Source organism: Myodes glareolus, chromosome 3 (assembly GCF_982192425.1).
Source record: "Myodes glareolus chromosome 3, mMyoGla1.1, whole genome shotgun sequence".
NCBI classification, from domain to species: Eukaryota; Metazoa; Chordata; class Mammalia; order Rodentia; family Cricetidae; genus Myodes; species Myodes glareolus.
This window is the reverse complement of record NC_142028.1, coordinates 25,206,425-25,277,429: the sequence shown is the minus strand read 5'-3', so window position 1 is coordinate 25,277,429 and position 71,005 is coordinate 25,206,425. Positions and strand designations below refer to the sequence as shown.

At 46.2% G+C, this 71,005-nt stretch overlaps 2 protein-coding genes and 1 pseudogene across 5 annotated transcripts; 2 read left to right on the top strand and 1 right to left on the bottom strand.

Moving 5' to 3' along the window:
* Positions 1-1,174: 1,174 nt before the first annotated feature.
* On the top strand, positions 1,175-5,726 carry LOC125406848 (large ribosomal subunit protein eL36 pseudogene; annotated as a pseudogene). The gene is made up of 3 exons (XR_015737595.1): positions 1,175-1,447; positions 3,098-3,164; positions 5,376-5,726. The product of XR_015737595.1 is annotated as a large ribosomal subunit protein eL36 pseudogene (transcript).
* Positions 5,727-22,618: 16,892 nt separating this feature from the next.
* Fgf23 (fibroblast growth factor 23) lies at positions 22,619-31,968 on the top strand. The gene is made up of 3 exons (XM_087904186.1): positions 22,619-23,045; positions 28,103-28,206; positions 29,698-31,968. The coding sequence occupies exons 1-3, from the start codon at positions 22,835-22,837 to the stop codon at positions 30,136-30,138; spliced, it is 756 nt and encodes a 251-aa protein (XP_087760312.1). The 5' UTR covers positions 22,619-22,834; the 3' UTR covers positions 30,139-31,968.
* Positions 31,969-40,111: 8,143 nt separating this feature from the next.
* Tigar (TP53 induced glycolysis regulatory phosphatase) lies at positions 40,112-55,550 on the bottom strand. Of its 3 annotated transcripts, XM_048444067.3 has the most exons (7): positions 55,409-55,550; positions 49,160-49,197; positions 47,041-47,137; positions 44,804-44,925; positions 43,592-43,669; positions 41,871-41,981; positions 40,112-41,059 (listed from the first exon to the last, which is right to left on the bottom strand). In XM_048444067.3, coding segments are annotated over exons 1-7 (873 nt in total). In that variant the 5' UTR covers positions 55,410-55,550; the 3' UTR covers positions 40,112-40,633. The 3 variants fall into 3 exon arrangements, with proteins under 3 accessions (XP_048300024.3, XP_048300025.3, XP_048300026.3); XM_048444068.3 differs by lacking the exon at positions 47,041-47,137; XM_048444069.3 differs by lacking the exon at positions 55,409-55,550 and having other exon boundaries at positions 47,030-47,137.
* Positions 55,551-71,005: the final 15,455 nt, after the last annotated feature.

The window sequence follows — 71,005 nt, the reverse complement described above, 5'->3', positions numbered from 1 at the left end:
CAGTCCTCTAAGATGTGAATCTTTGGAGATGTTCCAGGTAAAAACTACAGCAGCGACTTCTTCTAAATGCTGGTCTTGAGTTCTGTTAGGCTTTGCGACTGCCCAGGGAACATAATCCAGAGCCTGGGTAGAGAGCTGATAATCTTTGTCAATTGCCTCATCCTGTGTGCAAAAAACAAACAAAAAAAACCCCAAAAAAAAACAAAACAAAACAAACTGAGGTCCTATATGTGGGGGAGGAGGGCACACCACTTGACATGACTTCAAACTGTGTGGGGACAATGATGTTTTCCAGGCTTGCAGGAGGTCCATCTGTTCCCACATGTAAGCGTCAAGGCTACCTTGGAACAGCCCTCGAAATTCCCGTAATTACATCATAATGAGTTTCAGTTTTCCCTTTGAGCTCAAGGGAGGACTGGAATGCGCCTGGCATTCAACTGTCTTCCTTTCTATTTACTCTCGAGTCGCCTTGATTTTGTTCAGCCCTCTGCACATGGAAGGGAGGAAAGAACTGTATCTGTTGTAATTTTATAGATTCCCCCCCCAAAAGTAAAAATGGAAGCGTTCAACATTGCTTAACTTATGTCTCAGAGACAAAGGTTTTGGCTGAGTGTGTCTGCAGTAACTTAATCGAGTGCTTGAATTTTTCTAAAAAATTAGACCAGATCATTACATGATTTTTATGTTTGGCTGTACTCTTTAGTACAATATGACTGTACCCCTCAGAAGTGGTTAAATACACACAAGAGAACTTACAAACCCAAGGCAAGACAGCTTATTGAACAATAAAAATAAAAGCTAGGAGTCATGGTACTGCACCACTAGCCTAGTGACTTTCTTTTGTTAGACCTCACTACATTAACTAAACTGGGTCTCTCCGGTAGGGAGACCTCCGCCAATATACTCCAAAGAGCAGCTTCTAACATTGTTTAAATGCTCCCTGAGTTTTGTCCATGTGGTTTCTGGTTTCTTCCTGTCCATATGAGCCATACTCGCTCTTTTCATTAACAAGGAAACAAGAGTTTATAAACTGTCATGCTTCACTATGCAGCAGTCAAGGACTCTGGCTGTGGCCCCTCTTTCCTCATAATTCAGGCCCTTCCTGAGTCACTGGAGTTCTTAGAATCTGAACCTGGGGTTCACTGCTCTCAAAGAAGTGGGGAGAGACAGAGAGAGCCAGGGCAAGGAGAGGGGAGCCGAACCAGAAAGACCCTGCTCCCCTCCTGCTCCCTTGCATCGTTTTCTTTCCCAGGCCAACTGAATCTGTGCCTGAACAGAAACGTTTTCTGAGAAGTGATCAGCATCCTTGTCCTCCTTCCTGGACCAACTTTGGCAGATGCTGGCCGGAAACAGGCATTCTCTTCTCTTTACGGGAATGGCATCCTTGCTGCTCTTGCCGGAATCAGCATGTCACTCCTGCCTTCCTCCTTTTTACCCATCATCCCCGGTGAGCTGCACTCACTTGCTTAGTCCATTGCCCAGGAGACATTGATTATGATGCCTTTTGTGTGCTCTTGTCAATATTGGTCCTCCCGAGGGGTTTAAGGCTGCCACCTCTTTGGTCAAACACTTGCCCTGTAGTGGGGCAGTCAGTCATGCCAGAAAGACAACACGTGTGGGGAGGACCGATAAGAGGATGCTTCCAGGACTCTACTTAGCGAAAAGGACATTTCAATTATATGTGCATGGATGTTTTACTGCATGTAAGTCTGTGTGCTACATGTGTACAGTTCCCTCAGCGGCCAGAAGAGGGTGTCAGATCATCTGAAACTGGAGTTACAGAAGGTTGGGAGCTTGCTTCCATGTTGGTACTGGGAGGCAATTGCCCTTACCCACTGAACCATCTCTCCAGCACTGAAAAATAACTCTTACATTATCTGCATGAAAACTACACCTCCTTTAAGCAATTTTAGTGCATTTTAAAATTGCATTGTAAACATACTAAGTAAATTATTTTTTAAAGTCTATGAGTAAGTTGCCTTCAATATAGAAATTTGTGTGAAGTCCCATAATCCATTCTGACTTTTACATTTTATGATTCTTTGAGCTCAACGCATCTCTAACATACATCTAAAGACAAAAGATTAAAAAATAAAACTAGTATCAATAAAAAGCCAGGGTCTAAAACTAAGTAAAATTTAAATAAATTTAGGCTTTATATAGCAAATCTCAAAATATTAAAATTTGGGCTGGAGGCATGGCTCAGCAGTTAAGAACCTGAACTGCTCTTGCAGAGGACCTGAGTTTGGCTCCCAGGACCCATTCTGGGTGGCTGACAACTGCCTGTAACACCAGTTCCAAGGGATCCAAAACCGTTATCAGACCTTAAAGGACACCTATACTAACAACCAAGTACCTGTACTTGCACACACACACACACACACACACACACACACACACACACACACACAAATTAAAAATAAGACAAATATTCCTTTTCAAGTGATTCCTTTATCTATTTTAATTTATGTATGTGGGTAGTTTTGTGTGCATGTATGTCTGTATACCATATGTGCAGTGCTCATAGAGGCCAGAACAGGGAATCAGATCCTCTGGAACTGAAGTCAGAAAGCATTGTGAGTTGTCATCAAGTCCTCTGCAAGAACAACAAGCAAGAAATATATATATAATTGTCTCATCCCAGTCCCTGCCCCACCCTGCTCTGTCTCCACTTCTCTGTTTCTGTTCAGGAAAAGGCAGGCCTCCCATGGATAGCAACAAAACATGGCACACCAAGTAGCAATAAGACCGAGCACTTTCCCATGTATTAAGGCTGGAAAAGATACCCCAGTATGAGGATTAGGGTCCCAAAAGCCAGTAAAAGAGTCAGAGACTCTTGTGAAGAGTCCCACAAGAAGACCAAGATACACAAACGTAGCATGTATATAGAGTGTCCAGGTTAGTCCCATGCAAGCTCCCTGATTATTGGTTCAGTCTCTGTGAGCCACTATGAGCTCAGGTGAGTTGATTCTGTGGGATTTCTTGTGGTGTCCTTGACTCCCTCCTAGAATCCTTCCTTCCCAGCCCCACCCCCCACCTCCTGCAGGATTCCCTGAGCTCTGCCTAATGTTTGGTCGTGGGTCTACATGTCTTTTAGTTTCTGGACAAAGCTTCTCTGATGACAACTGGCCTGGGCACCAATCTATGAATATAGCAGAATACCGGTAGGTGTCATTACTTGGACATTTTTTTCCTGTCAGTTGTGTTTGGTTCTACCCTAGGTGTCATCCAGCCTGTGTGTCCAGGTGATCCAGGCGTGCTGGGGTAGGCTTACTCTCTTATATCCCATGAGCCAAACAGATTAGTGCCCCAAACCCTCCACTGAAAGTCTTGCCTGGTCACAGGAAATGGCCAATCCAGGCTACAGTCTGCTGTTGTAGGAGTCTTAGCTGCAGTCATCTTTGTAGACTTCTGTAAGATTCCCCCGTGTCCGATTTCTACCTGACCCTAAAATGCCCCCTCTTTTCCAGTAGTCTCTTTCAGTACTCACCCCTTTGTCCCCCACCCTGAGTCTGATCACTCATGTTCCCATCCCCACACGCTCACAGTCCACTCACAAAATCTCTATTTCTCCTTCTCAGGGAGATCTGGGTGCCCCCCTCCTCGAATCCTTCTAAAATAAAGCAAATCTTAAAAAATTAAACTTTTAAGTCCCAGTATGGACCCTTTGAAAAGTTTTAGAAAAGCTGAAAGTAAATGTGAAGTGCTACCAAATTCAACGTACGTGGTAAAGTCATAGAATTAATAATAGCTAACAATGCTAATGAATCTAAGAAAAACTTCAGTAAGTCGGTGAGTGGGTCGTCGTCATGGAGATCTTTGGGGTTGGTTGGCACAAGAGGCTAGCATGTGTCCTCACCCAACTTTACTCTGTCTTCACTCAGCTTCTTTACTCATCTGGTGAGAACTCTCAGACATATCACTTGCCCTCTCTGAGCCCCAGATACTTCATCCACAGAGTGAAGGGTTGGCCTCAAGTTCCTCCATCCTCGGCCATTCTAAGAAACCATCTTCTGGGGCTGCCGGAAGAAACAGAATACAGGGGCCAGATGTCCCCGGTAGCTCTGGGGCTCTGGAAAGAAACCTCGGGGCCTCACTCCTTCACGAAGGTTTCTTGTCTGAACTGGGGCTTCGACTGCCCCTGCTTCTTCCTTGTACAAGCACCAAGGGATGTGAAATTCACCATGACTCAAAGGGGTCCGTGTTCATCAGGAGGGTGTCTTGGAGGTGAACCTTCTCCGAGCCTCAGGATAGAAGTTGGGAGTAACACTATGTGTCCCACAGTCATTGGGGTGCGGGCTGAAATCAACTGGAATGGCCTTCACCCAGGAACAGCCAGCAGAGCCTGCAACCTATATGGAGTGATGTGTGGTGGTCAGAGTGGAGGAGCTCCCTCCCGTCTGCCCCACCATCCCTCCTGCTAGATTGACAACTGTCCCACCTGTGGGCTTGTTTTGCGATGAGACACTTCACTTGAGTTTTAGCAGAGAAGATGCGTTATTTTGTGCTGCTAGGTGCTGCAATTGATTTGCTTCCTATCTATTTTTTCTGTTATTGTTTAAGCAAGGTCTCTCTATGTATCCTTGGCTGGTCTCACATACAAGGAGGCCTCTCACACACAGCACACAGGCAGGCATCTCACACATAGAACACATGTAGGAGACAACTCCCACACAGGACACACAGGTAGGCAGCTCCCACACAACACATGCAGGCAGGCATCTCATACGCAGCACATACAGGCAGGCATCTAACACAGCACACACAGGCAGGCCTGCATTTCCTCACACTACATTCTTTTACCATGCCGGTCCATCTCACATGAAGCCCGCCCCCAAGTACGGCCCATGAGACACCAATATTGCCTGCTCATAGATCCCTGACTTCAGCCTTGTCTGTATTATTTCCTGCCCTTACGCCCAAATATGATGCCATCTTTCTTACATTTTCCAGTGGGAGCAAGCATTTCCTTGAAATCCCCTCACTCCCTGCAGTCTCTGGGTAAAACTGGGTCATGGACTACTCCTGGGCCAATCACTGGGCAATACTGGGACATGAACTACTCCTGGGCCAATCACTAGGCATTACTGGGGCATGGACTACTCCTGGGCCAATCACTGGTCAGGGCGATGGGATCACCACAGCAGGTTTCCAGCTAGACCTTGCAGTGCCCTGGAGTTGTGGTCACCTTATGTGAGAAACATGATGGAGCCACCCACTCCACTGAGTGTGCAAAGGCAGATGTATGAGGCCAGGTATCGTCTATTAAGTCAGACAATGAAGAGATTGAAAAAAGTATCGTTTTTCTTTATCACACATTTATTTACTTTTTGCTTTTGTTCGTTTTGTGTGTTCGTTGTCGCGGCCGCCATCAGAGAGGATCAGCCATGGCCCTGCGCTACCCCATGGCCGTGGGCCTCAACAAGGGCCACAAGGTGACGAAGAACGTGAGCCAGCCAAGGCACAGCCGGTGGCGCGGGCGCCTCACAAAGCACACCAAGTTCGTGTAGGACATGATCCAGGAGGTGTGCGGCTTCCCGCCCTACAAGCGGCGCGCCACGGAGCTGCTCAAGGTGTCCAAGGACAAGCGCGCGCTCAAGTTCATCAAGAAGCGAGTGGGCACGCACATACGCGCCAAGAAGATGCGGGAGGAGCTGAGCAACGTGCTGGCCGCCATGAGGAAGGCGGCGGCCAAGAAGGACGGATCTCCTCCCCGTTCCCAATAAACGTTGCTGTGGCGAAAAAAAAAAAAAAGTGTGTTCATAGGCTTGGTCATGTTTAAATTAATTAATAGTTTTAAGATTTTTTTTTTCTCAGATTTAGAGGCAAATAGAGAAAATGCAATTGAATCCATATGCCCACAAGTTCTTTGGGTTCCTAGGAATTCCCAGCAGTGTAAAGAGGTCCTGAGATTGCAAGCTGTGAGAACCTCTGCTCACATTAGCAGTGTCCACCCACTGGGCTGAGGGCTACGACTCCTGGGGTGTCAAAGATTGAAGGAGGCATCCATGTCTGATGAGGGTTCTGTTAGGAGATCATAGGGGCAGCTGGGCATAGTGGGGCAAGCCTTTGATTGCAGCAGCTAAGAGACAGAGGCAGGTAGCTCTATATGAATTTAAAGTCAGCTTGGCCTACCCAGCAAGTTCCAAGCCAGTCAGGGCTACACAATGAGACCCCATCTCAGACGAAAGGGGGGAGGAATCATTGTGAGGATGAAGTCAGCAGCAGTGTGTAAGTTCTTTGTAACTGCACTGAGAAATGAGGTGGTTTAGCAATTTCGCACACACGCTTTTGTGGAGTCAGAGCTAGAAATCCGGCCCCCTGGTCCTCGTTCACTGAGTCAGGCTTCCGGAACTTTCTCCAGAGCTGCACCGCTTTCTTGTAAAAGAGTTGAGAGAAGTTGAGAAATTCTGGTGGAGATGGAGAAGTCACATATGCTCATCAATGCTGGCCAGAGGACAACTGGAATAATCCTTCCAGAAAGCTCTTTGGCAGGATGAACTGGGAGCTTTGAGAATGTTACATCCTTCAGTAATTCCGTTCCTAGGAAGTCACACAAAGGATGCAGTTGCATATGTCAGTAGAGTCTGTGGAGGAAAATGGTCATCAAAATGTTATCTCTAATAAAAATTGGAAACATCTTTACTAAACCTAGGCTTCCGATGACATGAGCCTGGTTAAACAGTCTCAGGCACGGTTCTGAGTCTTGACTGTGGCTTTCCTTTGAGAGCGAATGTAGGGAATATTCATCTACCAAGCATGAGTGTCTTACCACAGGAATATATTCTTCTGCTAATCAGAAAAATGATCAAGATAAACAATATTTATTACTTTAAAAAAAATCTACTGGCTTGGTTTGATGATTAGTGTTCACGTCAAGCTGTAAAGTTACTCAGAAGAAGATGGGAGGAAAGACCTACCCTGAATTTGGGTGGCGCCATCCAGCAGGCTGGAGGTCCAAATGGAATGGGTGGAAGAGAAAGGCTGTGAGAAGAAAGCCCATTCTCTTCCTCTGCTTCCTTCCCACCTGCCACGATGGGACTTGCTTCACCATGCCCTCCCCACCATGATGGACCAGGTTTAGCTGCATGGCCTATAACCCCAGCACTGTGGGAGTAGGCAGGGCCTGAGATGGGTGGATGCAGGAAATCACAGGCCAGTCAGTCTAGCCACGGGTTCAGGGAGAGCGGGAGAGACGGCTCTGTAGCTTTGAGCACTTGCAGAGAACCAGACTCCAACTTTCAGCACCCGTCTGATGGCTCACACTCATCCATAATTCCAGTTCCAGGGGATCCAAGGCTTTCTTTTGTCCTTCTCAGGTACCAGGCATGCACATGGTACACAGACATACATGCAGGCAAAACACTCATACGTATGAAATAGTAAAATAAAATATAAATATATAAATAATAAGACAGAGAACAATGGAGGAAGACTCCAAATGTCCACCTCTGGCTCAAGCCTCACATGCACACACCGTGGGTACACATGTGCTCACCCATGAATACATGCGCGCGAACACACACACACACACACACACACACAACCCTAAATGCCAATACAGAATTAATGAGGAGACCCTCAATGAAACAGTCTCAGCAGCTTCCCTAAAATCAAGTTTGTGGGCCCTGCCCCTTAGCCTCAAGGCCAGGTCCTATTCCACATCTCACTTGAGACAGTAACACAGGAGCATCAAAAACTGGGACCATTCTGCTGCCCTCTTTCTGGGTCCCTACCTCCCAGTTGCTAGAAGGCCTCTGAGAAAGTGATGTCATACAATGATCCAGCTACCATCTCCACGGTCATGTCCAGAGACAACAGACAGAAATGTATTCTCTGGGCCTGTCTTCCCATTACCTAAAATATGGCTGAGGTCTTTCCCTTTTCTTTGTTTTTTTTTTTCTTGCCATAGCCTTGTCATTGCCTTGAACCCAAGGCAATACTCTTGCCCCAACCTCTAGAGTCCTGCAATTACAGGAATGAGCCACCAGGTTGGGCTTAGACTTTTCTTAACCAAATATACAAAAGTGCTTGGTAGTGGGAGACCTTAAAATAGTGTATTTGTAGGGTAAGTCTTTCCCTTTTGACTTTGAATTATGACTAGCGTGCCAGGGTACACGCCGAAGCATAGAAAAGAACACTCAGAAGAAAGCCATTGAGGCAGCTCAGCTATTAGGGGCACAAGTTGCTCTTGCAGAGGTTCAGTTCCCATCATCGGCAGCCCTCAGCAGAGATCACTACCCCACCAACAAGGAATTGACCACATCTGGATGGAGAGAGTGTCTGCCAGCCCTGAGGACAATAAGGTACACGGAGGAGAGAAGCAGACCAAGCTCTTGGGGAAGGAAATTCGCAGGGTCATGTGTAAGAGAACACTGGCCTCAAACCCTGGTCCTGGAACAGAAAGTAGGCCAGTTGTAGACAGAAATGGAAGGCTGTGCATGTTGGCTGCTCAGTTACTTTCTTTTATGAAGAGTAAAAGGCTGAGCAAGCGACCATTCCTGATTGCGTCAAAGACTGGAAAGCCAAACTTCTGAAGATGCACCCTCACAGAGTCTAAATGGCCATTCTAAAGCCCTAAGCTACCACAGTGGGGCCAAGAGACTCTCTCCCAAAGCCTGGTCACCTCTGCCAATTCTCACCACACAGTTGTTTTGTGTAGGTGTGTGTGGGGGGGGTCGTCAAGGGAAACTGGCCTTGTTACAGGGCTCAAATTATATTTTGAATGCGTTCTTTTTAATATCAGAAAGTGAACTTAGACTGATGGAGTCTCAGCAAGTTGCTGTTCCCTGCCTTCCGCTCTGGAGTCATCCATCTACCCTGTAGAGGAAGGCAGGAAACTAAACCCAGTGCCCTCTCCTGATACAGTCACTGGGGGCCTCAGCAATGCAGGAAAGGCAAGCACAGGCAGGAAAAGTTAGAGCAGGTGTGGGTTCTCACAGAGCACGCCAGGGAAAGGTGCCAGATAAGATGGAGCAGTCGGTGTTTGAAATAACCACTTTAATTATTTCAACACCCATAGCCAGACATCCTAGGTTCCATAGTCAGGACCACCCCTGACCTGCTATTGCTATAAACACATCGAGTACAGGCTCAAACAGACCTAAGCCCGAGTCCTGGCTCAGCGTGTGCTGTGTTTGGCCCTGGCTCATTCTCTCTCTGAGCACCAGCCAACATCACTACTAGCAAACAGGACAAGAGGGAGAGAGCATTTACTCAGCCGCAATATGCCTGTCTGTAACATAGTGATGCAGCAATCTAACCTCATTAACACTTTTGTCATGTTTTCATAGTCTGTTGATTTAGATGGGGACGAGCTATGGACACAGTCTCCTGTGCAAACCCAGAGTGTCCACCAATGCCTGCAGCTGGGTTCCCATTTCTTTTTCTTATATGATCCTAGTGAGAATTAAACACTTTTGCCCGAAAAATGGCATGATGTCATGCAATCTCACTGTAGTTACAAAAATACATACGTTAAATATGCCTATCTTTCCTTCTATCCATAAATACACACCTAGCTGAGTGTAAAACAATGCGTGCTCAAAGGTGAATACTTAGAAGTGTTGAGTTGGGGGTTTTGCTTGTTTGGTTCGTTATTTTACCTTTTCTTGTATGTGTATGAGTATAATTTTCACATTGAAATAGTCTAAAAAGAAAAAGAGACCCCCAAAGGCAGTGAGTTGTGATGAGTTTGTTTGTTTATTTATTTATTTATTTATTTATTTATTTATTGCAGAGAATGTGAATTATATTTGACCCTCTGCTTTTCTTCATTTTCCAGAGCTATTCCTCTGTTTAACCACATCCTCCTGGTCTTCACTGAACACTCTAGAAGGGACCCTCCATGTCACTTTTTCCTGTGTTTACGTTCAACCTCATCCTAACCTTTACCCCATGACTTTTGCCTCACATTAATGGAAAGATAGACTTGCCTTTTTCCACTTTGAGAGCAGATATTATGTCTGTCTTTTTTCTAATGATAATGTATCACGAAACACTTCTACTCAATATTAGATTGATACACAGGCTGAAGTTGTCTCCCTGGTGAGTGGAAAGATGGTTTTGTGGTTAAGAACATGCACTGCTATTCCAGAGGACTGGGGTTTGAATCCCAGCACCCACATGGTGGCTAACGGTCATCTGTAACTCCAATTCCAGGGGATCCAACACCTTCTCCAAGCTGCTGGGGTCCTCAACACACATGGTGCACAGACATACATGCTGGTAAAACATCCATACACATAAAATAAAAGCAAATCAATCTTTTAAAAATGAAGTTGTCTCACTGAACATACCCTATAGTCATACACAGTAACTGAATCCTCTGGTTTTGCCAGATTTAACAGGTTGGAAGGTACATAATTAAGAGGAAATATTTTTAAATCAAAAATTTATTATTGTAATTTATTTTTTTAAGATAGAGTCTCACAATGTAGACTAGGTTGGGCTCTAACTCACAGAGATTAGCCTGTATCTGCCTTCCTAGTGCTGGGATTAAAGGCATGTGCCACCACACCCAGTCAAATGCATTTTTATTAAAAAATTTTCATAAAATATATTTTGATCATATTCTTTCCCCTTCCCCAATCAAAATTCCATTTTCTCTTCATATCATTTGTGTCCTCTCCCTCCCCTGAGCTCTCCCTCATTCCCTGAATGCTCCCTCCCTCCTCTGAACTGTCCCTCCCCTGAACTCTCCCTCCCTCCCCTGAGCTCTCCCTCCCTCCCCTGAACTCTCCCTCCCTCCCCTGAGCTCTCCCTCCATCCCTGAGCTCTCCCTCCCTCCTCTGAACTCTCCCTCCCTCCCCTGAACTCTCCCTCCCTTCCCTGAGCTGTCCCTCCCTCCCCTGAGCTCTCCCTCCCTCCCCTGAGCTCTCCCTCCCTCCCCTGAACTCTCCCTCCCTCCCCTGAGCTCTCCCTCCATCCCTGAGCTCTCCCTCCCTCCCTCCCCTGAACTCTCCCTCCCTCCCCTGAGCTCTCCCTCCCTCCTCTGAACTCTCCCTCCCTCCCCTGAACTCTCCCTCCCTTCCCTGAGCTCTCCCTCCCTCCCCTGAGCTCATTCTCCCTCCTCTGAGCTCTCCCTCCCTCCTCTGAACTCTCCCTTCTTCCCCTGAACTAACTCTCTCTCTCTCTCTTCTCTCTCTCTCTCTCCCTCCCTTCCTCCTTCCCTCCTCTCTCTCTCTCTTTCTCTCTCTCTCTCTCTCTCTGAACTCTCCCTCCCTCCTCTGAACACTACCTTTCTCCCATGAACAATTCTCTCTCCCTCTCCTGAAACTCTTTATCCCCCTCCTGAACAATGAACCTTTCTAGCTTCCTAGATGCTACAGGTCCTCCAAGCCAAACACACAAATCTAAAGACTCAGTACTGAGATCCATATATGAATCTCAGCATGGTATCTATCTTTCTGGAGCTGGATTGCTTTATTTAGTATAATGGAGTTTCCTGCTCCATCTACTTAACTGCCAATCTCACGGCTTCATTTGTATTCACCGCTGTATGAAGTTCCACTGTATATGTACACCAGACATTCATTAGCCATCCACGGGTTGATGGACATTTAGACTGTTTCCGTGTCCTAACTGTTGTGACTATGGGTGGCTCTGTGTCTCTGTAGTAGGAACACTCTTCAGAGACAGCTGAATTTGTAATGGCTCATCTCAGGTGAGCAAAGAACCTCGAGTGTCTCTATTATATCAGCCTGTGAGCATATGTGGGACCTTTCCTTGGTTACTAATTGATGTAGGAGGGCGCAGCCCAGTGTGGGAGGTACCATCCCTCGGCAAGTTAGTACAGCGGTCTTTCTATGGTTCCTGTCCTGCTTCTGGTTGAGTCCCTGCCCTGATTTCCTTCACTGGTGGTTGTGACCTGGAAGTATAAGCCAAATATAAGCCTCACACATTTGGCCTTTGGGCAGAGTGATTTTTCACACAACAAAAAGCAAACTAGAGCAGATGGATTTTAGGAAATATAAAGAGTATATATAAAGAATGGATGTGTTGGAGAGCTACCATGAGACAGCTATCTGTGTGGTAGATATTGCACAGTTATTTTATAAACACACTGCCTAATCTGAAATGACAAAGAAAAATTTCCCTGGCCCAGGGACGAGGCAAGTTGAGTTTGAAACCCTCAGACAGATCAGGTATAGAGCCAAAAACTCATACCACGTGATCTCACAGGAGAAACCGACTTACCCTTCTCCCAGGATTCCACAGTTATAATGCACAGAACACTGGGGAACTCATTGTCCATGAGACCTTGATTCATCCAATATCTTGTTTTAAGTCTCTGTGTTATTATGCATTAAAAGATAACAAAATAAAAAAGTAGGAACGTGACTCTTACACAGAGCTGTTGGGAAGTCAGGTGCTATCGGGTGACTTTGATCCGGACAATATCAAGACGTGAAAGGTGGCCACACAGTTGCCTTTGAGATACAGAGGATCACTGCATTCTTCAGAAATGGGGCACAGGCAGTGGAGAACATGTGATACTACTGCTTTGGCTGAGGAATGTGGGGGGAAAGGTGGTTGGGAGACTAGGTAATGTCATTAGGAGAAATCTCTCTTTATGCAGTGAATTGGCTCAGTTTGGACAACAGAGCCCTGTGTTTTGCGGGAGAAAATAGGAGAAAGAAGCCAGGGCATGATTAAGGCGCAACCTCAGTGCTTGCTAAAAACAAGGTAATTAGTGAAATGTAAAGTCACTGGAGACAAAGACTAAACTGCCTTCAAGTGCACAGCTGCTCAGATTCCAAGTGCCCCACCCCGGACCCCTTCATCTTCATGAACCTGGGAAGAAGTTGTACAGAGGATCCATCCTTACTTGACAGAGGTAGACACTACCGTGCTATGATTTGAATGGGAAATGTCCTTTCAAGCTCATGTGATTGAACGCCTGGCTCCCAGGCAGTGACATTCTTTAGAAGAAGCTATTTAAACTTTAGGAGGTAGATTCTAGCAGGGCAACTTCTGAGGTTGGGGCTGGGTGTTAGACAAGAGTTATAGTATATGCTGGAGTCTAGTTTCGGACTCCCTCTGCTTCCTGATCCATTCAGATGTGAGCAAACTCCACACACCACACCTTTGGGCAGCTTCTGCCATGACAATCTACATTCCCTGCAACAGTGAGTTGCTTCTCTTGGGTATTTTATTGCAGCAACAAGAGAGGCAGCTAGTGCACCACAAGATGCGAGAAAAGCCCACTCGGGCACAGTGAAAACAGAGGACAGCCAATGCAACCAGATGGGAGCCCAGGCTTACTATTGGTTCTCACCTTAAACTCAGTATTCTTTCTTCAGTCTCAAACTAAAGGAGAAGAACTCATCCTTTTACTTAGTAGATACTTTTTTTTTTTTTAAGATTTTCATCTTTAGTTTAAGTCTGTGTATATGTGTGCTTATGCAATGAGTACAGCGGAAGGCCAAAAGAAAGTGTTGAATCCCTAGTCTGTAGCTATGGACAGTTGTGATCACTCCAAACGTGGATGCTAAGGCTCCAAACTCTGTTCGACTTGGAAGAGCAGTTTCCAGTAAGGTAGCACAGAAAGTAAGTTAAGATACCCCTGAGCAATCCCCCTTTCCAGTCCTGAGTGGATACTTCAGTAACTTGGCTTGCCTTGTGCAGGAAGAATTTCATTTCAGACCAAGACTGTCTGACCCCAGAGCCTTCATTCAGCCACAGGTAAATGCTTAGCTTCTATTCTGCTAAAGACAAGTGATTCTTACCAGGTAAGGGGCTGTCACAGCAGCAAGAGTTTTGAACTTTCCGGAGCAGTCCAGCTCCTTCCAACCACAGAGCAGCAGCGTCCTGTTCCCCACCCCCACATTCAGTAGTCCTGACCTCTAGCAGGCTGAAGGGATGCCTGTCTCCGGAAGCCCCAACATCCTGCGTTCTGCTGAACCCCCAATCCATTCAGCAGCCTGTCCCAACTGAAACGCAGACAGTCTGAGCAGTTGGACTGGGAAGGAATTACCGCCCCCTGGGCTAGAAATAGCCCTCCGAGAAGTTTGCAGTGGCTACGTGTCTACAGGGTGGAGAGGAGATGAAGAGTCCCAGGACCCCAAGATAACATGAGGCCGGATATGGGGCGTCCTGAATGTGGGTAAGCTAGCTCAGGTCACCAGTTCCAAAGAGGTGAGTGGGAACCAGGATATCGGCTCCCCTACGTGGACTTCGTGACAAGCCCAGGCATCCTGGGGGGGGGGGTGTGTCGGCTGGGTCCCACGGGTGACCTCTGAGCACTAATCTGATGAGATAACTGGTGTGAGCAACACACACACACACACACACACACACACACACACACACACACACGGTTCCTCTGCAGTCCCAAGCATCTTTTGTTGCCTCCCTACACACTTCCCAGCCTGATTTTAGACAATGGAACAGAGTGGGAATGGCAAGAGGGGATTGCAGCCAGCAGGGTCCTGGCGGACTGGTCACCCAGGGCTCCACCTCTGCCCCTTCCTCCACCTGGAGACGAGCCAGCCAAAGATCATCCAAAGAGACCTTGAACCCAGTGTGTTGAATCTCCCTGCCTCTCCTGGCATGTCATCTACCTTCCGCAGAGTGGGGAGGGCGGTGTGTGTGTGGGGGTGCTTCAGAACTGAAGATGCATGAATAAACCCTTTCCTCCCCGAGTTGTTTTGGGGTCATGGTGTTTATTACAGTAACTGAGAAGGAAGCTAGGAAGTGGATACCACAAATAGATCAATGAGGGCAACAGAAGGGGTGGAAGACAAGATAAATTCCCAGAGCGCTGGGTGGGTGGAGCCTTGGAAAGGGTTCCCTGCATCATCGCCCTCCCATACTGACCTATGGGTATGCAGGCACAGAGAACAGAAGTGATCTGCATAGGATTCCATTACATGTTTAAGGGAAATGAAGCTTAAGATTGACAGAGAAACTAACACACATGATGGTTTGGTGAGTGATTTAATCATGCTTTATTTTAAAGGAATGAGAGATACACAGTGAATATATGCTGTTGTAACTATTAAAAAGAGGATGCAGTTAGACCTGGATTCCTAACACTCAGTAGGCTGAGGCAGAAGGATTGTGCATTTGAAGCTAGACAGAGTTGGACATAGTAAGTGCAAAGCCAGGCTCTTACCAACATAGCAAGATGTTAGGGAAAAAAGGAAGAAGAAGAGGAGGAGAAAAAATGGTCAAAATACATGTTAATGTGGACAAAGCATGCTTATACAAAATATAGTGTGTACTTAATTTGGCTTTTACATATGTATGGATAAATATATATTTACTTACAATATAGCACATAATATATATGTAATTATATATAGATATATGTCATTGTCCTCTAGGTTACCATTTTACTTTAATAACATCTCATCCCCAGAAACCATGGAAGAATTTTCTCTTTCTGAGAACGGAAGTTTCTGTCACACCTGGTCCAATAACACAGAGAGGCTTATGTTAATTATAAACTGTTTGGTCTATTGCTCAGGCTTACTAGTAACTAGCTCTTACAACTTAAATTAACCCATAATTCTTGTCTATGGTTAGTCATGTGCCTTGTTACCTTTTTTCAGTAAGCCATTCTCATCTTTCTTCCTCTGTGTCTGTCTTGTGACTGTGTCTCTGCCTTTGCTCTTCCCAGAATTCTCTGAGTAGTCACCCCGTCTATACTTTTGGCCTGGCTACTGGTCAATCAGCATTTTATTAAACCAATACAACTGGCAAATCTTTACAGTGCACAAGAGCATTATCCTACAGCATTTTCCCTTTTTTCTTTCCAAAACAAGAACTCTGAATCTAATCTCCTTTGTTTAGCTTTTTTCCGGACCTTTATTCATAACAACTTGTAGCTAATATGCTAAACAAAGCCAAACATTCATAATCCACTTTTATGGAATGTGGGCTTAGTTTTCTAGGCACTTCCTGCTGACTGGGGACACTGGTAATCTTGGAGGAATCCTGAGAAAATTAAGGATTATGATCAAATTCTGACTGGAGTATTCTGTGAGTCTGGATCACCTCAACCAGTCACCTTGCAGTTGTTCTGGATGTAGAACTCAGAGGAAACTACAATAGAGGTGCTCTAAAATATTGGACCATCTGGGCCATCAGCTCTTATCAGAGACTTTTCAGGGGCTTTTCCTTGATCAAACCTTATTTTTCTTAACCTAGAATGAGTTCACATCCTCTCATTTCCTGTGGAAACAAAAACAGAACCTCTTCTCCAAAGTAACATCTACTAAGTGATATGGCTAGGATTAAAGCTGCAGCCATGGTGGCTGATTCTGCCCCATTCCTTGCTCTCTGAGAGTCTCACTTTATGGTGGAGGTACTGATGGGAGCCATGTTTATTGACACAACTCTGTGGAGTATCAAAGTCCATGCCACCACCAAGAAGTCTACTGCCAGCTGCTCATAAATACCATGTAAGTGTTTGGTGGCAGAGCCTCTTAAAAGAGCTGCAAGGTTTTGGCCACTAACACTGAGTTAGGAAGCTTCTTTTAAAGGAATCGTGACTCTGCTTGCCTCTAGCAAACAGAGTCCACCCAAGACAATGCTGCTATGAAGAAGTCCTGCTTGACTCTGTTCTTTTGTGTCTAAAATCCTCTTTTTAAGCTTTCTCAGGCATTTTGTGGAAATTCTTGCCAAATGTTTGGGTGCCATTTGTAGATGAAAGTTTCTGTCCCTCCTGGCCTGCAGCTGTTCAGTCCCAAATAAACGCACAGAGGTTTAATTCATTATAAACTGGCCTGTTGCTCAGGTTTATTACTAACTAGCTCTTACAATTTTTTAAGCCATAATTCTTTCTATGTTTAGTCACATGGCTTGGTCCCTTTCTCAGTAAGCCATTTTCATCTGGCTTTCTCTGTGTCTGACTTGCAACTGCATCTCTGTCTTTCCTCTTCCAAGAATTCTGTTAGTCTGGTTGCCCCACCTATATGTAGGAGGAGAGAGCCACTTGTTGGGTCCTAGATTCTCGGCAACTCAGACCCAAAATAATCATACAAAAACTGTATTAATTAAATCCCTGCTTGGCCCATTAGCTCTAGCTTCTTATTGGCTAACTCTTATATAATAATTTAACCCATTTCTATTAATCTGTGTATTGCTACAAGGCTGTGGCTTACCAGATAAAGTTCCAGCATCCATCTCCAGCAGGGATACCTGGATTCTCTCTGACTCTGCCCTTCTTTCTCCCAGCATTCAGTTCTGTCTTCCCCGTCTACCTAAATTCTGGCCTGCTATAGGTCCAAAGCAGTTTCTTTATCCATTAATGGTAATCACAGCGTACAGAGGGGAATCCCACATCACCTATACTTCCTGTCTGGCTACTGGCTAATCAGTGTTTTATTAAACTAATATAAATGACAAATCTTTACAGTGTACAAGAGCATTATCCCACAGCAGCTTTCTATTTCAGAGATTCTTCATTGATTTGCTTTTAAATAAATTCTGAATGAAAATGGTGCCTTTTTTCATTTTCTTTAGATCCCTATGATAGAGAATACATGTATCTGGAGTCAGAAAGCTCTTGGAAAGTTCCCACATGCATTCCCCAGCCCAGCGCACAGGACCATACTGGGCATAAACAGATGATCAATAATTAGACAATGTCAATAGGAAGCTCTGGGAAATGCAAAATGTATACCACCTGGTGAACTGCCAGCTCCTTGGTGTCCCAGCCTGTGCCCCCCATTTGTAGACCTCTCTGAAAGTACTAACTGACACATTAAGAGTGAAACTGCTTGGATAGAAAGACCCATGTCTTGGGTTGATTTAATCGGTTAGTGTTTGTGGAACTGAGACTGCAGTTCTTGCACATACTAGACGTGTGCTCTGCTACCAAGCTGCCCTTTAGCATGAATTTACTGTCAAGAGGATGGGACATATGAATGGCGCCTTCATGGAGGATCTGACCTCTCCCTTGAGAACTTCAAGGATCCGAAGAACAAATACTTGTCCAGGTTGGCTTAGTTGTGCATCAGCCTGGATCCAAGAACTGGGTGCACTAATCACTGGAGCACTGACAACCCATGATGCTTGTGATGGGAAAAGAACCACAAGGAAGTGACAGACAGGGAACTGTCAAGTCCTGCCATCAGTAGATGAGCCACTATGGACTACCTCCTCTCTGTCTCTCAGCATTTACTTCATCTTGATTCTTCTAGCATTTCCATCACAGCCTATTGGCAGTCAAGCCAATGCTGTCATTTTTTAAATTGTTATGAAGTCTTTACATTGAGAAAACATGACTCAGTCTGAGAAAAACAAATTAAAGGTGAAGAAAAGTGAGGACCAAAAAAGAGTCCCATCATAGAAGATGTCTTAGTCAGGGTTTCTATTGCTGTGATTAAGAACCCTGTGGCTTGGGGAGGAAAGAACTTCTTTCATCTTACACTGCCACATCACAGTCCGTCATCCAATGAAGTCCGGGCGGGAACTCAAATGAGGAACCTGGAGGCAGGAACTGAAGCTGAAGCCTTGGAGAAACTGCCCTGCTCCTCATGACTTGCTCCGCCTGTTTTCTTAAACAACTCAGGACCACCGTCCCAGGGGTGACATTCCCCACCTGTTGGCTGGACTCTCCTCCATCAATCTTTATTCAAGAAAATGACTTGCCTGTAGGCAATCTGATGGAGGCGTTTTCTCAATTAAAGTTCCCTCTTTCCAAATAATGCTAACCTGTGTCGAGTTAAACACCCCACTTTTTTTTTTTTTTTTTTTTTTTTTTTTGGTGACTGTGACAATGATTTTTGTGTGTGATCGTTTCTGACCTGGCAGGAAAACTGAGATTTCTGTATTTAAATATTTTAGATTGTTTTGATAGGGTTTGATTTTTTTCATAGATTATTTGTAACTCTTCATCATTTGGATTATCTGGCCTCATATGAAGTCCGTTAGAGACACACTGTACTAAATTAGCATGGCAGTTTAATTGTGGCTGGCAGTTTTCTGCCACTCTTGGGGCTGTGGCAGCTTTGGGGATATTTTTCTTACCATTTGCAGCTGAAATCTGTGCCATTAGAGCTGATATGTCTAGAGTAACAGGAGTGAATTGTATTTTTAATAATTTTTTATTCTCATTAAGAATGTCTCAAGTCAGGCTGGAGAGATGGTTCAGCAGTTAAGAATACTTGCTCCCGAGGCCAGACCCAGGTCCAGGGCAGGACAGAGATGGGACCAATCCTTCTGCCACATCCTGACATCTCTTGGAAATCAACATCTAGCATCCTAAAACAAACAAATTTAAAAAACGAAACAAAAAACCCACGATTTTCCTGTTCACATCTGGTATCTGTGCTTCACTTTAAGCACCGGTTCTCAGATTCTGAACTGTGACAGAGCAGTGCCCTCTAGATGCAAGGACTCAAAACCAGCACGCCTGCAGGGCTGCTCCCGAGGCTCGCCCTCCACCACCCTCCAGGCTCTAAGGAAAGGCTGTGAGCCTGCACACTGACGCTCTCCAGCCAGCTGCATCATTCTGGAAAGCAGTGGGATGTAGAGCAGGCCTGCAAAGGAAACCTTAGTTTCTCTGTAGCAAATCTAGTGCACGCCAGGACTCCCAGACCATTTGTTGATAAACACTTGAGTATCAGAATATTCCAAGTTCTTTTGAACAAAGAACAGATGGCGAATCTCCCTGTCCTGACCCCTCCTGCTTCAGCAGTGATAATGTCAGATCAATCCTAGCATGTTTGGGTTTTAAAGTTCTTCCGGGAATCCCACAGGGTCCTCTAGCTGGAAGGGCACCCAGGAGCTGGAAACATCGCCTCCACCCTGTTCCAATAGGAAAAACTTTATCTTCGTTCTCAGCATTTCCACAACTGCGAAATGCAAAGAACTATTTGGAGAGCCTTGCATTGTCCACTCTTGTCAAGTGGGGAACGTGTCTCTCACATCCTGCAGAAATAAGGCTCCTGCCTTTCGATCGTGCTGCTGAGTGTCCAGAGCCTCTCTTTGAGAGAAAGTCTGTGGAGATCATTTCCTTGTAAGACATGTGGAAAGATCCAGAGCTCTGTTCCCGCTGTCTCTCCAGAAACCCAGCCAGCGATGGTGGGTGACAGCCTTTCCGGTCACTCCCGCAAAGCTTCTTCAACTCCTCCCTTCCTTCTGAGTTGGAGGGCTGCACCACTCCTCCGAGGACCTCGCTTCTGGGAATGCCCTTAGCAATTCTTCCGCATCTTGTTAATTTGGTACTCCCCCAGAGCCTCGGAATGAGCAGAACCTTTTGCAGTGGTATCAGATGCCTTGAAGGATATTTGTTCTGCTCTTTGTTCTTAAAACCCCCTCCTTCTCACCTCTTTTCTCAGAGAAGAGTCTCGGTAGCCATGAACTGGCTCACAGGAACTCCACGGGCTTTTGCCATTCCTAACCAGAAGAGGAATCATGGGATAACCAATTGGTAAATGTTTCTGAAAAAAAAATGGCATTTCAGTGCTGAAAATGAGTTATTCCTTCAATCAGCTATGAACTGTTTTGTGGCTGCTCTTGTTATTGTTGGGATTTTCTTTTTTAAATTTTTCTTTATTTTTGATAATTTGATATATGTATACAATGAACTATGATCATATCTACCACATCCCCTCCCCTCAAACTCTCCTTATCTCTCTCAATGTGTGCACCCTCCCAACTTTATATCGTATCTCTTCCCTCGATAACTCATCAGGTGCAGTTTGAGTTGTCTTATGTGTATGGATATAAGACCATTCACTGGAGCATGGGAAGCCTACCAGTGGCCACATCCAAAAAAGAATAACCATCCTTCCCCCAGCAACAATTTCCTGCCAACAGCTCCTCCTCAGTAAGGGTTGAGTCCTGGAAATCTATCCCTTCTGTCTATGCTGCGGGTTTGGTTGGTTTGACCTTGTACAGGCAACCACAGTTGCTGTGGCTTGGTGGGTGCAACAGCTGTATGGTTCTGGAGACAACATGTCCCAGCACTCCTCCCCATCCTACAGCTTTGAAGTCTCTCCATCTTTTCTTCTGTGCCTTTGTGGGGGTGGACACTGATTCGGGTGTCCAGTTTAAGGCTGAGCGCTCAGTCCCTTGCTCTCAGTAGGTTGACCAGTTGTCTGCATCAGCTGCCGCCCACAGCAGAGTGAAGCTTCTCTAACCAATGCTGAGAACAACCCAAGTCTGATAGCGCCAGGAGCTGGAGGCATTTGAGACAGGATCTCATGTAGCCCAGGCTGGCCTCCAACTTCCTATATAGCTGATAATGACCTTCAACTCCTGATCCTCCTGCCTCTATCTCCAAAACACTGGGAACACAGGCGTGTGCCACCACTCTCCCTTGTGGTCATCATTAAGTAAGCGTCAGATATGAACAATTAAATGCCAGGCAACTTCTATCAACCTTGGAGTGACAAGCACATATTCCCTAAAGATATATCCTGGGAGGAAGCTTGGGTTACTAGGGGAAAAAAGTGATCTCTTGGCTACCTGGTCTTTCTTACCCAGAGGTAGGTTGCATAACTTTGGCTCTGGCAGGCTGTAGGTGTTAATGCAGTGTTCCAAGGGCTTAGGGGAGCCAGCGTCCAGTCTGCCCACCTCTGCTCGTTTGGAGGTGGAACTGGCATCTCCACTTGCCTCAACCAGTGCTTTACACCATGGTTTCCTGCCTTTACCTGCTTTCTCGGCTGGATTGGTCCCATCTTGCTCTCTTACATGAATTTTGATGTCCTGTGGTATACCTCTCCATGGTAGGCACTCAGTAAACTGGGATAGTTGAGTGAGCAGCTCTCTCCTTGTGTTCTTGCCTTTCTGGTGTCTGTTACAGCAGCCTGCCCTCCAATTGACTGTATGTGTTAGTCCTAGCACACCCCCCCCAGCTCCCCCACCCCTGCATTGGATGCACCTCTGCAGAAGGTGTGTGGAGAGCATTGTCTGCCACGAGGCTCCCACTCACACAACCAGGTTCCAGTGTGCAGATCCCGGCCATGGCGATGCCATCCTTCAGCTCCCGGATGCTTCCTGTCCTCAGACCCCTCTGCTTAGCCAGCAGTGTCGTTCCAATCCTCCAAATGAGTCTCCTTCCTATTGGCAAAGCCATAATTGCCAGTTTAGGTCCCTGCATCATCCAAACGAGGGCAACTGAGAAGCCAGACCTTGCCATTTTTGCTGACCTCAAGACCTTATTTTCTTTCTTCTTGTCTTGATGTCTTTGCAAATGGGAATGGGGGTGTTGAGCTCTTGTTCCTACCTAACACACCCACCCTGAGGTATGTGTGTGTGGGGTCTCACTTGTCTGATGGAACCATATATTTCTGTATCAATCAAGACACCTGCCTAATGCAGCAGCCAGGAGTAGCTCTGGGCACATACTTGGCAACTGGAGGTAAAAGGTCTGAGCAAGCCAAACTCAGTACACTGAAGGGAGGTGAGCTGCTGAGGAGGCGGGTGACTGGTGTGTTGCTATTTTTTTTTTTTTAAGACTGTTGGCTGCCTTCACATTTCCTGATGGAAGTGGGACAGGTCAACGGATGACCCACGGTCATAGATAACTTTTGCCCACGCGTTCTTCACTTTTGGGAGCACTGACTTGAAATTGAGGGGCGTGTGCATGCCTGTATGTATGTGCCTGGAACCGACGTGCCTTCCGCAAGCCTAAGAAGCCTGGGCTTTTCCTTCGAAAGGCCGATTACAACACAGAGGATGTGGCAGCGTTGTTTTTCCTGTTTGATGTCATACCACTACCCTTTAAAAGTCCCGGGGCCAAAAGGAGGGAATCCAGGATCCCCACTTCAGTTCTCAGTTTCTTCCTAGGAAGAGAGGAAGGCCCGCAAAGGTCCCGGCCTGTCTGGGAGTGTCAGATTTCAAACTCAGCATTAGCCACTCAGAGAGCAGTGCGATGCTGGGGACCTGCCTCAGACTCCTGGTGGGTGCTCTGTGTGGTGCCTGCAGCTTGGGCACTGTTGGAGCCTACCCTGACACCTCCCCTCTGCTTGGCGCCAGCTGGGACGGCCTGACTCACCTGTACACGGCTACAGCCAGGAACAGCTATCATCTACAGATCCACAAGGATGGCCACGTAGATGGCACACCCCATCAGACCATCTACAGTGAGTACCGGCTCCAGGGTGGGAAGAGGGGAAGCTACCTGTTGTTGGCCTCCAGGGGTGCAGGGGAAGTCTGGAACTAGATGAGAGGGAGAACCTAGTTTCCTAGATTCTTGGTTCTTGGGTGCACGGTGTTCTCTCTCTCTCTCTCTCTCTCTCTCTCTCTCTCTCTCTCTCTCTCTCTCTCTCTGTGTGTGTGTGTGTGTGTGTGAGAGAGAGAGAGAGAGAGAGAGAGAGAGGAACCTAAGAGGAAGATGTTTTTCCTCCTCCTCCTTAATTGGACTTACATGTTTTGATCAACCCCAATAATCACTGCCATAAGTCATTTCCAATAATGCGAGACAGTTTTCTTTCCTTCTGTCTAGGAATTGGAGGGGGATTGGATAGAAAGACAAGACTCAAAGAGAATAACCCAGACAGAACCAAAAATGATGAAATGTAACTGTGGGAGACAGTGGGGGATATTCCAGGGTCCCAAGATCTAAAATAGATGAAATAGGGGCTCTTTTCAACTCCAAATTTCTAGTATTCTGACTAGGATACATTCTCAAGAGCCGGGCATATCCTTAATACAAATACAGGGCCAACCTGGTCTACATAGTGAGCTCCAGGCTAGTCAGGGCTGTGAACCAAGACTCTGTTTCAAAACAAAACCTTCTCAAGAGACATGTGTTAAAGAGAGACCACTAAGGTATGCTTTCTTGGCAAGTCTGACTGCATGCATCTACCCAACAGGTATGCTGGGTGCTGCAGGGGAGCCCTGTAGGAGTTGGTGGTTCTCTGGGAAGTTGAAATGTGTTTAGTTGCTAACAAACTGAACTGGTTGTGAACTTCTTGGTGCTGTGAGACACCTGAAATATTCTTAAAGATAGAGTCTATGGAAAGTTGGATCACAAGCCATAAATGTCAATCAATTACATGTATTAAAGTGAGAGTCCCTTCGAGCAGAAGGGATAATATATAGAAAACAGAGAGAGGAGAGATGGGTATTGTCAAACATGGTTTCTATTTTAGCAGTCATGTAAGAAGTATTCCAAGCGGGACTGGAGAGGTGGCTCAGCAGCTAAGAGCACTTGCTGCTCTTACAGAGGACCCAGGTTCAGTCCAGCCCCAAGTAGTGGCTTACAGTGATCCATAACTTCAGTTCCAGGAGATCCAATGCCCTCTTCTGACCTCCGACGGCACTGCAGAAATGTGGTGCACAGACATACACGCAGACCAGACAGCAAGACACATGAAATAAAGACCAAAACCTACACACATGTGGTGCACAGACATGCAGACAAGACATCCAGGCATGTGAAATAAAAGCCAAAAGGTTCCTGGAGGAGTTCAGAGGATGTAGCTGGGTTCAGTGCCATGTAGAGAGCATTCAGAGTAGTAACAACCTGCATTCCACTGAAGAACTTTCTATAGGGATTACGCTCTCCTCTGCTGTTGTAATAGGTGAACCTGGTTTCATGATGTGGCCTTGCTGCATGCATGACATTCTCTCTGCTATGATCAATAGACCTTAAATCTAGCAGCTAAATACGGGAACACACAAAGCCAGCATCTTACTCCTGTCCAAGGGCTACACTGGTAGGTGAGGTGAGGAGGAGAAGGGCTCTCTCCAAATGCCAAGCATCCTCCAGAACTCAAGGGGGTAAAGTAGAACCCTAGAGTTCCCTCTCAGAAGTCAGGGTCTGATGGGAAGAACCTGAAATAAATCCGGGTACACTTCATGGGTCCCCAGCACTGCTTGTGCTCTGTGAAACAGGACCTCCAAGGGGCCTGACCACCCAGCCCCCTGTCACTGCAAAGTGACATAGCTCTTCATAGACTTTTCATTTTCCAGCATACTAGCAAACTTTTAGGAAGCACTACTGTGCTCCTCCCCTGGAAGACTGCCCCGACTTCCGTTGCAAGACCACATGTGATTTCAAACGCTAGGCAGGGCATAAGGATAAACTATTTTGGTTTCAGAGATTGGAAATTTGCTTATGAATAAAGAACACATAGAATCATAGAATTCCTTTGTTGGAAGGCCTCTGCAGAGAGAGACCAAGAAGTCAGTCTGGAACAATCCAGGCTGGCTAGAGGTAGGATGTATGATGTCAGTCTGCTATGAAAGCAGTCCGAAGGGCAGGCCTTTTTCCTTGGGTGCTGACAGACACTGGGGCTGGAGGAAGCCTGGAGCAATGAACGTGGTGGCTGAGAGGCAGTACAATGAACTGATCTGACTTCAGCTTTTGTGTGTGATTTTATCTTGTGTAAGCTTTGCTTTTGGGGGGCTGGGGACCTGGACCTGAAGTACTACCCAGTTATATGCATTTCCCTAAAAACAGACTTTATCTTTATCTTGTTCTTATCTTTACATATTATTAATATAATCATCCTCCTAATTAATTAGCTACTTACAGCAAAACTTGGTTTTTTCCGATCTCATTTGTTTATTTTGTATGTATGATGGTCTTGTTTTGTATGTACCTCTTTGAACCACATGTGTTCAGTGCCACTGGAAGTCAGGGCTTCTCATTACATCTTTGAGGAGACAAAACGAGGTAGCAGTTTCTACTGTCTCTATTTAAAGTTTTGCTTTAGTGAGTTCTTGGTTAAGATGAGTGTCCAACTCCTGTTCAGGTCATTGGTCTTTACAAGATGGAATGATCTGCCCCAAAGGCTCCCAAGCTCCCCTGAACTCAGAAGGCTTTGGGGGCCTCTCTGGGGTTGGTAAGCTTTTCCTACTATGAACAAGGCCAGCTTCCCACTCCCAATTAAGCTCACTTTTTGGAAATGGCAGGAAAGAGTTGCTCATCACCCTCACTTAATAGCCCATTCTTTTCCTTCAGTGTGCGGCTTAGCATGTATTTGGCCAAGTGAACGTTTCTGTTGACTGCTGTTGGCTTCATTCAAAAGTGGCCCCTCTGGTAGCCACTCACTCTGCAGTGTGCTTTCTATCAGGACTGGTCCTAGAGTTAGGGTACTGTGCTCATTGCCTATGGGGCCTCCCACCACCAGACAGGCTGACAAGGTGTCAGGGTGCGGAAGTGGTCAGCTGCCGAGTCACTCTTGCAAGCATTATCCCTCCTGATTGGTGGGACCCCTACCACGTAGGCAGGCACTGCTATGCTGTGCTCACGTCACAGTGAAGACTGCTCCAGAGTCTGGGGCCGCAGTGATGGCATTTCCAAGGCCACAGGTTCTTAAGGAGCCACACTGGGACCAGAATCCCTCGTGGGCAATTTCATCACCTTTTGTAGGTCCTCGTGGCATGTCATCACTTTCCCTGTCGGAGGCCACAACCGCAGGGCAGGAAGATGTCACTGCCCTGAGTGCAAATCCCTCTTTGTCTCTTAAAGATGCTCCAATAACTATTAAAATGACAACAGCTACTAAAATGATAATGATGCGTGTTTTAACAATATAACAGTTTCTGAGAATTTAAAACATATAGAGTGCTTAAAAGAAGGAAGGAAGGAAGGAAGGAAGGAAGGAAGGAAGGGAGGAAGGAAGGAAGGAAGGAAGGAAGGAAAGAAAAAGGAAGGAAAAGAAAACATACTTACTAAATGTAATCACTCGCCTCAGCCCCCTCAATTGGACCAAAAAACCCTCAGGACAGAAATTCTTCTGTATTTCTATGTCTGTCTCAGTCTACAAAAAATCAGCTATATATTTGAGACACACAGCCAGACATCATCTTGAAAGAACATGTGTGGTATGTCTCCCACTTGGCTAACCTGCAGCCCAACTTTGAACCATTTAAAGCAAATTTTGCTGATTGTTCCTCTGCTGCTGTCACCTCCCTGGGCTCATGTCTGCCTTCATTCCCTCTGTCCACATCATGCCAGCTTCAGCGTGTCCCAGGCTCTGTAGTGACCTTTGCCTGCTCACTCCCCTTGCCGGTGTTTGTTCTGAGCCTCACAGGGTGGGAAAGAGGCCTTGGCTTCAGAGCATCCCGTGATGTTCTACCACACACTAGGCACAGACTGTTTTCTGAAGCAAGGCTAAAAGTCCTGTCTGTGCAGCCTCCTTAGAGCCGTGAGGTGAAGCTCCACAGCAGGCAGTTAAAAGTGTCCTTAAATATCTAAGGGAATTACTTTCAAGGGAAAATACCAAGTCCTGCTGAATCCCCACTCATTTCCCAACACAATGTGGCTTAATCTTACCTTTACTACAGAATACCCCTTTCGAGGTATCGATCCATTGTTTAAGGTGCAGCTGATACACGCATACTTCAAGCTGTAGTTAAAAGCAAGTTTTTAATTGAGCTTATTGAAAGTTGTCCAAGACCGGCATCCACAAAGAGCAAGCATCCCCATGTGAGAAAAGCACAAAGGACTGGGTCCAAGAAGCAAATTCTATCCATCCCTGATGTCTAATAAATGTCTTGCAGGGTGGGGTGAGGAACTCTCTGCTTCTCTGGGAAAGGTTTTAGGCATGCAGATATGATAGAGCCAGAAGGGGGCAGGCTGTAGTAACAGCAGGGGCCCTATACTGAAGAGCAATACTGGCTAGGGAGGTAAGAAACACAGAGATGCCTACAGCTGACTTTGAAGGGTAAACAACTTCAGCAGATAGGGTAAGAGACCATCTCTGAGCATACAGATTGGGACGGGGAGTGAGGGGGACCCGAACTCTATACAAGCTGGGTCACTGAATGACATCTCAACACAGAAATCACAGAAGCAGCCATGGTAGAAGGGCACAGCTGCTGCCCTGAACTCTAAAAGATATTAGCCTGGCAAAGAGGAAAGTAGCATCCAGATGGAGGGAAATCTGTATGCTGCATGGATGGGGGACATTGGGAAGTCAAGGTGCCCCGTGCGGGAGGACAGTAAAGCAGGAGGTGAGGAAGTGCATTGATGCTGGAGTTGGGAGTCCCTGAAAATGAGAGGGGCAGTGAGACCCCGAGAGCTGTGTGATGTCATCCCCGACAGAGAGGTGTCACGGGGGAGGGGGGGTGTTCAGAGATCTGTGTGATGTCATCCCGGACAGAGAAGTGTCATGGGGGGGTGTTTTCAGAAAGAGTTTTCAGGGAGGGGTGACTGCATATTTTAACCCGAGAGTTTTCCTTACAGGTGCCCTGATGATCAGATCAGAAGACGCCGGCTTCGTGGTCATAACAGGAGCCGCGACTAGAAGGTTCCTTTGTATGGATCTCAGAGGCAACATTTTTGGATCGGTGAGTTTCTTTTTGTGTTGGCCACTAGTTTATAATGACTTTAATATCTTTTTATAGGATGTGAATTCTAAAATCCTATGTCTGTGTGGGAACTGAGCTCTGGGAAAGGAGCATGCCCGAACTCCTCATTCCAAACCCCAGCGTGTAAACCTTGTAAAACTTGCATGGCTCACAGTCCCTGTTATGTTATAGGTTCTAAAGCATGTCAATTCATATTTTTAATTTATACATTAGAAAATGTATACACCAAGGTGAGCAACCCTTGCTGTCTTCACAGTTCTGCTACCAACTGTGACCTCGAGTAAGTTCTCTCAATCCTCCCAACTTCAGTCTCTTCCCTTAGAAACAGATGTGGACCATGTTACCTGAAGCTCTCCCTCCTACTAATGACCACCAATTAAATACCCTTATCCTCAGGGTGATGGCTGGTCCTTCAGATTGTAAATCAAGGTTTTTCAAAACTACAGGCTAAAGCATAGTCCCAATCAATTTGAAGGAGATATGAAGAAGGACCAGTTGATTTAGGAATCCCTTATCAATGCCACTATGAAGTTCCGGAAGTCGAAATCTTCTGTTTAGTTACTGCTGTGTGCATACCAGCACCTGCAATACCATCTGTTCAGAGTAGATAGACACCTACGCACACAGGAAGCCTTGCCTCGAGAATGCTCTGTACAGTCTGGGAACTATGTAAAGGTCGGGAAAGACACTCAATAATAACTCAGTACAAATGGGAGAATGAGGTTCAAACCCAGACTATCTGCTAGTAAGTTCAAGTCCCTGATCTTCAGTCTACGTTACGTCTTGGCGTCTGTACCTACACGTATATTTGACCCTTCATAGTCCATCCCAGTTCCAGTCTCTAGGCAGAGACAAGCCACAACCTCCTTCCAATTCAGGCCAAGAGACACAAGCCATCATCAAAACTACTCGGTTGGCTGAGGCAGGAGGATTGAAAGTTCAAGGTCTTCCTGGGGTGCACAGCAGAGTTCAAGCCCAGCCTGGGTAACTCCCTGAGTCTCTGCCTTAAATTGGGGAAAAAATAGAAGAAGGGCTGGGACTGTAGGTCAGTTGTAAGGCGCTTGCCTGGCCTACATGAAACCCTAGTCAATTCCCAGGAAGGGGGCGACAGGGAGCAAGGGAGGAGGGGCTGGAGACTATGAATGTTAGCCTAGTCCCCCTGAAGACAGTCAAGAGACATAAACAGAATGAATGGCTATGAATGAGAATGTGAATGTTTAATTCTCGGGGACACCGAACAAGAGTGGTGTGTCATCAACTCTTTCTGAGCCCTGCTCCAGCAAGCTGGGCGCCAGATCAAGGTCCTTCATATAGTGCCCTCCAGGGTTCTTACAGGGGCCACTTTCCTGAAGCTAGGGCCAAGTTCGGGAATCGGACAGCCTTTCTTAAGAGGGAGGTGAGGAGCTGGGCTGAGCAGTACCCTTAACCGAGCGGCGATCCTCACCTCCTCGTGCTCCCCTTCCCCTACAGCATCACTTCAGTCCGGAGAACTGCAGGTTCCGCCAGTGGACTCTGGAGAATGGCTACGACGTCTACCTGTCACCGCAGCATCACTACCTAGTGAGCCTGAGCCGCGCCAAGCGCCCCTTCCAGCCTGGTACCAACCCGCCGCCCTTCTCGCAGTTCCTGGCGCGCAGGAACGAGGTACCCCTGCTGCGTTTCCACACCGCGCGACCACGGCGCCACACCCGTAGCGCCGAGGACCCTCCCGAGCGCGACCCGCTGAACGTGCTCAAGCCGCGGCCCCGTGCCACGCCGATGCCGGTTTCCTGCTCGCGGGAGCTGCAGAGCGCCGAGGAAGGCGGACCCGCGGCCAGTGACCCACTGGGCGTACTGCGCAGAGGCCGCGGAGATCCTCGCGGGGGTGCAGGAGGCGCGGACCGCTGCCGCCCCTTTCCCAGGTTCGCCTAGGCCACCAGCCAGGCGGTCTCAGCCTCCATCCTCCAATCGGCTCAGCCCACGTGCAAGGTGGAAGGCTGGGGTGCCTGCTTCTCTCCCTTCCCTTTGGGCCTGAGAGTCACCTGCGAGGTCCCAGCCAGGCACTACCATTAGGAATAAGACCCAACAGTAGGAGGCTGGAGAGATGGCTCAGAGTTTAAGAGCCTGTGCTGCTCACGCAGAGGACAGTTCTCAGCACCCACAACTACCTGTAACCAGCTCCAAGGGAATCTGATGCTTCTAGCCTGCCTGGACACCTGCACTCACACGCACAATACCCCCCCCCACACACACACGTAATTTATTATGTTAATCTGTTATAAATACCCCATCAGGTAAACTAGACACCTAGCTTTTTATTTTTTTTAAACTAACAGGTAAACTTGGCTTTTATTAGCCTGTCTGCTGCCTAGCATTCTCATCGGTCAATTAGAATTAAGAAATGGTGGTCCAGGGTTCACACCTTGAGCACAGGGAAGAGGCTATCGCTATAGCTTTTTGTTACTGTGCTGGGGACCCATATGGGTTTTTGCGTTTGAGCACCTTAATGGCTTCACTGGGCAAGCTAAAGAAAGAAAACCCTGATTTCTTCTTGCTGGAAGGTCGGCAGGAGGCTGACAAGGAGAGCCAAACACACGGTGACCAGAAGCACGTTCCACAAAGTTCAGTCTCTCTGCCAGATTCGCAGAACTAGCTCTGACCCTGCTCTGTTCCCAGCTCTCTGCGTAGGACGTCGTTTTCTGCCACCCTGGTTTAGGAATGTCCACCTTGCCAGGTGTTCTACAAAACGCAAATGCACGAACTCTCTGTAACGGCGTTTTCTTTCGTGAAAGCCTCCGCCAGCAGGTTGAGTTGTGATATGTTCTAGGCGAATTGGGAAATGTACCAGGACAGGAGGAAGAGTCTTTGAGATGCGGGCTGCTCTAGGTTAGGTTTTCTGTGGACTGAAAAACAAACAAGCAAACAAAAGTCTTTTCTTTTCCCCCTCCTAAGTGTAAAGGGATCCCATGGGTCTAGCTAGCAGGAGAGGTCTCTAGCAGGGGCTAATCCCCTGCTACTCTTGGGCAACTCTTAGGGCATTAAATGAAGGCTACTCTTGGGAACTCTTAGGGCATTAAATAAACACATTTTTCAGAAGTATCAGAAACCCCAGGGCTGTCCTGGGGCGAGCATAGCCCCAGTGAACAGCCAGAAAGTGTTAGGCAGGCTTTGAAATTCTACTCTCTTTTGAGCCTTAACTGGTGATAGACTTCAACAAAGGGCACCCTCTTTCTACCTCTATTCAAATGAGCACCTGAAGAGTAGAACAGTAGCAAAGCCGATTCGGACGCATTTTCCAGGGTCTCCACGTACACAGACTCAGAAGTGAATCCATTGTTTCTGTTTATCAGAGGAACATCAGGCAACGTGAAGGATGAACCAACTCTCACCCCGAAACATTAAATCGTGCATGGCAGTAGATACCATGCACCCCATCCCTTTTCTTCACTGACTTCCATCTCCTGTTGCGAGCATCGTTCTGTCCAATAGCCACCGGAGGCCCTCCCACTGAGGCAACTACATGGGAAAAACCCAGAAAGAACTTGAGCAGCCAACTGGTTGTAAACGCACTAGCCCAGCACCATGGGGCTTTCTTTATGGCAGACCCAAGGCAACCTTGTAATTTCTTAGGTCCCTTTGCATGTGGCAATATTTATTTATTTATTTGGAAGACTTTGCCTATCACTCTATATTTATAGTTATTTATAAAATGTAACCCCACTTCTTTCCTTCTATTTTTAAATAAAAATTAAATTTCTCTCAGCTTCTGCTGCTTCTCTCTATGACTGCATAAGTATGTGCTGAGATGCGAGAATGAAGGGGAGGCATTTGGGGAAATCTGGAGTAAACAGAATGGGAAAAGGAAAAAGAACTTTCAGAGTCAAAATTTCTTCCACTTATAAGCATATTCAACAATATCAACTGATCAAAAATGATGCGATTTTATCAATATTGAGTTTCTGATTACCCAACTGATTCCTTGAAAGAATTTTTAGCTTGGAAAAGACACACTGGCATAAGCACACTGGAATCTCAGCGAAACAGATATTATATCATTTTAGTTTTCCATCACCATTAACAAATACGTGGCATGATCAATTTATGAGGATAGCAGGTTTGAGCCACACTTTGGAAGTTCTAGTCTGTAACCCAGAGGTCCGCTGCTTTTATGGCTATGGTAGATAACCCAGCACATTGTGGGAGCAGCCCATGACGGAGCAAAACCACTTACTTTCAGGCTGGCAAGGGAAAAGAGGCTGGGTCCCAACTAGTCTGCATATCCCCAATGAAATAAGGACATCTCATTAAGCCCTGCCCCTTAAATGGTGCTACTACCTCCCACTAGCACCACTAGGGACCAGGCCTTCAACACATGGGGGAGGGGTGTGTCTAAGCTATAAAGCAAAAGGATATGTTCTTAACACACACAGTGCTACCGTCCTGTGAGATGTGACAGTGGGACTCCTGGGCAGCACTTTTCCTGGGGAGACAGGGACAAATACCCACTCACTTCAGTTAGGGAAAGAGAATCGACAACAGTTCAAAGTATAGATACTGTCAACATCCAGCTTGGTGGACCACTGAGTTTGCTGAGGTTACTTCCAGGAGAAGAAATGACTTAGACAGCTGTGTCACCAAAGCCAGCATGGGTGAGGGCTCCTGAGAGCTGGAAGCCTGCAGCTCACTGCACAGCCTGCAGGTAGCTTGCCAGTTTGGAGAATGCTTCTTGCAGGCAGCTCAGCTCGTCCGGTTTTTTGAGCCTGGGGACTTATTTATTAGGATGCTTGGGGAACCTTCATGAGGATGAAGGATGTGGAATCTCATAAACAGTACTTTATCCAAGTGCCATCCTTACACTGATGGGATATTTTTATGCAATACTTGCATAAAACAAGAAAGGTTGCTGGTTTGCTATAGTTTAGATTTAATGTCTCTGAAGACCCTAGTAGGAGGCAGTGAGACCTTTAAGGAGGTTTTAGGTCAAAAGTGGTGCCTTTGAAAGGATGGTGGGCTCCAGGGCCTTGATTTCATGTTTTACTTTTTAGCTTAAGGACAGAAGTTCCACTCTGCCCATTGCCTGCCATGAACTACAGGCCCCCAAACCATAGGGTTATCTGGTCATGGGATGGCGTCTATAAAATGGTAAGCCAAATGAAGCTTTTTTTTGTTGTTCTAGGTTGGCTGGTTAGGATATTTTGTCACACAAACCCAACAGAGTCCTACCCTGCTTTGAGCTGGTGAGTGTCCCATCTGTCCTCCTGTAGGAGCTCATCACCAAACCCAAGTATACTCACCCAGGAAGACCTATTTTGCTTAAGCTAGTACTTACATTAACAGAGTGGAGAGATACAATAGAAGCATTTAACTTAAACATTTCATATGTGCAAATGTAAATATGCATATATGCAAATAGGCATAATACAAAATATATTTACTTCTTCTAAAAAAACCAACCATTTTGGATTAACTTGAAAATAACACTTATTAAAAATGCACAGAGGGTTGCAGAGATGGCTCAGCAGCTAAGAGCACTTGTTTTTAACGGTACGGGTGACTAACAACCGTACTTAACTTCGGTTCCAGGGGATCTGGAGCCCCCTTTTGGCCTGCGAGAACTAGGAACTCAGGGAGATGCCATGGAGCTGTCGCTGGAGATAGATGCGCTGAAACTTTGCTGGTAGGCCACGACCTTGTGGTGATATACAGATTACTAGAAATAGGTTAAATTAGTATGTAAGAGTTAGCCAATAAGAATCTAGAGCTAAGGGGGTCAAGCAATGATTTAACTAATATAGTTTCTGTGTGATTATTTCAGGTCTAAGCTAGCTGGATGGCCGGGAACCAACAAGTGATCCATTGGCACCAAATTGGTGCCAATGTGGCAAACTAAAATCCACTTAAAAACCTGAGAGAGCTTAATTCGAGATACAAAACTACAGAGTTTAACACAGCTTCTTGCTGTTTGCTGGTGGCATGCTGTAGCTCCTTTAAAAGAGGTTTTCCTGACTCAGCTGTAGCAGGGGGGGAAAAGCCACACCATTTTGAAATGCCAGCTTTCTGGGCCATGCTGCTAGCATGAACTCTGACTCTTTCTGGAGGCCCGGCTATGGAGTATCTAAGTGTGGATTGTGAGCAGACAGCTACAACTGCTTAATGGCTCGACATAGACCTGCTTCATACTTGGAACTGGGGCAGTTTGCACTGCTCAGAGGAAGTGAACAGAATAGCTCCACCATGCTGGAATGGGCGGAGCAAGCAGGCAGTGCCATATTTCTCCTAGCAAAGGCGCAGCCAAAGTTGTTTTTTTTTATTATTATTTTTTAAGGATTATTTATTATGTATACAACATTCCTTCCATGTATGCTTGCATGCCAGAAAAGGGCACCAGATCTCATTATAGATGGCCGTGAGCCACCATGTGGTTGCTGAGAATTGAACTCAGGACCTCTGGAAGAGCAGTCAGTGCTCTTAACCTCTGAGCCATCTCTCCAGTCTCAGCAGCCAAAGTTTTTAAAATGCACTCAGCATTTTAAGAAGCACTCCTGAACAATAAAGAATTATAGATAACACAATAAGGACAGATTCAGACATAAAAGAACTCTAAATGGGTCACAATGTTGGATAAATGTATGTAGGCTTGGGAGAGAGAAGAAAAAGAGTATAGAGAGTTGGAAAATAAGTAAATTGTTTTTTAAAAAAAGTTTTTAAAGAGACAGAGTACAGACAGTCATAGATTAAAAGGAGTAAAGAAAAATAAGCCACATAAAGATGGACTATAAACAGAGAATCTGGATTATATATGTTATTATGTTTTCTTTAAATTTTTTGACTGTGAAGGAGCTAAGTACAGAAAGACATTTCATTGTATGGGCTGCTAAGACAAACCAGCATGTATATTATAAAGGCATCTTGACTTCAGAGTTTGAGTCTATGGATATGTTGCTTTGGAAAATAGGTTCTTCTTTTGTATCCACAGAGGATGAGAACCTGTGAATTCATTCCAAGCTAATATGGTTTGATGGACCATAACTCTCTGAAAGGTTGCTGAGAACACTCCCCAAAAGAATTAATATGTCCAACAATTAGCAGGAAACAGTATGGAGAACACTACGTCCATATTCTCAAATATTGTCTATAAATGTGTGTTTACACTTAAAGGGGGATATGCTATAGAGATGAATACTTTGCATTGGTATGGACCTTGGTTTATTGATACAAATTAAGGTCAATTTTGTTATATGTATACTTCTGCTCTTGATTAAGGTGTTGTAACTGTGCAGCTCATTAAAAAATATAATATATAATTCAGAAATATAGGTTAATGGATAATCATTAAGCTTGTAGCCATGTAAGTTAGATTTTCTAGATGTACAGAGATATATTTCAGTTAGATAGGTATTCTTCAAATCTTTCAGAGACCTTCATAATATGGTATTTAAAACGTTTAAAAACTTAAGACTTTTCATGACAGTGAGACACATCTGCTCCTGGCAGCACCAAGCTACTTCAAGAGGAAGATGGGCATCAAAAAGGATCCTTTTGGAGTTAGTTGGCCATTTGGGTGAGAAACTGCTCTTGCCTGAACTACTGAACTGACATGCAGGACCTGCAGAGAAATGACTGCTGAACTTGCCTAAAGGTGAGATGATCCTTTGGGTCATGAAAGAGTTTGCCAGACATTCTGCAGGACACAGAAGAAAGTGACTGACAAACTGCCAATATAGGTAGAACTGTCTTTGAGATTTCCTGCTTCATGAAAAAGTTTGCTGGATACTATGGGTCTGTAGGCTGAAGATGGATTCCCCAATGGTGCAGAGGAACTTTGGGTAACTGTCCAGGCAGTGACATGTCTCTGTCAATTCTAGAGTTTTGGAAGTTGCTTACAATGCACTTCCTGTTTACTTAGGTAATATTATATCCTTCTGGCTTTGATGGAGTTGAAGAATAGGTAGTTATAGTTTTCCTTAGTTGTGATAAAAGAAAAAGTAAATAGAAATATTGTAACTGCAATTCTTGCTTGACAACTCTTTTGTTATATGTAATTTTACTATGTTAAAGGCTTCCATTTTATTTAAACAAAAAGGGGAGGTGATGTGGGAGTCCCATCTGTGTGCTGTGAATACCACTGATGAATAAAGAAATTGCTTTAGACCTATTGCAAGGCAGAACTTAGGTAGGCAGGGAAAGCGAGGCTGAATGTTGGGAAAAAGAAGGGCAGAGTCAGGGATGATAGGGGAGTTCAGCTAATTATATTCTGTCCATGATGGGGCGTGTTGCTCTAAGTCAAAAATTTACCTATAAACCTGGCGGGTGAGCTTCTCCACCCTCTCTTGGCCCCTGCATTCTTGGATGGACCGTTGGGACTCTGGTGTAAGTTTTCCTTCTGTTTATTAAAGCTGTATCTTTTATATTAAGCGAGTCTGGTTGATTTTAAATTACTGATCAACCTCGCCCCATCACAGGGAGATGCCATGGAGCTGCCATTGGAGATAGACATGTTGAAACTTTGCTGGTAGGTCACAACCTCGTAGTGATACACAGATTAATAGAAATAGGTTAAATTAATACGTAAGAGTTCACCAATAAGCAGTTAGAGGTAATGGGCCAAGCAGTGATTTAATTAACTCAGTTTCTGTGTGATTATTTTGGATCTAAGTTAGCCGGAAGGCTGGGAATGAAAAAGCAGCCCTCCACACTACAAACATACACAGAACACATACATGCATGCAGGCAAACACTCATACTCATAAAATAAATCTTTTTTTTAAAAAAAGATTTATTTATTATGTACACAGCATTCCTTCCATGTGTGCTTGCAGGCCAGAATAGGGCACCAGATCTCATTATAGATGGCTGTGAGCCACCATGTGAACTCAGGACCTCTGGAAGAGCAGTCAGTGCTTTCAGCCCCTGAGCCATCTCTCCAGCCCTAGAAAATAAATCTTAAACCAACAAAAGAGGATACAAAGACAGCACAGCAGTCAGGAGCACGTACTGTTCTTGTCGAGGACCCAGGTTTGGCTCACAGAACCCACATGGTAGTTTGCAATTGTCCTTAACTTGGTTCCAGGGAACACATTCTAACCTCCATGGGCACCAAACATGCATGTGGTGTACATACACACATGTAGGCCAAACACATAACATTAAAAAAAAACATTTTTCTAAAGAAAAAGGCACACCAAGTGGGAGATTTGTGTGTACATGACAGGATAGGCAAACTGCTCCTGTTAACTCATTGGGACAGTTAAGAAAAACAATCAAAGTATAAATATATAGCAGATAGTTACCAGTGAGGGGAATTGTTCACATTTGTAAGAAAAAAAAAAGTGTAGGCTTCTCAACAGGTGAAGCTCATTGGCATGCAACCCTAGTTTTCACTCCTCAGACTGTGAGACCTGAGGGAGACAGCATCAAGCGTAGCACAAATGTATAAATCAAGGGTGCTGAGCACTGACAGTGGGGTGGGCAAATAACACAGGTTCAGGGGGTTATTGGGGTCAGACGGGATCTGGAACTGCAAGACCCTGCACACTAGCATGAGACTTCCTGGGCAGTGTGGAGTGCACACCTGTAATTCCAGTATCGGGAAGGGTGAGGCAGAAGTACCGTGAGTTCGAGACCAACCTGACATACGGAGTGAGGCTGTCTCACCCCCCCTCCCCCACACACAAGACTTCCCTGTGACTCCTACAGAACACCGAACAGACCAAAACACCCATGATGATAAACAAAAGGTTCTTCATTTATTCAATAGAACAGTGGTTACAATTAAATAGATCCATACGTTCCCAAATAGTGTCCCAAACAATATGGGTCAATAAAGAACCCATTTGGGTGTTTATGTACGTTTGAAAGGTGTCAGGACAATACTGCTGCATCACACACACTGGGAGAAGCAGAAAGAACCAGAGAATGTTACGTGATGCCCTGTGCCTGGGCAGCCCTGGAGAGCTGGCTGAGGGGTCTCTACTCACTAACATTGGATCTCTCTTTTTTAAAGAGCAGGGTCCTCACCCTTTGTGGCTTTTCCCCCAGTGCTGAGGATGGAACCAAGGGCCACGGAGTAACACACGACAGCTCTGAACCCCACTAGTTTTTAGACCACTCTTCTCTAGTGCTCGAATTCATGACAGGCCCACACTAGCAGAAAACTCAGGTAGTGCTGGGCACACCCAAGAATGGCGTAAATGCTGAACTGTCTTTGCGATGCAGATGTCAAAGGAAATGCTGACCTGATGGGACACTTGGCACTCCTCCTGCGACACGAGACGCGTGCAGTCATCAACACGGCAACTCAAAATCGACATGTAGGACACTTGATTCAGATAGACTTCTTTTAAACACACTATGGTAGGACTGTGGTAACAAACTGGAGGGAGGGTGAGTAGGTGAACTCCCTACTTTTTGCATGGTTTTTCCATAAACCTGAATTTGCTAAAAAAAAAAAAAATCTTTTAGAGAGTAGCTCAGCAGGAGGAAGATGTGTGCCAATTCATCTCTGGTGGTAGGGTGGGAGTAAGAAGGATGACTTTTGAAAAGCATCCTGTTTTATGGCTAATACTGAGAAGGCAAAGGATCTCGGTTCTTTCTAGCCTAATTTCAGACCGAAAGAACATTTTGCTGCTGCTTTGGGGTAATTTATCCATTATGCATTTTTCCTGTCAATTTTTATAGGTTTTTTAAATTCCTTTTAGCATGTTCAAGATGTAACATGTTATCTTCTAGACACAGGGATGGGAAAATACAGCCTGGTAAGAGAAATAACTGTAGGGGAGTGTCAGGGACTCGGGTCGGCTGTGTGTGAAACTGCAGATGAACCCAGCCCACTACACCTGCTGTCTAAATTGTTCCAGGAGTGGGAACAGAACCAAAGCCCACGGCCTGGGCTTGACTCAAGTCTCTGGTGACAATTCTTGTCCCAAATATTAACATAATTTCCGAGCTGAAGTTCTTTGTCACTGGTAGGGCACATTTTCCGCCGCCTCCTTAATTACTCCTTGAGTTTCTTGGAACAGGGCCACATTCTGGACTCCTGATGTTAGGAATGTTTTCATTCAGGGTACACATGCATTTGGGGTCCCAAAAAAACTCCTAGTTTTGGGTCACCAATCTCCAAAGTGTTGGCACCAGCTCCACAAAGTGTCTCAACAGGAGAAGGACCTGGTGCTTTACAGTTAGGTTGTGACAGGCCTTGGCTGGTGCATTCCCTTGCAGGTGAACTTTATTTTTCCTGGGCATCTTATGTTTGGTATCTCCTGTTCAATAAGAACTCAGTCCCACAGACTTGACAGTAGGGTCCAGGGTTACAACCACATTTTCCCCAGCTGGTTCCTCACCCTGATGCTGTGACTTGAGGCCCGCATTTTCAGTAGCTAATCATTTTCTCAGATAGGACGCCTGAGGGGCAATCAAAATCCCTTTCCTCTAGCGCCATCTGGGGGAAAGGAGGCTACTTTGCCTGCTCCTTCTGGAAACCATTTTCCCACACCTCTTCTGGATGCTAGTCTGGGTTTACTTTTAGCTTATTCCTCAACTGGAAAGTCTGTACATGCTGAGTGGATATGAAGTAAGGGATAATTTAAGCTATTTTCTTCCAGGTTTTCACGGAAAACGGCTTTTGCCTTCTGCTCAGAGGCTCCCTAATGTGTCTTGATCAAGTGGTGTGTTATTTTATCGTCTTTATTTGTGTGTGTGCTAGTGCCCACGAGGCCAGGGGCATTGGCTCCCTGGTGCTGGAGTTACAGGCAGTTGTGAGCTGCCCAACTTGGGTAATGCAATCTGAACTGGGGTCTGGGAGAACAGGAAGTTCTCTTAAACACTGACCCGTCCCTCCAGTCCTTCATCTGTACTTTGAAACCTTTAGAATAAAAAAAATTAAAAAAAAAAAAACCTCAAGAGCTGATTTCTGTGAAAGATGCTTTAGTGTTTTGTCATTTTATGTTACACATACTGAAGACAATAAGAAGTTTCAGTTGAAAGGGCTTTGGACTGTAACACAATCACTGCAAATACGCAGTGAATTACACAAACCATTCTTTCTTGCAAGCACTTGATAAGCTAGTGAAAATGCATACAATTATCTTGAAAAAGCAATACCATCATCCAGACATCAAAGGGGTCAATGAAATGAAGGATGTAGAAAGAGGGATTGTAGTCCCCTCCTGTGCAATGCTAAAAGTCCTCACACGTTAACAATTAAGAAACATGGAACAGAGTGGCGAAGTTACTGCAGAAAATGGCAAGTGTACTCAGAAAACCAGGTTGATTTGGGGTGGGTTTCCTCGATCACCTGATGCAGCCAGAACCCCAGTGGGGCTTTAGCACACAAATTCTTAACTGCTTCTAAAACAGCAGGGGAAGAGAACACAAAAGCAACCGGCCAAGGCACTCCCTTCAGAGGCTTCCGAGTGTAAGGTTTTTAAACTTAGCATTTTCCGGTCACTCCATTTAGATGCTCCTGGAAGTTCATGCAGATACACTGAATTGCTGGTTCGCGTCCTTCCTCGCAGTCTATGAGAAAGACACTCATCCCAGTGTTGGGAGTGACCGACGAGAGTTCGACTTTGCCTAGTGTTGCTGGCAATGAGCATTTGAGGTCACTTATGAGGTAACCGAAGAGACTTCTCATGTAAGCTCCATGGCTCACAACTAAGATGCTGGCTGCTAAGCCTGGAGCGCCACCATCAGGATGCAACTCTAAACTGTCCCGTTTTCCTACAGGGAACACCTCCGCCAAACTGCTCTCCAGACAGCTGCCTGGAGCTCTTGGGAAGAAGTTTTCTCTCTGACCTGTCCCGTCCAAGACGTACTGGCAAAGGGAATCGAAGAAATCTTTTGCACGTATTTTCACCTACAACGAAAGAAGTACAAGAGAAAAGAAAATGAAGTTAACGGTGTCCTCAAAATACAAGCCTGAAATACAATTGACTGCTAAAACCCTAAGGCTTCTACAGGACTTCAAAAAAAAAAAAAAATCACTAGTTGCTGAAGACATTAAGAAAGAGGAAGGGGGCCAGAGATGGCTCAGAGGTTAACAGCACTGACTGCTCTTCCAGAGGACCTGGGTTCAATTCCCAGCACCCACATGGCAGCTCACAACTGTCTGTATAGTTCCAGGGTTTGCAACACCCATGGCAAAAACACCAATGCACATAAAATTGCAGGAGGGAGGGAGGGAGGGAGGGAGGGAGAGAGAGAGAGAGAGAGAGAGAGAGAGAGAGAGAGAGAGAGAGAGAGAAAAGGAAAGAGGAAAGAGAGGGAAGAGGAAACACCTTGGTGGGCAAAGCGCTTGCCACACAGCATGAAGACCAGATCTCTGGGGATCCAGAGGTAGACCTTGATTCACTGCCTGCCCCCACCGCCTGTGCCAACACTGCCTATACCACCATCTCATGTTAAGTTTTTCTTAGTATCATCTAAGAGAGTGAGTACTTCGATCACCAGGGATGGCAGCCAGCTCACGGTGGCTGAGACAGACAGGGTAACTTGGAAAATGGGGGTGTCGGGTGGGGGGGGCAGCTGTCTTCTAAGTTTGCAATCCACTTGGCTGTCAGTCACAAACAGCTAGAGTACAAAATCAGTCAGAATTCAGTGAGCAGCTCAATAGCCAGTTCACTGATGTGCCTGCCAGTGACGTGGCAACCTAGATGCGGGCTACATACCTGCTCCAGTGTCTCTCCTCCGGGTGGAGCGAACATGGGACACTCTTCCCCAGCGGCTTTGGCCATGGCTCTCATCTCGCTCAGTGGCTTGCCTTCTACGACCCCATACTTCTGCAAGAGTCCAGTTAGATAAAGGTGCTGCTTAGTATAACAGTAAAGGCCCTTGGAAATCAAAAACTATGCGGGAAGGAGCTCAGCTTCCTTCACGTGTTTATCATCCCATCTCCCCTGAACTGCTAGTGGGAATGCACTCTGCAGAGGCCCACGCTCCAGAACACGGGGGAGTTCTCAAGTTGGGGTGCTCTATCCAGGTGTCTGTGGGAAAGAACTTCCCGAGGCTATCCTAAGCAGACGATGGGGCCGCACCAGACAAACAAAGGATCTGCCCAGTTCTGAAGACAGAGAGAAATGTGTGCTGGGCAGCGCAAAGGCCTGCCTGCCCACCAACATCATGCCTGACTGTTTTCGGCACCAGTTCTCAGGCACAGAGCGCAAACTTCCTTCTGCCAGAACTTGGGATGTACCGTGACCCATAGAGAACACACGCAAGCTGAGAGAGGAAGGTCTTTTAGAATGCTCACCTCATTCTGTTCCGTTTCTACCCAGGATCAGAAGGAACCAGAGCTGAGAGGGATGTTGCTGAGTTTGGAGTCAGTATCATGGGGCATAAAAAATACCAACGCTCCTTGAGACCTGGGTTCAGATCTCAGATTGGAAATCTCCATGTGCCTTGCCCAAATTTAAATGTTTGTTTGGTTTGGTTTTGGCTTTTCAAGACAGGGTTTGTAGCTCTGGAGCCTGTCCTGGAACTCACTCTGTAGACCAGGCTGGCCTCAAACTCAGAGAGATCCGCCTGCCTCTGCCTTCTGAGTGCTGGTATTAAAGGCGTGCGCCGCCACCACCCAGCTAAATCTCAGTTTTAAGGCTCACTTCTCGTATACAAACTCGAAAGCAAACTCATGCACACTCACAGTGAGGGTAGGAGAGAGGGGAAACACTTTATTATCTTTACTTTTAACTTCTCTACAGTACAACAAGTTTTTACCAGTGTGATCTTCTTCTGTAACTCAAGACACTTAGCTCACATGGTTAAATAGGGTGCTCTACAGAATATGTAGTATGACATGACAGCTGAGTAGACGCGCCCTCTCCACCCTACCAGCCTCTCCTCAATCCTCCCCCTCTGTGCTGAGAATTAAACCCAGGGCCCTAAACACTGTAGTCAAGAACTCTATCACTGAGCTATTATCTCTAGATCTTGATTTTTTTTTTTTTTTTGAGATAGGGTCTATGTAGCTCAGGCTGGCTTCATGTTAACATCCCTCCTGCCTCCACTTCCCAAGTGCTGAGATTACAGATATGTGTCACGACGCCTAGCTACACAGATCCTTAATATCCCAGTTGATTCTAAACTCCCAAGAGAGAGCCAGAGTGATAGCTCAGAGGTAAAGAGCATTGGCTGCTCTTCCAGAGGATCCACGGTTTGATTCCCAGCACCCTGGCGGCTCACAACTGTCTGTAACTTGAGTCCTAGGAGATTCAACATCCTTTTCTGGTCTCCTTGAAAACCAGGCATGCCTGTGGTACACAGTTATATATGCAGGTAAAACATTCATACTTAAAAATATATTAATTAAAATTAAGTTCACGAGAGGACTGTATCTGTGCTTTAACCAAGGGATGGCTCACTGAAATCCACGGTAGAAGGTTAAACAAGTTACCCTTTCCCGAAGTCTGGAGTCATACTTCACCGCCATGTCTTTGCAAAATTTGCTTTTCTCCAAAATCCCACATATGGTCTGAAAAGCAAAAAACAAATGCTTATTATTTTTCTTTCTTCTTCTTCTTTTAAATAAGAATGGGCCACCATGAAGTTTCAAAAGGATGCCACTTCGCTTTCTATGCATTACTAGCAATAGTTTTCCTGGGCAGAAACTGTTTCTCTGGCTGGGGCTGCAGCTCAGTGGCAGAGCACATGCCCAGAACACATGACACCGAGGGCTTATGGCTTCTCTTCATGCCTGACTCTGGTATTTACTGCTATGTAGTACATCTAGTCCACAGGGCCAATTCAGACTATCACCTGCTTTTACAAATAAAGATTTATTAGAACTCAGCCACACGACCACTTACTGATACGCTTTGTGCAACTGCATTCATTTCACATTGGTATGAACGGAAATAAACAGTGTCAAAGACAGCACAGAGACTGTCAGACCTAGAGGGCTTATTATCTGCTCCTTACAGAAAAGTCATGCTGCCCTTCGTTGTGGCTCTTCATGTGTGTGTGTGGTATGCACATGCATGCACATCCGTGCTGGTGTGCGCCGGACGGCCCCGAGTTGACCTGGAGAGTACTCGTGCATCATGCTCCACTTGGCTTATCCAGGCAGATCTCTTGTAGACCCCAGAAGTCATCAGTCTGATTTATCCAGCCAGCCAGCTTGCTCCAGGGATCTCTCCGCTCCCTAGTTGCTGGGACAGCTAGTGACCGCTTCAGATGCCCATCCACTTTATCCACTGAGCCATCCTCTCACTCCCTACTCCAGGTCTAACTCCACGAAGCTGCCTCTAAACAGCTGCTGATTCCTTTAAGTCTCAGTCTTAATCTATTGTCAGTTTTCCAGTTTACCCCCATTCCTGTTTATTTGTTTCCAGTTCTCTGCTTAGTCTCCCGGTTCATCTTTCACCAAGGCATAAGGTAACATCTGAAGTTCTATGTCTGATGAGCACATGTCCTTGTGGCATGACTGAGCATCCTTTGGATGTATACTGGGTCTTGAGAAAGGTTGTTTCCTAACTTTCTGAGAAATCGCCCTACTGATATCCAAAGGGGCTGTACCAGTTTGCACTCCCACCAGCAATGCAGGAGTGTTCCCTTTACCCCTGAAGTGGGTTTTTCAACCTCACTGTTGTTAAGCTTCTGACCTCACCTGCTTAGTCCTCGTGAGATCGCTGGAGAAAGCGTGTGTAAACTGCACATTGTTCAGAAACCGACCAGCAGCAGCTGCTTGCTTAAACCCAGTCTCAGAAAGGGGCTCATCTACTCCTTGTCCTGTGGGGGATAGAACCATTGAAAAAATGTATCGTCAGCCAGGCGGTGGTGGCCCATGCCTTTAATCCCAGCACTCAGGAGGCAGAGGCAGGCGGATTTCTGTGAGTTTGATGTCAGCCTGGTCTACAAGAGCTAGTTCCAACACAGGCTCCAAAGCTACAGTGAAATCCTGTCTTGAAAAAAAAAAAAAAAAAAAAAAAAGTATTGTAGCGATATTTTGTTTGTGTTTTAACAAATAAAGCTTGCCTGAAGATCAGAGTGCAAAGCTAAGTCACTAGATGCCAGGCAGTGGTGGCACACACCTTTAGTCCCAGGACTCGGGAGACAGAGGCAGATGGATCTATGAGCTCAAGGCCACCTTGGGCTACACTAGATTGATACAGTCTTAAAGAGAAACAGAGCCTGACAGTGTTGGCTCATGCCTTTCATCCCAATACATGGGAGTCAAGTGCCTTTAATCCCAGCACTAAGGAGGTAGAGCCAGGAAGGGATATGGCAGGGTGGAGAGAGGAATGTAAGGCGGGAGGAGATAAGAGCTCAGTTCAGTCTGAGCAGCAGTCTGAAGCAGTCAGAGGAGGCAGTCTGAGGACAGGATCACCTATTTGGTCTGAGCACTGGTAGAGGTAAGAACTCTCTAATGGTTGGCCACTCTGCTTCTCTGATCGCTCAGCTTTCACCCCAGTAGCTGACTCTGAGTTTTTATTATTAAGAACAATTAGAATTCGGGCTACAATATATGTGAGTAAAGTCACAGGAGAGGGACAGAAGCTACAGTGACGTTATATCATTTTCTTGGGTACTGGAACACCTGGCTTCTTAGAAAGCGGATTCTCAACACCATGCCAAGGAGCCATCGCTCGATGAAGACTCGCCTACTCAGATGTTTCCTTGAGGTCCCAGGGGAATTCTGTCACTCTGAGCCATCTGGGCTCCTCCCTCTTTTATGTCTGTCCATTTCTCCACTGGATGGACTATGGCCCAGCAGGCTGTGCTCCTGCAGGCTGCATCGGGTGGCCATTCCACTCTCCGCTGTCGACAGGGTCAGCACTGATGCTGCTCCTCTTCCGCCCCTCCTTTCCTTTCTAGTTCACCCCTGCAGGGGTGGGGGGGTATAAAACCAGAAATGATATCTCATACCTCCAACCTCAGCACTTGTGAGGCTGAGACAGGAAGACTGCAATGGACTAGAGGCCTTCCTGACCTACATAGCAAGCTGCAAGACAGCCTGGACTATAGAGTAGTACTGTCAAAAAAAAAAAAAAAGCTAAAATTAATTTTTAAATTAAAATACTATGAAGCCAGGGGCAAAGCACAGCAGATGGTGAAGGACCATTCTACAAGGAAGGACTAAACTGCATGCGTTGCTCATTGCTGGCCTCTAGGATGCGAAGCAAGCCTCTGAGCTATCCCTCAGAGGAGAAGATGGAAGCATGATGTTATCAGCACATGCTGGCAGGCAGGGGGAGGGACTGCTGTGTGGAACAGAGGGCTGGAGAACCAAACAGACCCTGGGAGTAGGCTAACAGGCCCAGATAAGGAGAAAAACCAAACACAAACCCCCTTCAGAGAAAATCATTCTCAATAAGGGGTAATCGGCTCTCACTCATTTAAAGCAAACAAAAGGTCAACACAGAGATTCAGCATTCACTCTGTGTGTGAGTGTGTGCGCATCACACACATCATGAATGAAAGCCAGGAAGAACAACAGCCAAGGGATTTAGGATTTAGAACCACTAAGATTTTAGATACTAAAATTTGCAGTAAAGATTAGAGATAAAGACAGATTCAGAATAACTGATGAACAAAACCTGCCAAAAATAAAGTGACAGCCTTCTAAAGAATGAAATCTTTTTGCTTTTGTATTTTGAATGAAAGAATTGGTGAGGAAAATCCCTCCCTGGGCAGCAATTTGGTAGGAGGGTGTGTGAGGCCCTCAGACACAGAACTAAAGACATAACTCAGGAGGCAGCGCGGGCACTGGGAGGAGCTGGACCACTCCACCGATGTGCTGTGGATATGAAGGAAGAGAGCATTCCCAAAATACACTTCCTAGTGTAAGGTACTGTAACAAACTCAGAAGAGGTGGCTTATAAACCGAAGATACCCATCTCTCACTGCTCTGGAGGTCCAACTTCTGTGTCAAGATGCCAGCATGCCAGGGTTCTTTCTGGCAAGGTCCTCTGCCAGGGCACACAGTGGGGGAAAGTTCAAACTGCAGAAAGAGAACAGGAGAACTCTCTGGGGTGTCACCCAGAGGAGGGGTGACACCTCTTCTTTGTGAGAGATGACCCTTGTAACCTAGTCATCTCCCAAAGACACAGGGGGTCAGAATGTCAACACAGGGATTTGGAGGGATACGAGCATTAGTCTACAACAGACATCTGACTGAATTCCCGAGGACAAGGAGAGAAAGTGGAGGGGGTCATGAAGAGACAATGACAGACTGCTTTCTGGAACTGAACTGATGAGAACACAAACAGAAAGCTACTTCCGGGCTTGCTCAGCCTGTTTACTTATACAGCTCAGGCCCACCTGCCCCATGGTGGTACCACGTATGGTGAGCTGGGCCCTTGCAATCAATCATTAATCCAGAAAATGCCCTACAGACGTGCCCACAGGTCAACCTGAGGGTGGCAATCTTGACTGCGGGTGCTTCTTCCCAGACGACTCCAGCTTATGTCACATGGGCAACAACAAGCTGGCTCGGGTACCCTCATCTTAGCCTGGACTTGTGACCTTCAGAAGTGTGTGAAGAAAACAAAAGAGTGTTTTTTGAGCTCCCGAGTCTGTGGTAACCTGTTACAGCAGCCTAGGCTGATCACAAGAGGTCAGAAGCACAACAAATCCAAAGGTCTGTATGAGAAGATCTATGGCTCGAGGGCAAGAGAAGGCTAGGGAGAAACAAAAGCAATTGAAAAGAAGAAAAAGTAAAGCAAAGAAGAAGCTAGAAGAAGGGGGGGAACAATAGCAAAAGAAAAAGTAAAAGACTAAACATACAAGTTATCAGGGCAAAAGCACACAGACTGTTGCCAGAGAAAGATTGGATTTAAAGATTTATTTTACTGTTTTTGTAAAGGATGTGGGTCTGGGGAGGTGTTAGGTGTGCACGCAAGTGACTGCAGTGCCTATGGAGGCCAGAAGAGGGTGCCAGATCCCCTGGAACTGGAGTTAAAGGTGGTTGTGAGCCAAGCAGTATAGATGCTGGGAACCAAATTGGAATTCTCTGTAAAAGTAACACACATTCTCACCACTAAGCTACCTCACCAGCCCCATAATGACAATTTTGCTTATTTTTTTAAAAAGGGGAAAGGGGGAGAAAACTGAGCACCCAGTTTACAAAGTCAGAGGAGATAAACAGCCTAGAAATGAATGTGAATGCAATCCTGGTTATTCATGTTCCAGAGCGGGGGTCAGGTTGGTGAGGGGCCCAGGCCCCAGGATAACTCAGGTGGGCATGCACACTGCACTCAGAAGTAAAGGCGGTTTAGGCACACAACCCGCATGTCTCCAGAAAGGGAGCCAGACACACTGAGAAGGAAAACCAACTTTGCAGAGCCCAGAAGTTTCTACCCCAACATGAAAACCAAAGGCTTTTAGAATCAACCAGGGCACAGAAACAACACCTGCCCAGAAGTTCACCAGGATGTTCCTTAAAAGGCCAGACTCGTGCATCTGTGCACAAAATACAAGGGCCCAGCATGCAGTAAGAGGACAAGGACCACACCAGAACTTGGTGAATTTCACTGTTAGTAGAGAAATCAGTTAACTGTTTGGAGAAGTGTTAATACTAGCCTGTAAATGTCGTATTTCCTAATATAAAATGGTCTTTTACAGAATAAACCGGTCTTGAACTCCCTCAAGTCCAGCGGGCCTCAAACTCACAGAGATCCTCCTGCTTCAGCACCTGCTGGGAACCTGGTTTTAAGCACATTTCAAGACCTTAAGAACCCAACACAACTTTGTTCTTGGTGACCTGGTCCCTTTGAGGGACCTGCACAGACGACTGGAGAAGCCTCTGTGTACCATGTCCACTTCAGAGATGTTTGTTCTTCCTGGTGACCGACTGTTTCAGTCAAAGTCTATGGTTTCCATGGTACCCTCATCCCTAATCCCAGTCCAATTTAATGCTATTGCAGTGCCTCCTACCGGTCCCTCCCCTTACAAATCTGATCAGCCCACACATCACATTAACACTGAAGCAGAGCTGAGTAGGCCACCATCAGATTAGACTAACCTTGAATGATTTTCTCCTTGTTAAGTCTTGTTTCACCACTAAAATAAAGGGAAAGAAAATACATTATCAAATTATTTCTGAAAAGCGGAAAAATGACAACAAAGAGTAATGACATTCATAACAAATCTTAAACTTTCAAATCTAAACAGTTTCTTTCCAATCATCCACTCCAACTCATGAATTCCAAGTCAAGAATTCCCTTACTAAAGCAAATGTATATGGATCAGGAAACCAATGTTACACAAACTGCTGGAGGAAAAAGCTATTTAAAAGGCAATGTACATACATTCATTTGATGAAGTGTCCTTGCTAAAGATAAGTAGCTTAGCACACAAGTGTAAGGGCTGAGCTGGAATTCTTGCACTATGGAAATGCTGAACACAGCGACACGCTCACTGGAGAGGTGGGGACAGAGGGATCCATGAGGCCTGCTGGCCAAGTCGGTAAGAGACCTTGCCTCAAACATTAAGGTGGAGAGCGATAGCGGAAGACACCCAATGCCAATCTGTGGATTCCGCGTCATGCAGCGACCGTGAACAAAGCTCATTCCTTAAAAACAAACAGAGAACGTAGATTCTGTCCAAAAGACTTCAAGGGGGACTGGAGAGATAACTCAGTGGACAAAGGGGCTTCATGCTCTTGCAGAGGACCAGGGATTCATTCCAGCAGCCACTCAGTCCCAGAGGATCCAGTGCTCTCTCTTCCGACATCAGCAGACATCATACACACATGTGATACACACATATTCAGGAGAAACACTCATATACATAAAAAACAACACAAAACTTGTGTGGAAAGAGAACAACCTCCTCAATAAAGGACTAAGGGGCAAGGCTGAAATAATAGTGAAGTGTCAGTTTCTCAGAATGAGAGAAATGGAAAATACCCAGATTCACAGAAGGAAACACCGAAAGGACACATTTAAAAATTAAGAGGTCCAGTCATTGGCATACGTCTTTAATCCTAGTACTCAGGAGACAGAAGCAAGAGGAACTTTGTGAGTTCAAGGCCAGCCTGGACTACACAGCAAGTTCCTGTCAGAGACACAGACACAGTGACTATCTGTCTCAAAAATAAAAGGAAGTTTTGTTTTACTTTCTAAGCAAAAGAAAAAAAAAAAAAAGGATAAGGGATGTAGCTCAGTGGTATAGCACTTGCTTACCATGCAAGGTCTCAGATTCAATACCCAGAACTGCAAAATTAATTAAGTAACTAAAAATAAATAATCAGTGTGGTCTCGTATGGGTAGAGGAATAAGAACAGGGAGAACTAGCTTGGTTCCTAAACATATAGATATAAAAAAAAATGCATGATTACCTAAATGAAATTACTGTGTATAGAACTATTTAGGGCTTGCTTTTGTCATTATTGACGGAATACTATCAATAAAGGAGCTCCTAGCATCCAGACTCTTGCAGCATCTTAACAAATGTCCACAGAAAAGGCCATTAACCTCTGACTTGCCGAGAACTCAGCAGCACAAAGGCAAGGATGGCTTCTAATCATTGTTGCTCCTCATCAGCAAAAGGAATGGTGGCCTGGGGTCACTTCTTCTCTCAGACTAATAATGCTCCTGAGAAAAACTGCTTACTAGTGATTAATGCCTTTAATTCCAGCACTTCAGCGGGCAAGGAAAGAAGACTCTTCAAGGCCAGTCTAGGCTACATATTGAGTTCCGGGCCATCTCAGGCTACAAAGCAAGGCTCTCTCAAAGACTCAAAAGCTGGGTTTGGTGACAAGCCTGAAATTGGAGGGTCAGGAGTTTGAGGTCATTCGAAGTTACACATTGCCTCTAAGACCAGTCTGGGCTACAGAAAACCTGTCTCAAAAGACTAAAGAAATAAAACAGCTTTTAAATAGAACTATCATCCTCCTGATTACTCCCAGAAAGAGCCAAAGAAGCACCCTCACTGTGTACAATTAAAATAAAGGATGGGGAGCAGGGGAAATTTCTCAGATGATCAGTATACTACTCCCCAAACAAACACAGGCACTCCAACTCCATACCTTAAGTCAAAAACTGGGTGGACCCATAAACCCAGCACTGGGGAGCTGAAGAGAGGAAGATCTCTTGAGCTACCTGGCCAGCCAGTCTAGCACAATCAGAAAGCTCCACGATCAGCCAAAGACCCTGTCTCAAAAAATTAGGTAGAGGGGCTAGAGAAGTTGCTGGGTTAAGAGCACTGACCCTTTTCCTGAGAACCCATGGTGATGCACAGCCATTTGGAACTGCAGTTCTAGGGGATCCACTGCCCTCTTCTGGCCTCTGCGGGGACTGCACGCACATGGTGCACAGATATTCAGACAGACAAAAGACCCATACACATAAAATAAAAATAATCAAATAATCAAATCTTTGTTTTCTTAAAGTGGAATCACACACACACATACACACACACACACACACAGAGAGAGAGAGAGAGAGAGAGAGAGAGAGAGAGAGAGAGAGAAATTTGCTAATTTTGCCACTCCAAACTTTTGCAGGTAGCACCAGAAGTCTGCAGTCTTTCCATAGTTAGTGGCAGTGGCCACACTTTTGAACACACACTGGAAAGATTTCCAGTGACTCTATGGTTTTGCAAAGGCGCTGCCCCTCATCTAGCAATTTTTCTATTCAGTAAAAGGAAAAAATAAATAAATGTGATATAGCAAACCACTTCCTTTAGCTGTGGGCTGATCACGAACTCTGCCGGGGTTGGAGAGATACGCTCAGTGGGTAAGAGCGCATGCTTCGTAAGCAGAAAGACCTGTGTTTAGACCCTGGCACTCACTAAACAGGAGGGTATGTGCCTGTAACCCAAGTGCTGAAGGGTTGGGGAGAGACAGGATCCTGGGGACTTGCTGGCTGCCAGCTTAGCTCCAGGTTCAGTTACTAAAGTCACACACACACACAGACACACACATACAGACGCACTCAGAGACACACACACACACACACACACACACAACTGGTTCCTTTTAGCTTCGAGCGGGCACTTTTGCACTCAGGCCCTTTATAAATATTCAAAGACCAGGTATCCCAAATAGAACTTTCCCCAAAGCCTGCGTAAATATTTAGTATTAAAGCTTCAGCAGTTTTAAAGGGTCTCTACGCATCCTTGAGGCAGGTGTTTAAAGCTAGTTTAGGGGGTGGGCAAGGCTAAGCAGGCGTTTGCCAGGGATCCACTTCCCTGAACCAGACTTTGGCTTATGACAGAGAGAGAGGTGGAGGCTCTGGAAAGGTCAGACAGATGAATTTGGAAGGAGTCATGGACACAGCACTCATTTTCAAATTCTGCAGGGTGATCCATTTCCGGAACAGAACACCCGGCTCCACAGGAGTCTAGACACTTGTGCCAAGAACTGAAGTCTCATGACCCAGCCATTTATAGGCTCTGTGGGTGGTGGGGGGGGGGGTGTTGCATGGGACATGATGGGGGACACATAAGACACAGGACAGGCCCCACTTAAATAAAACCATTTGTTCTTATTTAAAAATGAGTTCCTTAGCTCAGGTTGACGTGCTTAATCTCTTGTTAGATCCTTTCAAAGGATTCCGACTCAACAGACAGCTGCCAGCTGAGCACAGCAGAAGTCAGTCGCCTTGGGAAGCCAGCACACATTGGGGGTTTTCACCACACATTTACTCCCGTGTGTATGAAAGGGCAATTACAGCCTTGCCTGATGTCACCTGATGCTCAATCACGAATGTGACTCCATCCTAACTCCCTTTTACCAATCAATTAATTCCTTTGCAAATACAGATTTCAAAGATTAGCTTGAGAGGGAAAAAAATGCAAGAAGTGAATTAAATTTGGTTTGTACTATTATGTAGGAACACTGACGCCGGCCTCCTTGTGCTATCAACCTTCACGAGAAATTATAGTTCAATACAAATGAGAGATTTGACATTCGGAACCCAGGGTGTTCTAGTCCCAAAATGACACACCTCCGTTTCCAAATATGAAGAAAACTGGAAGCTGGTGAGATGACTCAGGGCCTAAGGGCACTGGCTGCTCTTCCAGAGGTCCCAGGGTCAATTCTCAGCACCCACATAGCAGGCTAACTAACAACTGTAAATAACTCCAATTCCCGGGAATCTGACACCATCTTCTAGCCTCTGTGGGCACCAGGTGCACACATGGTACACAGACATACATTCAGACAAAACACCTATACACAGAAGATAAACAGATTAAATTTTAGAAAATTTGAAAACATAAAAAATTAAGATAAACATAAAATTTCATTAAGGATTTGGTTAGACACAAGGCCATCGCTTTAAATTTCTCTTGCATTACAGTATAGTTCAATGCAGTTAGGCAACTCTTCCATGAGTTATTATATTTAAGTATGGTGACTACCAGTCAAAGATTCAGGTCTGTTCTTGAATCTCGAGGCTTCTAGCTGTCACAGCTACTCCAGAAAGAGGCCAGCTACGATGGCCATGACAGGAGGGCAGCTAATCACAGCCCTGTCTTTATTTCAACATGTCCATCTTCCTGTGTCAAAAGGAGAATAACCCCACCCCCCTTTGGAGACAAGATCTCACTGGCCTGGCACTGCTGTGTAGATCAGGCTGGCCTTGAACTCCTCTGCCTCCAGACTGCTGGGATTACAGGCATGCACCACCACGACCGTCAAATAAAACGACTCTCACCACCCTTTAAAATTATATCAGGAGGATAAAAAGCAGCCCCGAAGCTGGTGATAGTCAAACACTAGCCAGGCTTTAATGTAATCGAGAGGCAGAGAACGGTGGGCTAATTTGCTTTGGTTCAAATCTTACCCAGCCAACTTGCCACGGGACTTTAAGCAAATTACTTGGGGGGTCTGATGCCCCTTACTCACCCGTGAATCACAGGTGTCAAGATAAGAAACTCCCCATTCACACAGGTATCGCCCAGCAAGAGGCTAAATGGGGGTCGCCTTATTTTCCAAGCTGTTTCTCCAGCCCAGATTTCCAATAACTCCAAAGGGAGCTTTCCAGCTGGTTCCAGAATATTCTCAGATTAAAAAGAGGGCAACGGGGACTCAAAGGCCTACAGTGCTCCCAATAAAGCTGTTTAACCTTAAGAAAGTTAAGAACCCTCACAGAACATTTCAGAGAACACAGAGGATGCTGCAGAAGAGAAGAAGGAAGCAGATTTCTAAGTTGGTCATTGAAATGCCTGAATCCTAAAGGCCCACTTCACATGACGCGAGATTAGTTTCCTATAAAGAAGGAACTGGGCAGAGAAGGCATCAATGAAAAAGAGGAAGGCGTTTGACCAGCTTGAAATGCTGTAAATGCTTCGATGAGCCGTAAGAAGGCAAAAGAGTCACTTAGTCCCTTGACAAACACAGACCTCACCCAGAAGGCGGTTCTAATAAACCTGGCCTACACGGGTGAGAGTCGGCTGCATTTTAGCTGGGTTTTACTTATAGAAAAACAAGTTATTAATTCCCAGGTATATATCTTCCTCTCTGCTGCCGTGCGCTCCATCTTCTCCATTTAATTCTCGTGGTCAACCCAGTGAGATTAGAAAGACTGCAGTCACCAAACTGCTTATCCCGACCCAGGTCAGAAAGATTAATTAAGTCTGTCCTCAGATGCCTAGGCTTATGAGGCTGCTCCTAGCTAAAGCCTCAACACCAACCAACGTCTCTTTGCCTTGAAAATCCTCTCCTGCTATTCACCCGAAGGCGCCTCCCATCTTCACGGTGCAAACACGCGCTGAGAAGGAAAGCGATAGGTGACCTAAGGACGGACTCTGCTCTATGTAATCTGTCAAGATTTTAAAAAAAAAAATTGTTTAGGGTGATGCAGTTGGCACAGAAGAGCTGGGGCTTTCTCTTCTTTCTCAGAACTGTGACCTCTGAAAGGAAGTAAATTTCAAAAGTACCCTCCGATGCGAGGAGAAACGGGGATGGGGTGAGGGAGAAGGCAACCAGCATCGGAAAGATGAAGTGCGGCCCAGCAATTCTGCAAACTCTGGATCTACTAGGGAGCAGAAAGGTCACGCTGAGAAGTAGATAGACGGGGTTTATCTACTCAGTGGCTGGGAATCTTGATCGCGTGCTTCTCCACACTAGTGTCCTCGGGAAAACGCAAGGCTGCTGACATTTAAGACCCGCCTTGCTCACTCAGGGTGGTGTGCATAAAAGGAAGGGAAGTAGACCTGAGAGGACGCAAAGCAAAGTACATGGAAGATCACCCTCCTGGGCTTGGAGCACACAGGGATCAGAGAGACCCAGGCCAGGAAGCTCCCGGCGACTGCGATTACTCACTGGCGGATGATGGTCAAGGCAAAGCGCGGCATCTCGGCTGGGGCCCCAAGGCGCAGGAGCCGCAACCCGGCTTCCCCGTACCGCTCTGCGCCGGCACTGCGGGGCCACCTTGCCCGCACTACTTCCGCCTGTCCTGCGGACCGGCTCCATATCCATTGGCCGGAGCTGCCGAAACGTCATCGCAAGGTTACCAATAGGAGCGGAGATTGAATCCGAAGAGACCCCGCCCAGGCCAGTAGCGCTTGCGCCCCTGCGCGCCGGCCTATGATTGGCGCCTGGCAGGTGCGCGTGGCCCCGCCCTAGGATAACGCCCTGGGAGTCCTGCCAGCTCTAGACCGCCGCCTGCGCCAAGGGCAGATAAGGACCGCTTTGATTTTTTTTTTTTTTTTCCTACAACTGATTTGAGGAAGGCGTGCAAGGTGTGTAGGGATTATAGCATGCCAAGGCGATGACTCTCTCCCGGTGTATAGACCAGGAGTTGCATCCTGTGAGGGTTAGCTTTATCCTTTACCTGGCAAGCAAGGTCAAGCTAGGTATGTAGATCTAGACCTTCCCGGAAACCCGGTTTCACTCTCAACTTCTTAACCAAAAGCTTTAGTCAGGCCCCTTTCTTGCCTCCTGCTTTGCTGAGCCCGATTTTACCAAGCCAGTTCATCGCTAATGCTGCTCCCATTCATAATCAAGTCACTCTTCCATCTTGCCCCCCCAGAAGTCTCCACTGATATCTGTTGTAATAGGAGTTGAATTCAATCACTCCTTACAATAGTCCCTACTGTAATGAATGCGGCCTCTATTGCCGTGACCTGGAATAAAGTCTTTTCCTAACAAACGGATACAGCTACACAGATTCTGTATAAAAACCTTCAAGTGGGGCTCAGCAGATTAGGAGCACTGATTGCTCGTCTAGAGAATTGCAGTCCCATTCTCAGTGCCCACATGGAGGCGATCAAGCATCCTCAACTCCAGGACCAGGGTATCCGGCGCCCCCTTCTGACCTCTTGCTCATGTTGTTCACAGACATACATGCAGGCAAAACACCTAGACGCATAAAATAAAAATTTGAAAAAGGTCTTCAAAACCTTGAGACTGAGTCTATAGTCCTCAGCCAAATGATAGGAAAATGGAATAGAGGTGAGACCGAAGTTGAGGGTTACAGTCTGTGCCCCAAGTAGCCAGGTTTGGCCACCTAACTTCCATATGCCAATTGAAAGAGCCAAATAAATAGCAAAAGGCAGAAAAATAAGTTATTTAATACAGCTACTTCCCCACCTCAGTCTGTGGGATCCTAAAATTGCCCTCTAAATGGAAGTTTAAAAAAAGCACAACCAAGCTATCCAGCCAAAACCAGTCACCCCCAGAGGATTCTCTCAGTTCCCCGTGTCTCGAACAGTAATTTTCTCTCAGAGAAAGGTCCTCCTCTGACTGCTTTCGGGACTTTTTCCTCCTCCAGCGGGAGATTCCTGGGGAGATAATTTCTTGGTATCTCTTGTTTCAACCATCTCGTAAGCAAAGAGCAGGGTACAGAGTCTCTTTAGCTAAGTATGGTGGCACACACCCTTAACTCAGGAGGCAGAGGCAGGAGAATCTTTTGAGTTTGAGGCCAGCCTGGTCTACATAGGCCAGCTGCCTCAAAGTAAGAATAGTAATAATAATAATGTAATGGCTAGTTTTGTGTCAACTTGACACAGGCTATTGTTATCTGAAAGGAGGGGACATCAATTGAGAAAATGCCTCCATAAGATCCGGCTTTATGGCATTTTCTTAATTAGTGATTGATGGGGGAAGACCCGACCTATTATAAGGGTGGTGCCTCCGTGGGCTAAGCAAGCCATGCTGAGCAAGCCAGTAAGCAGCACCCCTCCAAGGCCTCTGCATCAGTGCCTGCCTTCATGTTCCTGCCCTGTTTGAGTTCCTGTCCTGACTTCCTTCAGTGATGGACTAAGATTTGGAAGTGTAAGCCAAATAAACCCTTTCCTCCCCAACTTGCTTTTTCATCATGGTGTTTCATCACAGTAATAGAAACCCTAACCGAGACAAATAATAAATAAATAACAGTGATAATAATCTATTTATTCTTGCTAGGCAAGCTGGTTAACTATAGTATGTCACAGGTCATTGTTAATGTTGGATTGTGTTGGGTTTTTTTTTGCATTCTTAGCTAAATCCTTACATTTGAGAGACCATGTATTGGGGTGATTCCCCAATTATATTTTAGATAGAGACTGATTCAAAACTGGATCCCATGCCTTTGACCTTGTGGCACTTGGGCGGAAGACGGGACATGTAGGCTTCCTAATCCTTGGTACAGGGATGAAAATGTGACCTCACAAGGAGTTAAGGCAGTTATTTAGGCTCACAGTGCACAGCGGTAGTTGGCACAGGACAATTCAGGCCCTCAGTCTTCATTCCTAGTGGATCACCCTGAGGTTTTTCAAGTGCCAAGCTGAACTCCAGGGAACTAACTCTAGCAGACCCTGTGAGGGAAAGATCCAGTATGTTTGGAATGCTTCACCATTTTTGGGTCCCGAGAGCTAGCTGTTTGAACCCTTTCTTTTTTTCCAACAAGTTTGTTTGTTTGTTTATAGTTTTTTTTTTTTTTTTGGAAACAAGGTTTCTCTTGCAGACCACATTGGCCTCAAATTTATGGAGAGAGGTTCACCCACCTCAGCTTCCGGAGTGCTGGAATAGAGCATATGCCACCACTCCTGTCCCTCCACTTTATTTATTGGAACAGGGAACTTGAAGCTTCCTGGCTTCTAGACTGGATGCTAACAAGTCCCAGGAGCTTCCTGTCTACAGGCCCTTTCCCAGCACTGGGATTCAAGCCTCTACAGTTGTTTTTCCCATAGGTGGTGCTAGAGACCAAAGTCCGGCACTCATGTTTGTGTGGCAGGCTCTTCACAGCTTTTAAATTAAATCATTTATGAATCTAAACTAAAACTTATTGGTGGTTCATCAGAATGTGTAGACTCTAAAGTAACTGATGCATAGAAATACACATTTCTATAAATGTGCTAACTGTCATGGCTTGTCATTACACAGTGAATGAAGACACCGCTGTCACCCATAAATATGTGTAGGTTTATTTTGTTGTTGTTTGTGTGTGGGGGGGGAGGTGTTTTTGGTTTTTCTGAGACAGAGATTGTAACAGCCTTGACTGTCCCAGAACTCACTTTGTAGTCCAGGCTGGCCTCAAACTCACAGAGATCTGCCTGCCTCCACCTCCTGAGTGCTGGGATTAAAGGCGTGCGCCACCACACCCGGCATTATGTGCAGTTTTGATATCCCAAATTATAAAATAACCTGATACATTAAAGGACTCATCAGAGTGCAAGCAGGATTGTAAGTCTAAGACTAAAACACCACAGCTGGCATGATGACACATGCTGATAACGTACTGCTCCAGAGTCTGAGGCGGGGTGGGGCGGGCCGGGCCGGGGGTCTCAGGTTGGAGACCAACCTGGGGCATCTAAGTGAGTTCAGAGTTCCAGGCCTGGGATAGCCAGGAAGACAGTCTCCAAAACAAACAGCAAAAAGAACAAACAATTGTCATTCAAGTACAGAGTGGGGTTTTCAGGGGCCAGAGCACTGTGGTTCTGCTCTGTGCTAGCGCAGGTAGCGGCTGTGTTACACTGCTAGACCTTTTCAGGGTTTTGGATGTGGAGGTTGCTGGGTTTGTTCCAGCGTAATAAAGGGGGCTGCTTGGATTCACTGGCAAGAACCTCCTCGCACCACCACTATCATAACTGATTGCATGCCCGACCCTGAGGGAAGAATCGGAGCCTGAGCCCGACAGAAAATCAGGACTACATGGTAAACCATCTGTTTTATCCAGCCACTGAGAAATAATGGTGTGAGCAGTGATCCAAGCAGGAGGGGCCTGCCAGGCCCACTGTGCCCAGCGCTCCATCAGCTTGGTAGCTGGGGGCGGAGGAAGATTGGTTTTGGCAGTCAGTCTGCCAACACCTGACATCTGTTTCCAGAGGCTCCCAGTGATGCTCCTAACTGCCAGCCTTTTCACCGACGGACACTCGATGGACGCTTTCTCAGCCCGATGTACTTCCGGGGACCTTACTATTATTTGAAGACATGCATCCAGCAACCCCTTTTCACGCCTTGCCGTTTAGCCTGTCACTTCATGGAGGAAAGAACTCTTTCCGGGGCCAAGTTCACTCCTGTTTGGAAGAAAGGCAGCGGCATGGAGGGATATTATAAAAGTCACAGTGCTGAGTGGTATGGATTACGGTATCAGTCTTTTCTGCCAAAGGGTCTCGGAAACATTTTTTTTGTTCCTTACCTGGCCTCACCTTTCGGGGAAATAACATTTGTATTTATGATACAATAAAGGAAAAGTAAGCCCATACTTGCTGGGTTTTTGTATGTTCAAAGTTAACTGAGTCTTTTTTTTTCCTGAGACAGGGTTTCTTTGTGTAGCTAACCTTGAACTCACGGAGCTCTGCCTACCTCTGCCTCCTGAGTGCTGAAATTAAATGTCTGTGTTAACATATCTAGATTCATGGGGAAGTTTTTTTTTTTATGTCCCAAAGTCTACAAAGGCTACCTCCTTCAATTTTCCTGATAATCCAGCATGCTCTCCTACCTTGAAAGGCACAAGAAGAAACTCAAAGCTCAAACAGATAGTGTATGTTAGCCCTGGAATCCAACCCACCTTAAGCACAATCCTGCTCCCCTTACAATGCCCTAATTCTCCATCTCAGTATTACTAGATAGTGTATAAAGGTATGATACAGTCAGTTATTTTAGGTAGGTAGCAAGCTTTGGGGGATATTGCCTGGGAAGGCAACACAGCACTGGCAGGATGCTTAAGAAGAAATGGCTGGGAATGTAGCTCAGATAGTAGACTACTTGCTCAGGATGCATAAAGAACTGAGTTCAATTCCCAGCAGGGCATAATTCAGGTATTGTGGTACACACTGACAATCCCAGCACACGGGAGGCAGGAGTGGGGGTGGGGTCAGAAATTCTTGACTACAACGTGAATTTGAGTATGACCTGAACTGTTTGAAGTCCTGTCTCAAAAAAAAAAAAAATCAAAAAAGGCTTTTGTCCCTAAAACCCTGTTCTCCTAGCACTAATACCTAGAAAGACTTAGAGGGAAAGAATCAAGTAAGACCATAGGTAGCGGCATAACAAAGTAATTATTCTATGGTTCCTTTCCTTGAAATGTACAGTGACCTGGACGGTAGGAGTGACTGGCATTTTAAGAGTCTGAGATGTTGAGATGTTCTGAAATGGTGTACCTCAAATTTATGGGTTCAGGGGGTTTTCGATTTCAGAGAGTTTTCTGAATTTGGATTATTTGTGTCGAACTTACTTAAAGCTGAGCTTCCTTGAAAGTGAAATGAAGTCTGAACCTGTGTGCGGGTGTGAGGGACAGAAGTCAGCCTAGGGTGTGGCTCCATGCCTCCTTCCGTGCCCCCGAATTTGGTTGAGCCACACTGGCCTGGAGTTCATCCTGTTAGGCTAGGCTGCATGACTAGGAAGCCTCAGGGATCTGCTTAGCTCCACCACCTCACCTCAGACCCAAGATTGCAAGTGAACCTGGGGATCGAACTCGGGGCCTCAGGCTTTATGGTAAGTACTTGACCAGATAAGCCATTGCCCCAGCCCCTGAAATCAGAAATCTTTTAAAGGATCACGCAAAGGCTTTTTAAAAAGCGAATCGGAGAAATGGTGCTGCTCGGCCAGTGTTTCCGACCATGTCCAGGGAACTGTGCTGGCCTGACAAAGAAGGGAAATGTGTGGAGACTCAGAGTTCCGTTCTTGGTTCCCACGTATATCGCTGGGTGCTGATAACACATTTGCCATCAGCAGCGCTATACTGCTGTATCTGTGAGATAACGAGATGCTCTGAAAGTTTCGCCTGTGGTTTTCCTCCACCAGGTTTCCCGACATTTGGAGGACCTTCATCTCCGTATTTAATTTGCAGACGGGAAAGAAAATGCAAAAGGTCCAGGAAAAAAGCCTGTCTTCCTGTAGCCTGTTGGAGATAAGAAGGGATCTTGGCGGTGGTGGCGCCTTTAATCCCAGCAATGGGTGTGGGGTGGGGGACAGAGGCAGGCGGATCTCTGAGTTCGCGGCCAGCCTGGTCTACAGAATGAGTTCCAGGACAGTCAGAGCTACATAGAGAAACCCTGTCTTGGGGGGGGGGGGGGGAGAATGGGGATCTCGACAGAATCCATGTCTAAAGACTCACTGGGGAGTTCCAGAGTCTAGAGAGAGGCCCTGGCTAAGTGAGGAAGGAAGAGAATGTTGGAGGAAAGACGACGAGAAAAGCCTGGTGTGTCCCTGAGGAGCAGGGACAAAGAGGGGCGGGTGACTTGATGTATATGGGCAGGTGTGTGTGTGTGTGTGTGTGTGTGCGAGAAAGAGAGAGAGAGAGAGAGAGAGAGAGAGAGAGAGAGAGAGAGAGAGAAAGAGAGAGAGAGAGCATGCATGCAGAGGCCAGGTTACCCCTGAGTGTCATTCCCGAGGAGCCTTCTGTCTTTAAAATAAATCCTTATTTTATGTATATGGATGTTTGTCTGTATCTATATCGATGTCTGTGCACCGTGTTTGTGCCTGGTGCCTGAGGAGGACAGAAAAGAGTGTCAGATTCCCTGGAACTGGAGTTACAGATGGTTTGGAGTTATCAATGGGTGCTGGGAATTGAACCTCGTTCTTCCAGGAGAGCAGCCGGTGCTCTTAATCACCGAGTCACCTCTCCAGGCTCATGTTTGCTTTTGAGATGGGGTATGTCTGTGGCCTGGAGGTCACCAACCAGACTGGCTGGGCAGTGAGCTCTAGAGGCCCACTCATCTCTGCCTCCTCAGCATGTGAATTACAAATGAGTATCACCAGGCCCAGCTTTTTTTTTTTTTTTTTTTTTTTTTTTTTTTTTTTTTTTTAATGTGGGATCCATGGATCAAACTCAGATTCTTATGGTTGGACGGCAAACATGTTACTGACTGAGGCGTCTCTCCAGCTCAGAGATGTGAGGGTTTTTTTTTTTAATTATTTTGAGGCAGAATCCTATTATGTAGCAGGCTATTGAGAACTGCCAGCTGGGATATGGATGCTGGGAATTGAACTTGGGTCCTCTGAAAGAGCAAAACCACTGAACTATCTCTCTAACCCCAATATATGACTTTTGTTTTTCGAGACAGGGTTTCTCTGTAGCTTTGGAGCCTGTCCTAGGACTAGCTCTTGTAGACCAGGCTGGCCTCGAACTCACAGAGATCCGCCTGCCTCTGCCTCCCAAGTGCTGGAATTAAAGGCCTGCGCCACCACCACCTAGCTCCGATATACGACATTTTAAAGGCAGCACAATTTGAGTGTTTGGGAGTAAAGCAAAAACCATGACCTTTTCCTGGGAGTCAGCGAGATTCTAGAGATGTGTGATGGTGCAGCATGCTTGGGGCAGCAGCTTGGTCTCGAGCCCCTAAGTAGTGTTGGGAGGTGGAATGTTTCTTTTGCATTCAAGAGTAGCAACAAAACTATGCAGAAAGCCGCAGTCCCAAGGCCTGCGATTTTCTCCGAAGCCTTTTTACCTTGTTCAGCATTAGTGTGGATATGACATAGAAAACTAGCACACAGGTTCTACAAGTGGCGAGTCTTCAGCAGCTCTGGTTTGGGTAACAAAATGCTATCAGCTGGGTGGTGACTCCCACAGTTCACATTCCTGTCTCACCGATCAGCAGGGTGCACATCTGAGATGAAGGAGTCAGTGCTGGTGGGATTCTAGGCAGGACAGCTTCTGCCTATGTCCTCACATGGATGGAGAGGGACAGGAAGGGGGTAGTAGTACTCTCTCATCGGGACCGCCAGCCCACAAATAATGGCAGGGAGACTAATTAGTATTATGAAAGCTCAACCTTAGCTTAGGCTTGTTTCCAATTAGTTCTTATAACTCAGGATAACCCATATTTTTTTTAATCTATATTCTTCCAGGAGGTTCGTTACCTCATTCCTGTACTGCCTATTCTGCGTCTTCCTCGTCTGGCTGATAACTCCGTCTTTCTTCTTCCCAGAGTTCTCTTTCTGTCTGGAAGTCCCACCTATACTCTCCTGCCTAGCCACTGACTATTCAGCTTTTTATCACAGCCATCACAATACATCTTCATACAGTGCACAAATAGCCTACGGCAGGAGGACTCTCCAGGGTCCCCTGATGAGGGCCCTGATCCCATTCATGAGGATGCTACCCTCTTGACCCAAGTACCTTCCAAAGGCCTCACATTGAATGCAAGGATTTCAACGTAAGAATTTTGGAATGGGGACAAAGCATATTCCAACCAAGAATGCACAGTCTAGAAAGCCAGGCATGGTTGCAACAAGGCTAGACTAGACTACACAGTTCCAGGTTAGCCTGGGCTACACAACAGTAGCCTGTCTCCGAGCAAAACAACAGAGAAAGAAAGAACAAGAAGTTGCACTGTCTCCGATAGTCAACTGATTCTCAACTGGAGGCTACAGTCCATTCAGAGAATGTCAGTTGTATCTTGGTCGGTAATTAATGTTTTATTGGCTGTTATCTTTGTTTTGTTTTCTGAGACAATTTCTCTGTGTAATTTCTGTGTCCCAGAAATCACTCTGTGGACCAGGCTGGCTCAAACTCAGAGGTCTGCCTGCCCTTGCCTCCCAAGTGCTTGGCTTAAAGACATGTGCCACTATACCCTGCTTATTAACTTGGATCTTAAACATCAGAAAATCAGATTTATATTGAGGATAGTGACTGGCCTCCCTGAAAGAAGACGGTCATCTTCCTTGGCAGCTTTGGGACAGTTCTCACATTTGAGGGACCAGAATGAAGAAGAAAAGCAGACTGTGGCCTGGGTCACTTGTACTGGGTCTGCAGGCTGCACTTTAATCCTGGTGCTTTCTGTCCCCAGACACAGCCACAGGATCAGCTTCTGGGTGGTTGTTGCTTACTGTGACAGGTACTGTGACAGGAAGACAGTCTTGGGAACATCCATCTCAAAGAGGGGAACTTTTTCTCAAAGTGAGCGTGGACGCAGAACCTGCAATGTCTGGGCTAGCAAACAGAACATGCCAGTGCGTGGGCTCTGCTGTGTCTCCCCACAGGCATGTTGCAAACTTTAGTCCAAGGCTTGTTTTCTATGGAAATTGATTCCAAAGCTGGAAAAGAGTGGTTAAATCCATATGTGTTGACATCGCTTATGTTTTGGGTTGTGAGCCTACTCTTTAACAACTGAGCCATCTGTCCATGTTAGCATCTCTAGCGGCTACAAATATCAACCAAAACAAGTAAGAATTTTTATGCCAATAAGGTCTGAAATGTTTTTGATCCTATAAGGATTCTAGAGGCACCAAGTGGAAGCCAAAGGCCGCCATTCCCATCCTGGGCCCTCCTCCCCACCCATTTTGCCAGGGGTGAGCAAACCTGAACTGGCAAAGGAGAATCGAACTGAATGACCAGAGCAGCAGCTTCCCCAGACCAAAAGGTAATGTTTTGCTGTAGGAATTCCTACAGCCAGTAGCCTTTAAGTTACCTGCCCACTTGGGTGTGGCCTCTTATACTATAAATGCCTATGTAAACCACATGTTCTCTCTCTCTTTCGGTGCTGTTGGATTCAGTTCCTATTCCCCCGTTTGTGCAGAGGACTGTGATCTGTGAGTTAACCCCTAAATAAAGAACCCTTTCTTATACTCAATTCTGAGCTAGTGTGGGATTTCTCTTTAGTGTCCGTCATCAATGTTTGAGAGAAAAAAAAGATTATTGTATATCTAGTCCAAGTTAATGCATTTGGGAGCATGGTGGTCACACATTTGTAAACCATATATCCTGGGAGAAACCCAAACAGCATCACTGTGACAATTAACTAGGGTACGAGGCACACATGCTGGGAGCTGCTACTACTTCTTAAGACTCTTCTATAAAGGCGCTGTCAATTGGAAGGTTCTTTCTTTGTTCTTAGGTTTCATTCTCATGAAAGGTAGCATTCTATCTGCTGATGACCTCAGCAGGTGACATGATCCTATTCAGTGCCCTATACTAAAATTCTCGTCCTGCCCACTTCTCAGGGAGAATCTAAATAGAGCAGCCTGTGAGGTGCAACGGGTATGATATTTTAAGTCAGTCACATCTATCTCCTTGCCCCAGTTCAACTCCTTTCTCCAAGCCAAGACTGTTATAGTTAAATTTGAAATGTCCCCCACAGGTTCGTGTGTCTGAAGAGTGGGTCCCTAGCCACAGTCACTGCTTTGGGAGGTTATGGATCCTTTGGGAAACGTGCCGTAGTTCGAAGAAGGATTCACCAAGCTATATATAAACCAGCCACACTCCACAGGCTCCTTCTGGCTGCCCTGATAGCCCCTCACCACAAGCCCCGATAAATCCCTCCTCCGTGCTTTTGTCAGCTATTTTGTTGGCCTGACAAGGACAGTAAAAATGGAGACTCCATTCTATCTAGGTGGGTGAGGAACGCGACTCTTCCTTGGTTCCTTGATGAAGTCGCATTCGCCAGAAGAGTCTGAGGACTGTGGACAGGATAACTCCTCCTTCTTTGCTTCTTTGCTACCCAGGGTTTCTCTGTGTAGACCTGGCTGGCCTGGAACTCACTACGTAGCCCAGGCTGGCCTTGAATTCGCAACGCTCCTCCTGCCTCTGACTTCAAACGCTGGGATTAAAGGTGCTGTCATGCCTCACCTTCTGTTAGAATTCAGGCATTATGCTGGCCTGCCCCGTCAACTGGCAGGAGAACCCAGGCAGTATCGTGGCCAGACCAGGGTTCTAATCTGTACACAGGTGCAAAGGTCCCTTTAAGAGTCAAGCTCCGCCCACTCCAGATTCCTTCCCCCTCCCCCTCACCGCTGTTACTCAAGCTCTCTCTGCTAGGCTATTCTGTCACCCACAGCGGTTTGGGCCCAACCCCCTATGGGTCGCAGGAAGGTTCCTCTCCTGCTGTATCTTAACACCTTCACGGTTAAAGGTAGGATCGGACCCCAGAGCCTTGTGTACATCGGGCATGCGCTCTACCACAGCTTGTGAGAGTTTCTTTGCGTCCGCAGACGCTCAGCTGGTGACTGTCTCAGAGTCCATTTTCTCCATGTTATATGTTGGAAGCATGAGTATGTGTCTGTAAAATGGTCTTTTTTCCCTATTAATTCATTTATTTTATGTTCCATCCGCAGTTTCCCCTCCATCCTCTTCCCCTCCCCAGTTTTCCCCCACCCCTTTGTTCCCACCCCCTCAACCCACCCCTCTTCCGTTTCTGTTAAGTGAAGGGGCAGGTCTCCCATGGAAATCAAAAAAACAAAAAAACAAAAAAAACCCAAAGCATATCAACTTGCAATAAGACTGAATACCTCCCCATGTATTAAGACTGGACAAGGCGACTCAAGTAGGGTCCTAAAAGCCAGTAGAAGAGGTGGAGACACCCCATTCCCACTGTTAGGAGTCCCCCAAGAGGATTAAGTTACAAAGCTGTAACATATATGCAGAGTGCCTAGGTCAGACCTAAAACGATCGTTTTTAAAAAGACTGAATTAGGTGGCTTGTTTTGCACGCCGCTTTAGCCCAGGGTGTCAGCAAACACTGACCAAATGCTGCCTGAGCCAGAATCTAAGCTTACAACGAATCAATGCTATTCTGGCAACATTCTTCGAGGGAGGTACTGTTATTACCGAGCTTCGTTTCACAGGTAAGTAAGGTGAGCCCACTCGTGGAGGACTAGCGGGGATTCCAGAGCCGGCAGCATACTGGAGCTTACGTGTTCTCTACCAACACAGTGGGGCTGGGACTTTCTATCTGACTCTGCCACAGGCCACAAAGATCAAAGTGTACAGGGACCTGGTTACTTGCAAAGCAGCCACCAATGACACATTTTTTGATGGAGGGGTTCCCTGCCGATCCCTTACTATAACCAGCCCTCATCTGTGCAGTGGGCCAGCAGTTCCCATAAACACCTCCGTGAAAGGACTTGGAGAGCTGTGGTTTTGAGGCTGAGCTATCTCAACAGCCAAATGGCCTCCATTTATTTGTTTGTTTGTAGCCAGGGTCTCACTATTTAGCCTGGCTGGCCTGGAGCTCCTTATGGAGACCAGGTTGGCCTCTAACTCACAGGGATCTGCCTGCATCTGCCTCCATAAGCTACCATACCCAGCAGATCTGCAGTTAAAACAAAACGAAACAAACAAAAACTATAATCTTATGCATAAAAGAAAAATAACCCCCAAGGAGCTGAGGAGCTGGCTCAGAGGTTAAAACCATTTATTGCTCTTGCAGAGGACCTGAGTTAAATTCTCAGGACCTGTTCGGTGGCTCACAACCATTTGTAACTCCAGTCTCAGGGGATCCGATGGTTTCTTCTTACCTCCTCAGGCACCAGGCACACATGTGGTACACATATATACGTGCAGACAAAACATACACATAAAATGACCGACCCCCTCCCCCAAATAAAAATGGGAAAGTTCGGACTTGGATCACCTGAGTCTCATCTCAAAATGCTGGCCCGGCTCCCTGGGTTATCCGACGACTGAACTCCAAGAGCAGAAAGGAGATGGCGAGAGCTCTTATCCAGGGGCCTCTTGTCTTCTGGGAAGGCGAGCTGGTACTCGGAGTGGGGAGGTACTAGAAGTGTGTTCTGAGCCTGTTTCAGTTCGCTTCATCAGACCTTGGAGCTGCGCTGCAGAGCACGGGTGAGAGCAGAGCCTAGACTACAGGGAAATGGTTTCTTAGGAGGAGGAGCGGACTGGCGGGTAGCCGGGATTGAGCAGACTCCTCACTGCAACCCTGCCTGCCTTGCAGGCCTGTGGGCTCCAAGACCTAGATTTCCAATGAGCAGCTAAGACCTTGGCTTTTGTGCGAGAAATCTTTCATCTTCCTTTATTTAGTGACTGTGGGAGTCGGTCTCACTATGTTTGCAGGCTGGATTGGTCTGCCAGGTTGCCACCTCTGGGCTAGGCACTGAAGAACTTGACGAATATGGGTCCAAAGGGAGAGACTATCAGACTGTGAGGGGTCCATGCTCGGGACTGGTCTGACATTGGTCTCTGCAGGCTGCCCTCCCCTGGGTCAGGTCTCTAGATAGGCGCATCCTAGTGGCTTTGTAAATTGGTTCTATCTGTGGCACCAGCACCCCCTTGTGGACAACATGGGAAGGGCCTCATACTTGAACCCAAGTTGGCGCCTGTGGATCTAAGTCTCAGGGTCTGCGTGTACCTTGTCACTCCTACTGAGATGGATGGAGTCAGTGTCTTTGGTAAGTAAGCAAAATCTTGGAGGGACAATGACATAGCAACAATGAGGGAAGAGAAAAGGAAGGTGAGATGGTTATGCTCTTCTCTGACGGTCAGTTCTGGTTGTTCGGCCCTCACGGTCCAGAGTGTACAACGGGCAGTCATTCATCTGGACGCTTTCAGCCCTACGCCTTCAGGTCTGCAGAGAAATCAGATGTGGCGAGTTTGTTCCACTTTCCAGGGCCACACTCATTTGTGGGGTTTAAAGTCCATTGTGTTCTGTGCGCTGGAAGCTGCCTGTTTGAGTATCTCCTCCGTTTTTTTTTGTTTTGTTTTGTTTGTTTTTTTGTTTGTTTGTTTTGTTTTAAAAAGATCCCTTCCCTTTATTTTTGGAAAAAGTCAAGGTCCACGTCTACTGTTTCCACAGTGTACAGGGACATTCACGCTAGCGGTTTCATCGATTTCCGTGCTTTGAGAAAGCCCCTCAGTCTCAGCATGCGCCCTGCCCATTGGTCAGTGTCCGTTCTTGCCACTCATCCCCAGTTGCGGCCCCACCTCTTCGCAATCGCATGCAGGCTTCCGTACTCTGTCTCCAGCGCCAACTTCTTGTTTCCACGGTGCTTCCTGAAGGCCAGATGGAGGCCCTGAACATGGCCTGGCCGTGGACACTTAACTCACACAGGCGCCTTGAAACTTCATGTCCATTGCCAATATATAAATGCTTATTTTGAGACAGGGTTTCTCTGTGCAGCCTTGGCTGTCCTGGAACTCGCTCTATAGATTAGGCTGGCTTCGAACTCAGAGATTCACCTGCCTCTGCCTCCCGAGTGCTGGGATGAAAGGCATGTGCCACCACTGTTCAGCTTATTTATTAGTATTATTTTTAACTTATCTTTATTTATGTGTATATATGTGTCTGCATGTCTGTATGTGCACCATATGTGCAGTGCCTGCAGACAGAAGATTCCGATGAGGGCACTGGATACCCAGGAACAGTTGGGAGTCAACTGATTTGGGAGCAAGTAACTGAACCTGGTCCTTTGGAAGAGCAGCGAGTGCTCTTAACTGCTGAGCCATCTCTCAGCCCCCTCAGCAGCATTTTTGCCACTGTCCATCCCAGAGCCCCAGGATAAAAAAAAATATATGGGCTAATATGAAGTTTGGGGACACTTGCTTCATGAAAGGCTGTTAGAACTGCAGTTCTTAGTTCATTACTAACCCTGTGTCCTCATGAATGGTTCAGATCTTTAGAAAGTTTTGGGCATACAAAAGCAAGCCGTGTGTAACAGCACACACATTTATTCACCACACTGGGAGGGCAGAGACAGGCAGAGTTCCATGAGTTTGACGCCAACCTGGTCTACAGTGTGAGATCCAGGACAGTCAGGGCTAAATAACAAAGGGCCTGACTGAAAACGACCAGAGGACCTGTGTTCAGTTCCCAGCTCACACATGGTGGCTCACAACTGTCTGCAACTCCAGTTCCAGAAGATCACATGCCCTCTTCTGGCCTCTGCATGCAGAAGGCACTGCATTATATGGTGTAGACAAAACCCTATATACATTATTTTTTTTTAAAAGAAAGAATGCAAGAGCACTGGCTAGTAAGATTGGGAGACTCTAGTTTTTACCTTGGCCTTAAGTCTGAGGTTTTTCAGTTGCTAAGCTGCAAAGACCTTGTTGAGGGCAGTGGCAGGCTTCCCCAGTAGCTCTGTGAGGTGTTCATGGTAGTGGGCGGTTTCCCAAGAGCTCTAAAGAACATCATACTTGCTTTGTTGGCTCTTGTCTCTCTCTGACCACCTGTGGCTCTGAAACAAAGTCAGTGATGCTGCGGTATGGCCCATAGAATAGAGAGCCACTGGCAGACACAGTACCAAAACCTCTGTGCAGCAGATGGGAGAGAGGGAACTCACCTCACCAGGAATGGGTCACACAGCAGTAAATTCCAAGGATGGTTACAGGTGCTAACACAAGATCGCAGAAACTCCCAGATCAACAGACCTAATAAAACTATTACCCGGTGTATCTCTAGAAAGAGTAGACGTCAAGGGAAACGGGACAAAAGAGAACTTGTAGCACCCTTGCAGCCGCCACGGTGCTGTGGCTTCAGTGCGTCCTCGTAAAACTCATGGGTCAAAAACTTAATTTCCAATTGATGGGTTCATGCTATTTGGAGGTGTAACCTATGAGAAAGTTTTGGCGAGTGCAGGGCTCTTCAAGAGGCTGGAACTGAAATGCTTGCTGTCTTCCCATGTGGTACCTTACACCTGCGTAACAGCGAGCGCAGCCGTCATATGACAGTGAGCACATATTCTCAGATGTCCCGGTTTTCTGTTCTTCAGAACCCAGACTCAAGTCTTTTGTTCCAGCAGTGAAATCTGGGCTAGGACCTTT

Excerpts from the sequence above, each read along its gene's own strand:
- Fgf23 (XM_087904186.1), top strand. The coding sequence starts at position 22,835 with ATGCTGGGGACCTGCCTCAGACTCCTGGTGGGTGCTCTGTGTGGTGCC. Across the intron at positions 23,046-28,102 it reads ACCCCATCAGACCATCTACA|GTGCCCTGATGATCAGATCA; the intron begins GTGAGTACCGGC and ends TTTTCCTTACAG. Across the intron at positions 28,207-29,697 it reads GAGGCAACATTTTTGGATCG|CATCACTTCAGTCCGGAGAA; the intron begins GTGAGTTTCTTT and ends CTTCCCCTACAG.
- Tigar (XM_048444067.3), bottom strand. Across the intron at positions 41,982-43,591 it reads ACTCCAGACTTCGGGAAAGG|AAGTATGGGGTCGTAGAAGG; the intron begins GTAACTTGTTTA and ends GGACTCTTGCAG. Across the intron at positions 41,060-41,870 it reads GAGGAGAGACACTGGAGCAG|GTGAAAATACGTGCAAAAGA; the intron begins GTATGTAGCCCG and ends CTTTCGTTGTAG.